The 56,127-nt window shown below is 34.9% G+C and overlaps 3 protein-coding genes across 3 annotated transcripts; 1 reads left to right on the top strand and 2 right to left on the bottom strand.

Moving 5' to 3' along the window:
- Positions 1–7,257: 7,257 nt before the first annotated feature.
- Positions 7,258–13,158, bottom strand: LOC126714952 (alpha-dioxygenase PIOX-like). Its single transcript, XM_050415368.1, has 10 exons — positions 12,894–13,158; positions 12,475–12,738; positions 10,167–10,316; positions 9,923–10,056; positions 9,468–9,681; positions 9,185–9,330; positions 8,620–8,847; positions 8,314–8,516; positions 7,977–8,220; positions 7,258–7,728 (listed from the first exon to the last, which is right to left on the bottom strand). The coding sequence occupies exons 1-10, from the start codon at positions 13,014–13,016 to the stop codon at positions 7,503–7,505; spliced, it is 1,932 nt and encodes a 643-aa protein (XP_050271325.1). The 5' UTR covers positions 13,017–13,158; the 3' UTR covers positions 7,258–7,502.
- Positions 13,159–33,243: 20,085 nt separating this feature from the next.
- Positions 33,244–40,194, top strand: LOC126714946 (protease Do-like 9). The gene is made up of 9 exons (XM_050415365.1): positions 33,244–33,925; positions 35,664–35,863; positions 35,976–36,156; positions 36,429–36,620; positions 37,725–37,957; positions 39,183–39,284; positions 39,400–39,450; positions 39,540–39,644; positions 39,726–40,194. The coding sequence occupies exons 1-9, from the start codon at positions 33,346–33,348 to the stop codon at positions 39,834–39,836; spliced, it is 1,755 nt and encodes a 584-aa protein (XP_050271322.1). The 5' UTR covers positions 33,244–33,345; the 3' UTR covers positions 39,837–40,194.
- A 445-nt stretch (positions 40,195–40,639) lies between these two features.
- LOC126714947 (WAT1-related protein At3g28050-like) lies at positions 40,640–45,466 on the bottom strand. The gene is made up of 7 exons (XM_050415366.1): positions 45,071–45,466; positions 44,896–44,961; positions 44,632–44,745; positions 42,725–42,959; positions 42,452–42,610; positions 42,199–42,350; positions 40,640–41,140 (listed from the first exon to the last, which is right to left on the bottom strand). Exons 1-7 carry the CDS (start codon positions 45,259–45,261, stop codon positions 40,981–40,983), a joined length of 1,077 nt encoding a protein of 358 aa, XP_050271323.1. The 5' UTR covers positions 45,262–45,466; the 3' UTR covers positions 40,640–40,980.
- Positions 45,467–56,127: the final 10,661 nt, after the last annotated feature.

The following is a 56,127-nucleotide window of genomic DNA, read 5'->3' as shown; positions in this document are numbered from 1 at the left end:
TGAGTTATGCCCTAACCCACGGAGATAAGTTCACCATTTCTGCAAAATCTGCAGCAAAGGGAGGTGGAACTTTTCGATTGCTCTCGACACATTTGGCTAGAATTGACAATTTCCCACACAAATTCTTCGAAAATTTTATGTAGTAAGACTCTTTTAACCATTATTGTCTTTAAAATTACACATGGTGGTGCATTATTCTCCAATTTTTGTTCTCTGCTTCAAACTTCATTGCCTATGTAGATTGTGATGAAATTGGGTGTTTGGCTCTGCAGTGCCTAATGGGTTAGGTAGTATGAATGTTGTTTGCCTGTTTACTACTTTGTTCTTGCAAAAAGTACATTAGATTTTGTTGAAAACTAAAAATCTAGGGCTGATAATGCATGCTTGGCAATTTGGGGATTTCATGATTGTGGGTGCAAATGTCAGAACTGGTTAATGTGCCCTTGTGTATGCATTTTGTCGACAGGTTTTATACATCTCATTGAAAAATGTCATGGTCTCTAATGAAATACAGAAGTTGGAGGATTAGAATGTGAGTTTGCATGCGAAATTGGGGATTTTCATGAACGTGGGAGTTTTGTTCTATATGAGTCACTGCAAACGTAGTTGTTGATAGGTTCTATACCTTTCATGACTTTAATAGTTTGGTTTGGTTCAGCATATTATGTACTGTTGATGGATTAGGAAAACCAAGACGAAAATAAAAAATATAATATATGAAGGTACAGTTGGGAAATGAGTACGTGTTTGTGTGTATATATTTATCCCCGATGCTGTTTGTGTGTTGGTGAGTGAGAAAGTATGAACAAATTTAATCGAAGTTGGGAAATGAGTAATTAGTGCTGAAACATTCATTGTTACTTTGATGAGTATTTTTGGAAGTAGTTTTCCCCCTTTAAGCTATTGTTAATAATTGTTTAAGACTTTGATTAGTATTGTTTCCTAATCAAGATGACTGCGAAATATATTTAGGGTCTATTGAAGTAGTACTTCATGCATAATGTGTGTCTATGCATCTTGTGCAGTAGGAGGATTAGAATGTGGGTGTTGTGTTTATCTCTTTGTAATGCGGTTTTTGGTTTTGTTTTTTTGTGAGCTAATCGTGTTTCCACTATTGACCATCAGTTAGTTTTGGCTCCGAGGAGGGCTAAGAGGGGAAAATCCAAAGTTGGATCCGAACCTAAAGTGGTGTTTGATCGATTAAGGTTCCACACGCACGCAAATGAGCAAACCTTTGAAACCTTGATTAAGCATAGGTCTAGTTGGGGAGAAAGGCAAATCAATCTAGATGAATTGCATCCTTCTATTCCTGGGAATCTATAGTCTAGGCATTGGCTATCTTTGTGTACAAATATACAACCCCCTCCAGCTGAATTGGAGAATTCTATTCAAATCTTTCGGTGCGTGAGGATATTTGCTATGGTCACAGATTGACATCGTGGATACGTGGTGTATGCTTTACAATAACTAGGGACGACATATCCAATGCTCTTGATATACCTATAATTTGTAGACCTACTTATCCATACTCTGAGTCTCCTCGTATTGATGATGTTATGGATGTTCTTTGTAGAAGATCAATCACTCGGGGTTTTAACCCAAGTATTAGCTCAAGTGAGTTAACTAAGCTTAATTATATCTTCTCTAGGATAGCTTGTCACAACATCTTCCCTATCTCTCATGTTCATACAATCCCTATAGACAGGTGTTTCTTTCTTTACGCCCTTATCATTGATAGTTCCATTTGTTTTCCTTCCCTTTTCATTGAAACCATTGTGGAGGTGCGTAGGAGCAAGTATAAGAGGCATATTTTGTTCTTCCCAGTTTTCATCTATAGGGTCCTCAAATACTTAGGATTAGAGAACTTTCCCTCCCAAGAGTTGTTCCACATCCTTGCCCCTATAGGAGCCAAATTTTTGAAACAAGGAAGTGCCCAAATGAAGTTTGTCAACCCCAGTGTTGGTTCATCCAAGAGACCATGAGTATGGTCCACTACTGGAGATGTTCCAAATCAGGACATGTATGGGGATCCCACAGCTGCTGTTGCCGAGGATGGTGATGATGAGGTAGATGTTGACACTGCTGCTGCAGCGTATAGAAGCCCTCATCCTCCCTCTCTTCGTGCTATGATGGAGACCATTATGATGACTCAGGCAGTCCATGGGCAATTTTTAGATGGTCTTCTTGCTGAGGTTGCAGCTCTGCGAGTGGACTTAGATAACTATAGATGTCTTGCTCTACCTTCTCCACCATCTGACCCTTAATGATTGCCCTTGGCCATTGTACCTAAGGGGGAGACAAAGTTTTTGTAGTTGCTGTAGCATAGTTGGAGAATTACATGATAGTTCTGTGTGGTGACTTTCAGCTAGTTGTATATTTTGTTATTTTAGTGGCAGTTTGAAAAACATAGTATCTGTGAAAAGTAATTTGATATATTAATATGATGGTTAGTTTTATGTCCATCGTTATTATTATTAGTAATATTGAAATGGTTCTAACTGTAAGAATTTTTTATGTTATTATGTGATTATATAAAATATCAAGTAGGTCCAAAAATGTAAATGAGATTTATTTCATAATTGTTTACAGTGTTCACATGTTATTAGATTATAGTAATTATTAATACATATTGAAGGTTTGTGAAAGTACAGTTAGTTTACAGGGTTTGATATTGTCGATAAACCACCTAGGAGATTTTCCTTAGAGCAATGGATCAAGCTATATCTTGACTTCAGACAACTATTTTTATTGTAGATTTTGCTTTTCAGTCATGTATTTTCCATTGATTGACTAGTCCTTTTTTATGTATGGGTTCAATATTGGATATTGTTGTCCCTCTTAAATCAGCATTTATATTATTTTGAATTTGGTCCCCGTGTGGACTGTACCTCATGAATCATATTTTCATTACGAAATTTATTGATAAATCCTTGCAGTGCAATTAGTTTACACAATTAATGAGATAACAGTAAAATATGTTTAGGTCATGCTTTACGTAACAGTAAAAAAAAAAATAAATAAATAATAATAATAATAATAAAAATAGAGCGACACTTGGCACAACCTCATGCATTTTCGCATTAGGTCTAACAGTTTTTTTATTTATGAAATATTGATTGTTTTACTTTCGCGCTATTGGAATGGAGTATATGGATGTTAATCTTATAGAAGTCTTATAATGCTATTCACTATCATTTCTTCATTGTGTTGTTCAATTGGTCTATGCATTGCACGGGTTAGAGACCAGCAATAGTAATAATAACTACAATAACAATAATAACTACAACGGGCGCCAAGTCATTCCCAAAACAAAATAGAGTAACTCGATACGCCAACTACTTTTGCGCCAAGTCTAGTCCTATCAAACTGCTTCACGTGAGTATGTACGCAAACTTTCTCACAGTACCCTCATCAGCTCATTACTATTGCCCCAATTCCAGTCATATCAAACCAAATCATGTGAATACAGTTTAAATGACTAATGCGGCCTACTTTTCCACAGCAACACAAAGCTTCTGACAGTTTCACCATGCTCACTGAGATAGAAACACATTCACGTGATTCATTACGCATGCTTCTGCACTACACTGCATAGACCTACCGCTGTTGCACCAAGACCAGTCATGTCAACCACATCAGGCACACCACACACGCCAACAAACGTTACGGTTGAGTCGAGTCATTTTCTCAATTATGTGTGCACATCCTGACATCCCATCATTGTTCCGCCCTGTCCAGTCAGATCAAACACAAGCCCTACTATTATTCTCATGTGTATACTTCTATTACCTGATGCACTTCATTGCATTAACTTGGAATTGCTGCACCAAGTCTAGTCATATCAAGTGAACAGCTTACATGTACCAATTACTATTATGCAGTTGAGCTTACTCCTATACCAATTATGAACTGTTGCACCCAGTGTAGTCATATTAATTAATCAAGCTGACTTATGTACCAATTACTATTAACTGAACAACTTGGACATGGCCGACACTACCATACCATACAGTTGCCCATGCAATCCTTCTATATATAGTTGTGTAAGCATCAGATCTAGATATACCTCAGTCAAATTCACATTTTGTAATGCCGATGCGCAACTGGCTCCTACCCCGTTTTCTTGATAACTACAAGAGGGAGAGAGATAACAATGAGAGGGAATATTATGTAGGACTTCAGTGAGAATGGGAGTACCGCATGAACGAGTCCAACTCTCTACATAATGATCTCCTTCTACTCGGGGTACCTTTGGAGGATCGAATCTCGTTAACAATGCCAAGGGGAAACATGGAGCAATGTAGGCAGGCCGTTGCCAAAATCCGAAAGAAAAACAACCTAATGTTCCTTTGTAGGTGCAGGTATCACCTACTACATCTTGCAGAAGAACAGGCTGCTGCAACCAACAGGTAGCTCACCCAAGCAGAATGTAATAGTGTCCTCGGCTACGAGGACTACTTGTCTAAATGAATATCTATGTACTACATCGCTTATCTAGATTCTATGTGGGGTGCGTACTATCTCTAGAATTATGTTATCAATGTTGGTAATGCCAATTGGTCGATATGCAAGTCATGCATATTGATGGTATCTTGTGTAAGAATATGTACGTTGTATGTGTTATGCATGTATGTGTTAGTTGGTCGATATGCAAGTCATGCATATCGACCAACATCATGTGTAGGAAAATTTAGGTATTATGTATGTGTTATGCATCTAATAATTTGCCTACCTCTTTGCTATAAGTAGTCATACGTCAAAGTGCGAGTGGACCACAACACGATTACTCTTCATCTGGCATCTCCACATCCAATTGATACATGTTTGCTACAAGAAGTGATTGCATGTATCGTGCATGCTTATACAACTTACACTCCACTGATTCTCGAATCTCCACCTAGGTCCGATATCGATTGAGACGTATCTTCATTCGATTATTTTCTTCTCTTATGCGACACAATACTTTATGAAGTTCGTCTATAGTGTCTATTGGCATTTGCAATGCGAATCGCTAGGGCACTGGTAGCTTATAATCAACTATCTCATCATAAAACATCTCCTGTTCACGGAGTAACTAGTCCTACTCAGCCTTCATGATATTGTGGACTTGTGCACTATTTTGCAAGTTGGGATTGATTGGATAATTAAATTCATCTTCTAATACCCAACAACGACCCATCCCGGTGAACACATCGTGTGGCCTGTAGCGATAAGGGTCACCCATTGACGCTGACTACAATAACATCAAAAGATCGAGTTAACAATGTGCATCAACTGTTAGTAAATAATGTATAGCTGCATAACATGGTACATGACTAAAACAATTCTAAATTGATGTAGTTTACATGCTAGATCTATCATGTGGCCCGTAACATAAACAAAAGAATAATCGTACAAGGATGCATAATGCATGGCACTGTGTGAATCAGAGATGAGGATTTGGTTAAGCACACTGCAACTATGCAAATATAATTGACGTATACTACTGTACACATGTGGAAATATACTGTAACAATAGGAGCATGGGTACTCCCATTCATGTATCGTTTTTCCAGCCTGTACTGACATGACAAGCTTTGTTACTCATATATAAATTTTTTTTTTAATTATATTTGGACCATTAGATAAGCTTACAAATGCACCACAATACTGAATGGATTATTTCTATCCCATTAGCTTCTTCGACTGACTAAACTATGAGTTGCAATGCCTCAAGCTCAAAACCTACGGTGCAAAACAAGTTTGGATTTACTTCAACAAATGCATCATCACAAGTTCTAGTAGAGTAACAACTATAGACATACACAGACCACTATGGAGGGAAATGGGTTGGAAAGAAAAGAGATTTCATTAATATTCCAATATACACCTATATATGAGAGCCTAGGAAACGTCGGACATATCATGGTCGGCAGAACTGCATAACTGAGTACAGATACCACCATAATAGAGTTCATCACAGCAGAACAACCATGGTCAAAGCTATACGAGAAGAGGTATGAGTTGGAGGTGTACTGTTGATGGCATGGGTTACGAGTTCCTAAGGCACAGTCAGTCGAGTTACCTAGAGACGAACCTACCAACATACTTGCTCCTCTTGAACGGGAGAACAATCAAATGTAAAAGCGACTAGACCATTTTCATGCAGTGCAAAAGGCTAGGAAACATCTATCAAGGAAGGCGCAAGAGCGAGCCATCAAGTCTATTAATGAAATTACTAATTTAGACGATGATAAAGATATTTCAGACTTCTCAGATTCAAGTAATGATGGTTTCTAGAAATTCTTACCTACAAAAATTAGACGTTGTTAATGTCTAGACATTCTGTGTAAGACGTAGTGTTGTTGTCAATGATGATTATCTATGTTTAACTAAAGTATGGAATGCATTAATGCATGATATGTGAGTCCCACCAACTATGAATGCATATTAACAAATAATAGATAGGGAGACTAGCATACAATTTCATCTATAGTAACCACTTTTATTGCTTTTGCATTGACCATAAATGCTACTTATTATATTCTTATAATTATGTGTTATCCTTCATTTCACTAACCATCTTATAACAATCTAAGAAAAATAAGTTATATAGTTGATTACTTCTTGCTATGGTAAAGATTCTCATTCTCTTGTGATAAAAATTTACTAGAACAAACAACCAAAATCACACCAATGTACTCACATAACACTCATTCAACCAAAAAAAAAAAAAAAAATTCAGTACAATATCAAATGAAAATACCATTGCCATAAATTTCTGGTATGGGTTTTTTACTTGAGGTGATACAAATTTTAGTTTAGTCCAGATGCAGTTGTGGATCTGTGGAGCAGCAGTGGAATTCAATTTAGACTAAAAACAAGACAATCTGAATGGGAGGAGAAGTTATAACACGGGCATAACTTGATTCTATAGATATCAATTTTGCTTTATAACTTGATAATTATATAGTCGAGTATATAACTTGATTTTATAGTAATCGAGTTATGTACGGATTAAAAAAAATAAGAACTTGATTATGAAGAACTCGAGTTATGATCGAGTTTTATGAAGAACTCGATTATGGTAATGTCGAGTAACAGGGGCACATCCCTAAATAGTTTGAGAAAGGGGATAAAATGCTGGAAAGTTTGTGAGAAAGGGGCAAATGCCCATTTTGGCCTCTTTCTTTGTGGAGAATGTTGCTCACTTTTCACATTCATGTAAGAGAGAGAGACAGCCCAACAAAAATGATAAGTATTAGAAGGAAGTGATGGTAAATAATGAAACAAATAACATTAAATTATAAGGATTAAAAAAAGTGATCGTAAATACTAAATGCTAAATAGTGTTACATAATAAATGGTATCTCCCTTATTTAGAGCTAATGGTTTATTGAAGTAGTCCTACATTTTTTTCTTAAGCTAGTGGTTTATTGAAGTAGTTCTACATTTTTTTTAAGGCAGAAGGTAAAATAGAGACAGTAACTTTAAGCCATATGCATGGTTGTGAAAAATGAGAATCACTGAGCAACACGAAGATAGAGTGGGATTGGATTGTCAGCATTTGGAGGTGAATCCCACACCGAGAAAGCACTTGTAGAGTTCATCCATTTCTCTACCATTTCTGGATAATGACGTTTTAGCACATCCTTCAAACTCTCTGTATTATTAACCCATTCAAGTCCTTTTTTCGTGTATGTCTCCTCATTGAAATTGCTTGTAAAGAACCTATCTGCTTCCAGCCTCCTGCATCCATGACAACTCAAAAGGTCAAAATATTATAACTCATTAGACCATGACATTCCACCTAGTTTCTTCACCTCTAAGTGGTAATTAAAATATTATGATGACTTTTTTTGTTCTTTCACCTCTCAAAATTTTCTTTTTAATAAAAATTGGATATTAGTGAATTTGGATCCTTTTTCCTTTTATTACAACGCATGCATGAATGATTGTGCTATTTTCCTTGTATATTTGTGAAGTTATTTTATTACCTGCTTGCCATTAGTAAGAATATTATAAAAGCTGTTTCACTAATTGCGAACCCTGTGATCTTCTTCTCTGCCATGAGACCCACAAGCAAATCGAGTTCTTCAACATCATCACCGTACACTTCCTCAAGCGTTTGAATTGTTTCTTTATCATCCGTTAGATCTTCCCATTTTGAAATTGGTATCAATAGTAATGCCCTACGGAACTCATTATACCTTGCAACATTCCTCTCCCTATCCCTATACACTGCATTATAAAGCATTGGAAATAAGCTTCACACATTGAATTTCTAAAAGCTGGTAAATAAATTAAATTAAATGATCAAGATTAGCTTACTACCTTCAAGGGCTGGTAAGTCCACATGATCAAGCCTATCTCGGCCATCCACATCTTGTGGTATAAGGTCTCTAAGCCATGTAGGATAGTTCCAAAGCTCCAGGGCCCCAGAAGCTTGGTGGCCCATTGAAACCATTTGCTTTTCAAACCCAATTTCTACCAAGGCCGTTTCTCCTCTAAGACCAATCAATTTTGGTAGAGGAACCCTGAAAACCAAGAGTGTAATTAGGACAAAAATTCTAGTGAACAAACAATATCCACGAAAAATTTCATGAACTAATTGTGATGCTGAACGAAATAGAGTTATACTTTTCGAACAATGGCGGAGATTTGTTTGGCCCGGGTGCAGCTGAGATGTCTCTTAAATGAAGATGATCGGGTAAAAGCGAGTGCATCCGATAAACACTAACAAACTCCTCAGTCAATGAATAAGGAACACCATGATTATTTGGTTTCTTTAGACCCACGAAACCTCCTAAGATGGCTCCTCCAACATGTCCAAATGTGTCCTTGAATTTCTTTCCCAACAAACCATACCTACAATGGATTTTCCAAAACCATCAGAACAAATTAACCTTGAATATTGAATAGTCATTTGGGGTTTACAATCATTCTATAGTTGAGACATATTATGCTACTTAAAAGTATCATACGTGAAATTGAAGTCCATGATTTAGAAATGCAAAAAATGACATGTTGAGGTTCCATGCAATTAAGTTTGTGTACAAATTTTCATTTTCTATTGTGTGATCTTGAAAATAAACCACAGAAACCACCATTTCTTTGCTTTTAATATTTATCACAGTGATATAGAGAAGATGATTAATTTAGTAAATTAGTTAAATAAATTTCTTTGTTGAAAGATAAAGATTACCAATTGGCTCGCATCCCTGCAAGCAATGTATCAGTTTTGAGGAGCTCCACCGTCCAATCTATGGTATGGACCTTAGCAATAACTGCAGATGTCACTAGCCTTGCATGACGATACAACTCTTCATCATCCAAGTGATGGTATTCTCTCTAAAAACATCATGAAAAATGAAAGAAGTTCTGAGTTTAACTAGTAAGTTGAAAATGATACTCATTCACATGATAAGCTAATCAAATCCCTAAAATCAAGTAATTGACATTTTCCTTTATGGGTCATAAAGTACTACCTTGAGAGCGTCACAGACTGCATTGTGTTCTTTAATGAAAAGGGCTTGCAATGTTGAGACACCAATCCAACTATTACGAACATCTCCTGACACAGCAACTCCATCTTTCTCATGGAGGAGAAGCCCATCTGATGATATTTTAAGCTTCCCATCTTTGAAAGTTCTTACTTTTTGCAACTTTTCTGCATTGCTCCCATAAACAGCACTTCCATCCCTAAACACCATGCAAAATGGTAGAAGAAAGAAAGTTCAAAAATTCAAAGTGTCTTTGGAAGTAACTAATAAGAGAAAACTGAAAGCCAATAGCAACATGCATGGGTGTTTTTTTTTTTGGCAACTACAATTTTAAGTCTTTATTACTCAACAAGCCTCCCTTTGATTTAGGCATTTTGTCTAGAACTTATAAGTACAATACTCTAATATTTAAATTATGGAAATTCAAACTAATTTCTTACCACCATGGTGTACGAATGTTTAGTGCACCAGATTTGATATCGTAAGAGCCGGTTGGAACCTCCTTTGTCTTGTAAAACTTGAATGACTTGAGAGGGCACTGGTTTGCAACTTCTCTAGGTGCAGTCAGCTCAATCTGTGATAGTTTATCCAAAAGATAAGATGTGCACGTTTATAAGCATTGTCAATTTTTCAATAAATTGTATTCTTAATCGTGTTGTGTTGTATATACACTAAGCAACAGACCTGCTTGGTGTCTTCCAAGTGATCGATCCAATCATGTATCATAAACTGAATCCAAGAAGCTGCTATCATGTTGAATTGCTTTCCTGTGTCTATGAATTTTCTCCGAGCAAGAAGCTTTGTGGCCACTACCATTGGATCTGGTTTTATTAGCTACATATTGTAGAAATTAATATTATAAGATGATCGAGGTAATTGTTCATAAAATAAATAACAAAAAATTTTGAGATTTCAAATAATAGTTTTCAATTGGTTTGGTCTTTTAATTTTTAAAATTTTGGAAATAAATTTTAAGGTATAGAAAATTATATTAGTAATTTAATTAATAAATTTTGAAGAAAAAAAGAAGAAAAAAGATATAACATATCCTCACAACTCACAAGCCATACCCCTTATAGTGAACTACGATATGACATAAGTATGACATGAAAGACTGAATTCTAATTATATTATATAAGTTTGTGAAAGAAAAATGCTATTCAATCATAAAATAGATATCTTCTGAAAAAAAGTCATTAAATAAATAATAAAATTTATTTAAATATTTCTATAGTAAGGTTTCAATTGGATGCCTTTTAAGCTTCTAAGAATTTTTAATAATAATAAATTAAAATTTCAACTACAGAAATTTATTATAATAATTTTAATTAATAAATTTTGAATAGAAAATCATCATATGAGTGTGCATAAATGAACTTATTTTCATTAGTTTATTTTATTTTAAAAAGTAAGATATGCAAGAATACAATTGCCACCTTTATTTTTAAAAGAAATTAAGAAATATATAGAAAATTTAAGGTACGTTTTCTGAATAGATTTATGAATAATAAAATTAAATTTTTTATTGCAAAATTAGATGGGATATCAAGGGATGAATAATTTTTTAGTCCAACATATATTAATTGAGATATACATATTTAAGAATATCAAGAATTAAAGAAATTATAGAAAAATGTCAAATTTTCAAAATTCAACGATGAAAACTAACTAAATTTAACTTCTTAAGAAATATATATTTTTTTAAATTTTATATTTACCTTAGAGTCCAAATTTATATTTTAATTAATTTTTTATTTTTAGTTTATATTGATTAATGTTTTTGGAATTAATTGCTTCCAATCTTGTGTTTTCATCTTGCACCCTTAGCTAAAATCATTATTTTGCTATTGATTAATTAAAAGTATTCCAATGAAATTCATCGCTTGCTTAGCAAAAATCAAGATAATACCAATAAAAATGCTTACAAAAATAGAATATAAAAAAATATTAAAAACTCATTGTTAGTCACATCACGGAGGAACAACGTTAACAAATATATGTTATGACCACAGTGAGCTTTTGTGACTAGTAAATCTAGTACATAATTAGTTTCACAACTTTGCCACAATTTTGCCACGTGACGAGTCGTGAGTGGTTGAATCATGAACCTACCATTTTATTTCCACTACTTACAACTCATTATGTAAGCAAGTTGTGGCAAAAATTGTGAAAATTGTTGTAGAAGTAGACTTACTCTTTTGTGACAAAGCATTTCTGTTAGTCACATGATGGAGGAACAAGTATTAAGGGTTTTTTTTTTTTTTTTTTTTACTTATAGCGTCTATTCCCGATGATAGTTTTTTATCATCATACCAAGATACCATTCGATTTTTGGTGTAGGCAGGAATTGAACTCCAGACTTCTTATTTAATCATTATAGACCTTACCAATAAGCTAACTATAATAAAAAAAATATCAAACCGAAGAATTATTATATATTATTAATTAATTTGTAGAATTAAATAATTTGTTTTTCTAGTTTTTGAAATAACTCACCAAAAATAGAATATATATATATATATATATATATAAAAGAAAAAACCATTGTCACACATTAGGAAGCAACAATATGAATACCCAAATATTAATTAAGCTAAGTGAAAGAGCACATCATTATTACTACTGGAATTTTATCAAAACAATAAATAATTGGAGATTGCTAAAGTAATTTTTTAATAATAAAACTTTAAAAAAAAAAAAATCCTTAGGACTTTTGGTAAACAAATTATCTTAATAATATTAATTGATGAATTTTGAAGATATGAGAAAAAAACAAATCTACTATATATTGATCATGTGGTGAAAAACTCTCAAAAGGGCAGAAGCACATACTCTAAGATTAAGAATTAAAAAAAAAATAAAATAAAATAAAACTTTTGGTGATAGAATTTTGATTAAGACATAGGGTTAGAGTAGATATTTATATGATATGGTAATCATAGGGTCCCCCAGCTGAGAATTACATTATTCTTTCTTTGTTTTTTTTTAATACCTTCTTCTTTTGATCAACAGGAAGAACATTTCTACCAAAGAAAGTTCCTTCACTGCCGGCATCTCCATTAAAGGGATCATTGTATTTTCCATCAGCAGTCCTATATGGATAATCCATGGGGTTAAACCGAACCCCGACCGCAGATCTACCGACGTTGAACAAGTTGTACTCTTGATGAAGGTGCCGGCGAATTCCCAGATAGAAGAGACCTAAGATCACTGGTAATCGAGGCCATATCCCCAACTTATCAATGGAGTGAACAATCTGCATGCATGGAAAATGTTAAGTTAACATGAAAGATATATAATGTCAAAAAATATATAAAAATAAAACACACACATACACACTAATAACTAATATAAGATTGTGACTTGAAGTAAAAACAATGAAGCATTATAAGGTAAAGTTTTAGTAATTACAAGGAAGAGGAAAGCGTCTATGAGAGTCATCTTAGCAACGGCTTCATGGAAATCTTTGTGGATGAATTGATCGAAAAGTGTTTTGAGGAGAGACCTAATCGACGCCATTATTATAGAAAACATAATCTAATGTTTGTTATATGTTCAGTACGTCTTTTACAATTCACAACTTGGCCGGCCTATATATATATTAACAAAAAGGAGATGGGGGTTCATGCATGGGAACCAGTCGTATATGAAAGGAGAGACTATCCTCAAAGAACCACCTTAATTTGACTGTTGGACACACACGTGTACAAAAAGGAGATGGGGGTTCATGCATGGGAACCAGTCGTATATGAAAGGAGAGACTATCCTCAAAGAACCACCTTAATTTGACTGTTGGACACACACGTGTTTGATCTTTTATATATATATATATATATATATATATTAAAAGCATTTGATCTTTGATGTTAGGTGTGCAGAACTTATGTTCAAAGCCTAGAAAGTAAATATATTGGTACACATAACACATGGTCCTTCAAGCTACAATTAATGCTGAATGAAAATTTTGATGCGTTTGGGATAAGTTGAAAATTTCAGCTTATTTGCAATTTCAGTTTATTTTACTATTATTTAGAGGTTTTATTGCATTTTTTGGTATTATTCATGGGTCTTACTGTACTATTCAGCTAATTTTTAACTTTATTTACAATACTTTTAATAAAAAGTTTTCAATTTCAACTAAACTAGTCGCTAACCCGTGCGATGCACGGGATTGTTTAGAGAAAATTATATATATTTACTTTCTCAAATTAATAATCACTTGGAAAGAATAAGATTTCATCTTCTACATACTATGGTTCAAAGCGTACTATGAAAGTATTATTATATTTGAAATGAAACTTAACAATTATATATCAATTATTGCAAAAAATTAGATTAATTGAATGATATATATATATATATATATATATATTTATATGAATGCTTACTTTATGATAGAACACAAACCTTGATAGGCAAATATATCATTTAACTATTTTTTTATTCATTATCTTACTAATTAAAAAAAATATATTCATTTTCCTCTATAATCTAGAACGTAGATGATACTCATAATTTACATGAGCACAAAAAAGTTAAAATATAAGAGCTTAAGGGAAAAAAAGTATTAAGAGAATACAATTTGTCACAAAAATATAAAGGAAGAAACTCATAATAAACCCTAGGGATAATAATTTAATGATTTAACTAATTTCATCCAAATAAGTTATAAACACCCCCACTTTCGCAAACTAAAGAAACTGTTATTCAGGTAATTGGTAGTAAATAGAGATACAACAGCTACCAAAATGGCTTTTACTACAATATCTAAAAATTCTCAAGGAAATAAAGGCATGGGCTGCACCATTGCTTCTTTGTTGGCCCCTTGAAAGATATTATGCTATTTTCTCTTACTATTTCAATAAACAATGGAATGGTTTGTTTTTATACATGATGGCGGAACATAATTCTTAATGTACAACTCCTAATCTACACTTAAAAATATGTCTTTATACTTATTCTTTATACATATCTTATTCGTTCTTGATATGACATGTTTTACTTCATACATTATAGGTCAGAAATAGGTTTAGATATTCTAACTCAAGTTTAAATACTATTGAAGATTTACTATAGCATAGTTATACGAACACAAATTTTATGGTCACATGACATAATGATTTTGGCTTGAGGTTAAGGAATTTTACTCTTTAAGTCTTTGTTTAATAATCACATAACTAATTAGAAAAGAAACATTGAAAATAAATACATCAATTTGGTGTACCGTAGTTGAAGTTAAAAATAAAATACATAAATTAAAAATAAATAAAATACTTATTAAAAGAAAGTTCACGTGACTGGGTGTTAGAGACGCAAATCAATAAAAGAAATATAAAATTATTTTATTCAAATAAATTAATAATAAAGGTGCTGAAGTTGGAACTTGGAATTTATTAGTAGTAAAAGTTGGGTAAAGCTGTCAAGCACATAAATAGGAAGGACAAAACAAAAGAAACTGAAAAGCCAAACTAAAACAAACAAAAGCCAAGAAAGAGGTTCTGGGTTATTTAACGAAGTAGATGAAGAAGTGGGAGGAGAAGGAGATCAGCGAAATGGGACTCCGGCAATGTGGCGGTGATTTTCTGGCGACGGCAGCAACACAGTGAGAGACCGTAAGTTAATATGTTACTGAAAGAGGGGAGAGAGATATTGGATCTGAAAATTTTTCTTTCTTTTTAAACTGAAAATCATGTTCTGGTCCGATATGATTTTTCCGGCCGAAATGTGATATTTCGTCCAGTATAGCCGGAACAACTCAGTATAACCGATATTTGAACCGGAACGAAACACAAGTGTTTTGGTACTGTTTTAAGCTTAGGTAAGGAAAATACCAACCGTACCGGCCGGTACGGTACAGTATCGACTCCATTGGGTGAGAGAGGTGATGGCTTTGGGACGTTTTTGGAACTTCATAGATGGTGAGAGTTGGGGATTTAGAGGTGGGGTTTACAATGAAACCACGGATTGCAAATGGATTTGTACCCATTAGATCTGTGTTTGGGTATGGGTTTGTAGCCATGAGGTCTGTATTTGGGTTTGCCATGGGAGAGAGAAAAACTCAACACAGAGAGAGACAGGTTGTGCTTGAGGGAGAGAGAGAGGATCGAGGTGAAGACTATGATATTAGACAACTATCGGGTGGAGGCTAATATTACAAAACTGTTTAACTGAAATTTTTGGATTAAAAATAGTTTTTTTATTTTTTATTTTTAATAATGCTGACGTTGAAAATTGTGGAAACTTTTTAATAATGCTGATGTGGAAAATTGTGGAAGCTTTAAAAACTTCGGTTTTATATATATATAGATAAGTTGTTCACAAACATACACGTCTTAAAATTCTCGAAAACTTATAAAAGTTACCATTACAAAAAAGTTGCAATTAAATCATTCCATCAGTTTGCTTGGCCAATATCATGGTGATTTTTAAGTGGGAGTTGGTGTTATTAGTGGACACATCACCATACGTACAGGCGAGGGGTTATAAGTTATAGTAAAATATAACAAAAACACTCATTTATATACTTTTTTTTTAATTCACCCAAGTATATTTATTTCAATTGTAAATGTTAAAAGTAGTACAATCTGGAGTATGCTTTAACATTTTCCAAATCTTCACATTTCATGATTTAAGAAAGTTATATACACTAGTGGCAATTTTTTTTTTTGCGTTGTTATATATAGTTTATCCGGGTGACATTTTTTTATGGTCAGCAAAAAATAAAAAATAAAAACCCAAAAAGTTGCATATCTCTTGCTGTTGGATCTTTTGTTTGTTTCTCTTTCCTTTCTTTATATCAAGAACCATTTCTGTTAGACCGTCACATTTGATTGATAAAAATAAAAATGACCCAATTGCAACTTTTTGAACTATTCAATGACTTGATTCTTACTTTTTAAACTTAAAGAATCAGATTTTCAAAGCTTAAGCATAGGTGCTTTATAGGTATGTTTGGAACAGGGGGAGTCTTTACTCTCTTCTTGTCTCCTATCATCCCTTCCTTACAAACATAGGGTAAGATTTTGTATTTAAATGGCAGTTCCTCCCTACTATTAAAGGAGAGTAATAAGGTTTTATGTTCAAGATTTACTCCATGCGTATAATTATTAAATAAAAAAGTTCTCATAAATTTGTGATTGTATACCATAAAGGCTTAAAAGTCAGAAATAATTGTCTTTAATATATATATATATATATATATATATGTGTGTGTGCGCGTGCGCGCGTGTCCCGTTGTCTCATAACATATTATTTAACCCATACAAGATGAAAGATCAGCCCGGCGGGGCGGTTCAATTACTACTTTTGTCCATCTCTGTTTCACCTTATCTGATAAAACCATGGATTCTGACCTCCACTGAGGAAAAAGAAAATGGATTCTGATCGACTTCATTTAGAATATAATACCATGGATTATTCCCAATTGATATACCATATTTTTAGAAGTTTAGGTGCATGAAGGAAAAACAATTGGCATGTTGGTCGATTAGGATCAGATAAGATATAACAAACACTTGTTAGTCGTCCTCAGCAGGTAGTAAAGTGAAAGCATAAGAAACGGACTATAACTTGTTGAGTTTTAATATTTCTTTATAATGTTATCAATGTCAATATTATACTAATATAATGACATCGTAGTAGTTCTTTTGAGATAAACTTTGGGCTAAAATCCATAGATTATTCACTGATTGACAATTCACTGTCTTTTTTTTTCTTTTGGTCAAAACATTGACAATTGAAATTGCTGTATTTGAAAAAACATGATGACCCAATTTGACAAAACTAGATGGCATAGAATTTGCGCGCGAGAAAAGGTCGCAAGAACTTTTTTTTCAAGATGAGGAGCCGACACGTTACTATTATGCAAAAGTCTTGATTGTGAAGCTAGTTATCACAAATTCTCAAAACAGTAACTTGTCTGTGAGACACGTTTCACAAATTCACAAATTCAGGTACACAAATTTAATTTTATCATAACTTGTTGAAATAATTGAATGAATGTGAGTAATAGAAGGAAACAAAATGTTCAGCCCCTGTAAAAGTGACTATTCACCACCTGGGGATGGGCAATTATCTTATGGGACAATCTTATAACATGTGTGGATCCCTACCGAATTGGATGAAGGCAATGGGCAAAAAATTAGTGTGACACACCTACAGTCATTATCTTCTTAGAGTATTCACATCAATCTATGCAGAAATTCATGTCTATTTTAGCATAAGAACCTACTTTTTTTATTTATTTTACATACTCTTTTTTCAAAATATCTCACATTAAATTATCTATTTTATACTAATATTTCATTAAAATATCAAATTTTCTTGATTTTTAAAATTGCTTCTCTTTGTTCATATATGTAAAGAAAGAATAAATAACTAAATGCAAAATAAACAGTGTCAGTATAAATTTACACAATTACTGAAGCAAATTTGTAAATTTACATAATTATACAATCTGATATGGGTCTTTTAAGACATAACTATGTAAGTTCTACACATTTTTCTATTATACACAGATTGATGCGAATGATCTTAGAATAAGACCGTTCAAAACATTTTTTCTTTTTGGAATTACAGTAAACCCACCAGTGGTTTGGCATGAAATCACTCTGCTTACCTATGGTTTGAAAAATGTTACTTTACCCACCTAAGGTAAGCTTTATTTGTCTCCAGTAACCCCACCTTTGTTAAAAATAGGGTAAATTTGTATTTTTGTTACCTTTTTATGTCTTTCTCCTCCCAAAACATAAAAAAATTAAAAAATCATGAGAAAAGAAGATCTAAAAGTTAGGTTCTGTAAAAAATTAAAAACATTCAACCAAAACAATCATCCAATTAAAATTAAGAACATTCAACTAATCTTGATAGATTCAAAAAAAAAAAAAAAAAAAAAACTAATCTTGATAACTCCTTTTCTTCTCATCATTAGCACAATAAAAATAATCCAACCAAATGATATTTGTTTGCTTAGTGTGTGAAAATGCAAGAAGCCCTAACTACACCAAACCCAGTTTCTTTATTAACAATGTCTGCACACCTATTCAGCAAAAAATGTCTGCACACCTCTGCAATGCCTTTATTTATTTTGACTCTATCAAAGATTCTGAGTAATTGTCACGTTGTTAATTGATGTGGCTGCTATACAACAGCGAAATTTGGAAAGCAATTCTTCAAGCCATATAGAAATTTCATGTGAATATATGGAACTAGAAAATTTCATGTGAATATATGGAACTAATGGGAATGCTGATATGTGGAGGTTTGATTTTAAGTACAACACATTTTCGTTTGGAACAGTTTATTTAGTTAAAACTGAATTTTTTTTGCTGAAAGTGTAGAAAAAAAGGTTTAAAAAAAAGCTGGATAGTATAGTGAGGCTCATAATTAAATTGTATCAAAAAGTGCAATGTGATCCATGAATAGTATCAAAAAGTGCAATATGACCCATAAATAGTAACAAAAATAAATTAAAAGTGGAGATAAGTTAAAAAATTCAACTCGTCCCAACAATTGCCTTTCCTTGATATTTTTTAACTATAGTTTTTCACGCACCAAGGACAACTGTGTCTGAAATTGAAAACTTGCACATTGTTCAGCTATATCGCTCCCAGAACCATGTATGGCACGACTCTCCTGCCTTTCATGAAAAGTTCAAAAAAATAATTATTAATGAACTCAGCCGTGGATCCCACACCAGCAAAGCCTATGAAAATAGAAAAGTATGAGCAACTGCTTCAGTTGATGCAAAGTTGTGTAAAATAGAAAAAATTGCTCATTTTACACATTTTGAGCAAAAAAACACCCATATCAATGGGTGTAAAATTGTGCATTTATGCACAATTGCTACAGTAACCGTGCATATATGCACAATTACTGTAGCATTTGCATTTATTATTTTATTAGTTTTTTTCTCTCTCTTGTCTCTAGTGCTCTCCTTTTTTTTTTTTTCTTTTTTTTCTCTGTTTCTTTTTTCTTCTCTTGTCTCTAGCTCCAACCCTCGCCATCCTCGTCACCGACCTCACCAATTCTGACCTCACCGTCCTCGTCACTGGCGTCGCTGGCTTCGTCGGAACCCATTGAAGCGACGAGGCGATGAACAAGGTGATGAACGAGTGCTTTGTCGGAGCTAAAATCTTAAGATTTGTGGTGGTGCAACTAAAATCTCACAGTCGTTCATGGTGGTTTGTGTGGTGGTGGTGGTGGTGGAGGTGGGAGGATTTGAGAAAATTTTGTTTAATTTGTCTTAACTCTGAGTTGTTTGGTTTGTGAGAAAATCTAGGATGTTGTTCGGATGTTTTGTGGTTATTTTATTATGAAATGGAGGATTGTAATTATTGTTTGGTTGATGAGAAAGTGAGAGAGAGGCGGATTGGGTCTGTGAGAGAGAGAGGCGGTGAGGGAGAGATGGGTTTCAGATTGGGTCTGTGAGAGAGAGGCAATGAAGGAGAGATGGGTTTCGGATTGGGTCTGTGAGAGAAAGGCGATGAGGGAGAGAATGATAAAAAATTGTAAAAGAATGAATATTTTATTGAATAAATGTGTAGAATAGATAAATTGATGTGGATGTTTTGTAAAAATGGGTGTGTAAAATAGAAAAAGTGGTTTTTTTTTTTTGTGCAAAATAGAAGGAAAGTTTGCATTCACTGATGTGGATGCTCTAAGGGAGGAATTGATGTGTCTGTGGGAGAGATATTAAAAGTAAGAGGAGGAACCAATACTAAGTATTTTTAACTTTTACAAGAACAATATCATGATTGTTCTTAAATTATATAAAGGGTTGTGTTAACGGGTGCTGTAAGGTGCCCGTTAACTGCAGCTTATTGTACTTTTTTTTTTCAGTTTTACTGCATCTTTATATCATATTTTTGCAACTTTTAGGTTGTGGAACCAGCTTTATAGAGAAAAAAAAAATTGTGAGGTCAATTTTATGTCATTTTCTTTTATTTATTCAATTTTTTTATTAAATAGGACCCACATTAGTGCAACCTTAACAAGCATCGCACGGTACTTGTTAACATTTACCTTTTATAAAACCTAACTTTTAGATTTTTTTTTTCATGATTTTTTTTAGTTTTTTTTTTATGTTTTGGGATGAGAGAAATATAAAAGGATATCAAAAATATAAATTTACCCATATTTTTAACAGAGATGAGTAATAGGAGACAAACAGTGCTTACCGTAGGACAAACAGTGCTTATCATAGGTGGGTAAAGTGACATTTTTCAAATTACAGGTACGCAAAGTGATTTCAAGTCAAACCATAGGTGTTTTTTCTGCAATTTCCCCTCCCCCCTCCCCCTTTTTTAGGCTTTCAAAAAAGCGTTTTACTAACGTGTACTTTTAGAGCATATATTAGTAAACCATTTTAAGGAAGTTTTTACTAGAAAATGAAAAAATGAAAAACTTTTTGTCAGCCTCTTCAATTTTCTATAAAAAGTTTCTTAAAATGCATGATAAGGGTTTACATTAACTTTAAATAAATAAATAAAAACAAAAAAAAAAAAAACAACAACAACAACAACAAAATTATGTAGTATTATTCAACAAAGTTGAGCACAAGCCCAGGGACAGAGCTACTCTTTGACCAAGGGGGCCATGGCCCCCCCTGGGTTTTGAGAAAAAAATTTTCTATAGGTGTATTTAATTTTCAATTAGCCAAAAAAAAAAAAAAAAAAAATTGGTCATCATTGGTCTCTTTTTGCTTATTATTAGCTTGTTGCTGGCATTTTGGATCCAAATAAATTTATGGCCAGTTGGCCACTCTGTGAACCACTACATATGCTGCAGTTCATCTCTATTTAAAACAGAGGAAAAAAAAAATGATGGATTTGAGTCTGACTAAAATAATCAAGAGGCACAATGAGAGAAAGGAAGACGAGAACAATATGAAAAACATGATTTAACAAAAACATAAAATTATTATTATTTTTTTTTTAAAAGACGAAGAAGAAGATAATTAGTTGGCACACGGATAAAAAAGAGCAAGTAGATATCCAAAAAGTAGGTAACTCCTGTTTAAAGACAAGATGTGAGGTAAACAGTAAAAACAAGAATGGGTGGGATTGTGAATAGAAAAAGTGATTTAGTCATAGTTTACAAAATACCATACATGTTTGTTTATATACAAAAATACCATATTTGCTTTATTTTTAATAACAATCTAATCATTTTATTTGATTTTTGTAAAATAATATATTAAATTCATTATAAATTATACTTTCATTTAGTTTAATAATGGTGTGTGTCGTGTGTGTGTCTCAATAATCAATATATATATCTAATGTTAATTAACTACGAAACAGTGTATCAGTACACATTAATACCAAAATATTTCATTTGTGGGTTCTAGTTAGCTCAACTGGTAAAGTCTCTGATGATTGTATAAGAGATCTGGGGTTTAATCCCCGCCTATACCAAAAACTGATTGGTGTCTTGGTCTGATGATAAAGAGCTATCATCAGGAGCGGACACCATAAGTTAAAACTCTCTAAAAAAAAAAAAAAAATTTCATTACAATAGTCAATTTGAAATAGAATTCAAAATCTTGATCTCAATTCTAAAAATTGTTTATATTTCAATTCCATAAAATGCTGATACCTTAGTTTCCAAAAATTCTTAAGCAAAATTATAAAAAGTTGATTAACAAGTGAGTTTTGTTCAATACTCCAGCCCCTCTCACTCAAACTCCTGACTCCGTTCCTGCATAATCCATAGACCAATAATTAAATTGAAATGTTGGCACTGAATATCATTATGTCTACTATTCAAAAATATCAAGATTGTTTGCTTTCTCAAAAAAAAAAAAAAAAAAAAAAAATCATTATGAATTATGAATTACTTTTTTTTTTAAAGAGAAAGGTCAGTTGTATTATTCAATTATGGAGTACCATTCAAAAAGTATAATATAAAGAAAGACTGCTCTTTTTGCTGGGTTAGAAAAGCTGCAAATAACATAGCTTTTTTTTAAGAATGTGTTAGCTGTGTGGTCCTCGCACAATTCTCATGTTGGTGAAATAGACCCATGTATGGGCATTCAGTCTTTGTCGATGAAATTGGGCTATATCATGCTTAATTTCATTAAAAAAAAAAAATCAAATATAATCTAACGTGAAGTATATTAAGAAATGAGTATATAAAATAGAAAAAATAAGTTATTATTTTAAAATAATTTTTTATGAGTGATTTTTGTTCCCGTTGTATTAGAATCTAAGTATTTGTTTTAATAAAATATATGCAGCCTTTATCTTTAAAAAAAAAAAAAAAAATCTATGCAGCCTGCAGGTAAGGGTTGGGAGTACTTAGACAATGTCCCCATGGTCCAAAGTATATACTGTAGGGACACGATTCCCAAACAGCCCAACGATTACGTTAGGCTCGCACGTGAAGGATCCCCCACAATAAGATTTGTAGAGAGTGGGCTTAAAAGGCTGGCGTCTGGTCATGGGGCCTTGGTCCAAACCGGACTTTAGGGAAATTCAGATAAGAAAAGGCTTCAGCCTGGATATCCAAGCTCTACAACTTTGTAACTCGAAGGATTGGAGTCCTCGGATCATGTCCGAGCAGCACTAATGCCTTTCTCCGTTTACCCGGCGGTGGGTTTTTCGTGGTGGTGTACTTATATTGTCCGGTCATTCTCATCCCTGGAGTTTTTTCCAGGAAGTGAGATGGGGCTCCCTCCCTAATTAGTTTACCTTTCCTTTTATACTAGCCTACGTTTGTTGTCCCTCGTCCACGTGTAGGGTCAATTTTTCCAGGACTGATATTTGTCCCGTCAATCTAATCCCAGAATTGTTGGGGATTGTTAATAAAGCCTAAAAATCAGGTTCTGTTAGGTGCAATGTCATATCAATGAAGGGTATTAAGGACTATTTTCCCGAGATATTTTCTGATCTTTTAAGTTTGCTTGTATGCCACTTTCATCAATGAGACTTTGGGTCTGCCGAGGACTAAGCTGTCCTCAGCTGTATCTTCGGGCCACTTTGGGCTTACTATTTTTGAGCCTGGGCCCTGGCCTCCTTCAGTTTGGGGCTTGTGGACTCCCCATAAGCGAGCGGGCCGAGCCCACAAACTATCGTGCCCCACATTGGCCCCTCAAAACCCCGCTGTCCAACGTCTTGGTTGGAAAGGTGGGTTTTGGTAATATCAAGCCTTTATTGCGGTTCATTCAATTCAGCCCTTGATCAACGTTGGCGACTCTTCACCTCCCCGAGGAATGCGCCGGTCTACAAGACGTTTCCCTCAATTTGCGCACGTTGCCATTATGCCGTTAGGTTATCTAAAGCGTGCCTTTAATATCTTCCCATTTACGAGACCTCCCAGATCTAACGGTTACTGATGGCGTAGGAGAACGAAACGACGCGTTCTTCTTTATAGATTTCCCTGGGGATCTGAACGTGGTATATACCCTTTTCTTCGTTCCTTATATAAAGAGAGAAGACAAAAGGCAATTTTCTCATATCTGAATCCCTCGGGCCCTTCTCAGAGTTCATTTCTTCCATCTGGTTATTCCCTATCCAATAATACATCCACCATAGTAGTCTGCCATGAATAAACCCTTCCTCTCCCAAAAACGCCATGTCCTAACAAAACTTGAGATGGCTCGGTCGGGGCAAGGATGGCGGAGGCTCAAGATTTGCCTCCCTATTCTTTTAGCCAAAATCCGAAGCAGGGACTCGTCACTTCCCACTTTCGGTGTGACTGAGTCGAAGACCTCCATTATCATCTCCACCCGTTCTCTCACGAGCATACCTAATATGGCTCCAGTGTGCTAAGAGTTAGGATTGAGGCAGGGACTAAATGCCCTTGCTTCTTCCTCTCTTTGTTCACTGGCGCCATTCTTTGATTCCCCTTCTCCCTCTTTTGCTCCTTTCTTTTTCTTTCCATCTCTTCTCTCTTCTTTTCCTCCTTCTTACTCATGTCCTCCATCTTCTTCATTCATCTCCTCCATCTTCTGCTCATGTCCTCCATCTTCTTTTCCCTTAGCGCCCCTTGCTGACAAGAGCGTGCTGAAGTGCTTCCATATGTTCTAATTCTTCTTCCTTCTCCTTCATCTTTTTCTAAAGAAGGTTCCTCTCCTGATATGAACAGTATTGAGGCAGAGATTGGAGAGACTTTGAAGGCGAGTTTTAAAAGACACCTGACCGTTTACTGATCTGTATTGCGGATGCTATTGCTGCTTTTAGCAATTCATTTTTTGTATAGGCTTGTTTAAGCCCTTCTTTGTACGTTGTAATAAATTTTCATATTAATAAAAGTTATTGTTATTCTACTTCGCATGTTCTATTTATATGTTTTAATAAATTTGCAAACACTGCTCGGCACAATAGTATAGCATATGAATCAAGGACAATTAAGGCCAAAATGTTTGCTAATAAAAAGATTCCATCGTAACTTTAACAGAATTACTTGACATAGCAATGCCGACCAGGGAGGGATGACACTTACCTCAAAATTAGCCAAGATGAGGACTGAGTATTCGATACGGTGTAAGGAATAACTATCCGAGGACATGTCATCCGCAAAATGAACAGTTTCCTTAGGCTATTGAATAGGGGGTCATTTTGCCATCTTAACATATTGGCCTTTAACATTTTTCGGTATTTGAGCCGAGAACTCTCCCGTCCGAGTACTTGGTTTCCCCAAAGGCTTGAGTCCGAGGACCATGCAATGCCTTGGTTCTGTCCAAAACTTATTTAGAGTACTTGGTTTCCCCATAGGCTTGAGCCCGAGGACCATGCAATGCCTTGGTTCTGTCCAAAACTTTTTGAATTCAACTTCTCCCTTTCTTCAGGTATATCACGAGGCGCCGAGCAGAGGTTGCCCTCGGCAGCGGTTATTCCTCGGCGTGGGCCATAGTCCCTGGGCCCTTATGCAGAGCGGGCCTGGGCCGCGAATTCACTAGGCCCACGAATTAAGAGGTATTTATGCAATCTCTGGCCACGTGGCACTTTCTGATGTCCCAGTGTTCAAGGTGCGCCTTTGCGAGGCTCCTTTAATCTTGTGGTTGCAGTTGACGTTGGAAGTTGGGCCAAAGCCATTTTGTTTGTAGCGTTCCTTGGGACGCTGCGTGAGTTGACTGCCACCACCTTGTCTTTTCAAATAAATATGAGGGAGAAAGAGTTGCTTTATATACACACAGCTCTTTCAGTTTCCTCCCAAATCACAATTCCCACATTCAGTGCTATCCTCTCTTAACATAACATGTTTGAGGCGAAGGTTGGGAAGGAAGAAATCTCTCCGTCACAGAAGCGTCGTGTCCTCATGAGACTCAAAATAGTAAGGTATGGGCACAGGAAGCATAAATTCAGGGGAATACTCCATTTCGACCGAGGGAAAAGGGTGTCTCTCCCTCTTTTAGTCAAAATCCGAAGCAGGTTCTGTTCATGCCAGAATTTTGGTGTGTCAGAAGAAGGATTCTCCGCCATCAGCGCCTTTGCCTTGTGGCAGGCAAATATTTAGAGAAAGCCCCTCAACTTCCAACTCCCTGCACCTTTCCTTCAGCGATGTCAGGCTCAAGTTGGGTCTCTTTTGCTGTTTGAGTTGTGGGCATGTGAAAGCATTGAGGAAGAACTAGGTCTTGGAGCTGTAGCCAACCTCTCCTCTGATCTACTTCCTCAGCTTTATTTTATTCTCTTGTATCTTCCTTTCTTTTTGGTTATGTAGTGAGCTTTGACACAAACTGATTCCAGCTTTTCATTGTACACTGTACTATTTCTTTGTTTTAGTAAAAATGGAAATTTCTTCGCTTGTTTTGGATACTGTTCCTTTGACAACACTACTTTGTGAATGGGTGTGCCCTATGTGTGTGTTTCTTCAAGAGTATTTAGAGCAAAATAGTTTGAAACATAATCTAACTAACTCCAATTTATCAATACTACCAGGCATTATATCGATAATTCATAGTAAATCAAACTTAGGAAACTAACCGGGATAACAGTTGAATATTCTGTGATAAGCGCGTGAATACCGTCCAAGGCTGACAATCTCTAAATAATCCATCCGAGCAATCGACTGGGAAGTAGGGAACTCCGATGGTGCTTTTGTGTACTTGGTTTCTCCATAGGCTTGAGTCCGAGGATCATACAAGGCCTAGGTTCCGTCCAAAACTTATGGTTTTTATTTTGTGTACTTGGTTTCCCCATAGGCTTGGGTCCGAGGACCATGCAAGGCCTTGGTTCTGTCCAAAACTTGTAAGATTTTTTTTTTTTTTTTTTTACTTGGTTTTCCCATAGGCTTGGGTCCGAGGACCATGCAAGGCCTTGGTTCTGTCCAAAACTTGTAAGATTTCTTTTTTGTACTTGGTTTCCCCATAGGCTTAGGTCCGAGGACCATGTAAGGCCTTGATTCTGTCCAAAACTTGTAAGATTTCTTTTTTGTACTTGGTTTCCCCATAGGCTTGGGTCCAAGGACCATGCAAGGCCTTGGTTCTGTCCAAAACTTGTAAGATTTCTTTTTTGTACTTGGTTTCCCCATAGGCTTGGGTCCGAGGACCATGCAAGGCCTTGGTTCTGTCCAAAACTTGTAAGATTTTTTTTTTGTACTTGGTTTCCCTATAGGCTTGGGTCCGAGGACCATGCAAGGCCTTGGTTCTGTCCAAAACTTGTAAGATTTTTTTTTTTTTTTTTTTACTTGGTTTTCCCATAGGCTTGGGTCCGAGGACTATGCAAGGCCTTGGTTCTGTCCAAAACTTGTAAGATTTCTTTTTTGTACTTGGTTTTCCCATAGGCTTAGGTCTGAGGACCATGTAAGGCCTTGGTTCTGTCCAAAACTTGTAAGATTTCTTTTTTGTACTTGGTTTCCCCATAGGCTTGGGTCCGAGGACCATGCAAGGCCTTGGTTCTGTCCAAAACTTGTAAGATTTCTTTTTTGTACTTGGTTTCCCCATAGGCTTGGGTCCGACGACCATGCAAGGCCTTGGTTCTGTCCAAAACTTGTAAGATTTCTTTTTTGTACTTGGTTTCCCCATAGGCTTGGGTCCGAGGACCATGCAAGGCCTGGGTTCTGTCCAAAACTTGTAAGATTTCTTTTTTGTACTTGGTTTCCCTATAGGCTTGGGTCCGAGGACCATGCAAGGCCTTGGTTCTGTCCAAAACTTGTAAGATTTCTTTTTTGTACTTGGTTTCCCTATAGGCTTGGGTCCGAGGACCATGCAAGGCCTTGGTTCTGTCCAAAACTTATAAGATTTCTTTTTTGTACTTGGTTTCCCCATAGGCTTGGGTCCGAGGACCATGCAAGGCCTTGGTTCTGTCCAAAACTTGTAAGATTTCTTTTTTGTACTTGGTTTCCCCATAGGCTTGGGTCCGAGGACCATGCAAGGCCTGGGTTCTGTCCAAAACGTGTAAGATTTCTTTTTTAAACTTGTAAGATTTCTTTTTTGTACTTGGTTTCCCTATAGGCTTGGGTCCGAGGACCATGCAAGGCCTTGGTTCTGTCCAAAACTTATAAGATTTCTTTTTTGTACTTGGTTTCCCCATAGGCTTGGGTCCGAGGACCATGCAAGGCCTTGGTTCTGTCCAAAACTTGTAAGATTTCTTTTTCGTACTTGGTTTCCCCATAGGCTTGGGTCCGAGGACCATGCAAGGCCTTGGTTCTGTCCAAAACTTGTAAGATATCTTTTTAAGTAGTTTTTTCTCCATACTTATTTATTTTTCAAAGGTTAGCCCCTAGGCCAGGGAGGGGAGAGTTGGCTTGAGGCCGGAAGCCCCTAGAGCTGCCCGCGCCGTTAGCAGTGCAAGGCGTAGCCCCTAGCAGAAGCTTATGGCGGAGCAACAACTGCACGTCGCCGGAGATGGGAAAGACTCGTGAATCTCTGCTTGCTAGAGAGCTGACTCATGCGCCACCCGTGCCAACGCGCAAGCCTCCCCACAGACGGCGCCAATTGTAGGGACACGATTCCCAAACAGCCCAACGATTACGTTGGGCTCGCACGTGAAGGATCCCCCACAATAAGATTTGTAGAGAGTGGGCTTAAAAGGCTGGCGTCTGGTCACCGGGCCTTGGTCCAAACCGGACTTTAGGGAAATTCAGATAAGAAAAGGCTTCAGCCTGGATATCCAAGCTCTACAACTTTGTAACTCGAAGGATTGGAGTCCTCGGATCATGTCCGAGCAGCACTAATGCCTTTCTCCGTTTACCCAGCGGTGGGTTTTTCGTGGTGGTGTACTTATATTGTCCGGTCATTCTCATCCCTGGAGTTTTTTCCAGGAAGTGAGATGGGGCTCCCTCCCTAATTAGTTTACCTTTCCTTTTATACTAGCCTACGTTTGTTGTCCCTCGTCCACGTGTAGGGTCAATTTTTCCAGGACTGATATTTGTCCCGTCAATCTAATCCCAGAATTGTTGGGGATTGTTAATAAAGCCTAAAAATCAGGTTCTGTTAGGTGCAATGTCATATCAATGAAGGGTATTAAGGACTATTTCCCCGAGATATTTTCTGATATTTTAAGTTTGCTTGTATGCCACTTTCATCAATGAGACTTTGGGTCTGCCGAGGACTAAGCTGTCCTCGGCTGTATCTTCGGGCCACTTTGGGCTTACTATTTTTGAGCCTGGGCCCTGGCCTCCTTCAGTTTGGGGCCTGTGGACTCCCCATAAGCGAGCGGGCCGAGCCCACAAACTATCGTGCCCCACATATACTATAATATAATAATTATAATCATAATAATAAATTTTTTTTGGAGATAAAATATAGAATTATATTAAAGAATCAAAAGTATGTATACATGCACTTGGCGCATAGAGTAAGAACAGGCAAAAAGAGCCTCTCAACTTTGACCACGTTTATTTTTTCTCTACGAAGTTGTAGTTGATTAAAAAAAAAAAATTAAAAAGTAACAATTATAAATTTTTTTTTTTAAAAGAAGAAATTTTGACCACGTTTATTTATTCTCTATATTAGATAAAGTTGTAGTTGATAAAAAAAAAAAAAAAAAGTTACAATTACAATTTTTTTTTTTTCAAAAGATAAAATATTCTTAAATTTATGGTATCAATAACCATTGTGGAGGGACGAACCTCTCCCTTAGAAGGTATTGTTCGTTTTGGGTGAAAACCCTCATGGATTTGCTCAATTCCATGTTGGGGAGAGACACCTCCCCCCCACAGTATATAAGCATGAGTTCACATGTGGGGTGTACCCCTCATGCTTATATGCTACGGGTGGGAGGCGTCTCTCCCTAATGTGAGATTGAGCAAATCCGTGAAGGTTTTCACCCAAAACAGACAATACCTTCTAATGGAGAGATTCGTCCCTCCACAACCATAATTAATATTAAATTCAATATATATTTTTTAATTTATAATAATTTTGCGATTTATGCATTTGTCAATCACCAAAATACTTGAAAATGGAATAACACTTTTTTTTAAAAAATTTTATAATAATTTTTTAGTTTATGCATTTGTCGATCACCAAAATACTTGGAAATGGAATAAGGCCTATCATTAAAAAAAGTTGAATAGACCCACACACTAGATAATGACTTTAACGCTATCTCGGTATTCATTAATCCAAAAGAGCATAAAGTATTAGTTGGGCTACAAAAAAGAACACATCAACGCACAATTTTATGATTTTAATGCTATTTTAGTGTTCATATTTTGGTGATAGGTCTCAACACACTCTTGGGTATATCAGTTACTGACAAATGCATAGATCTCAAATTAAGATGAATGAAAAGTGTTGACACTACTAAAAAAAATCCTTCCAAGTATACAGGTAACATTGCAAATTTGCAATTAGGATAGTTATTATTTTTACTTTTTAAACCCCATTATTTAGAACATGTAAAAAATTAAATCATGATATTTCAAAAAGTAACAAATTAAACTTTCAATCTATATTAAATCCCAAACAAAATAGAATTCCACTTAAATGACTAAGATTTTTTTTTTTTTTTTTTGAAGCTATTTATGGTTTAATTTGTTACTTTGAAATTAGGATTAAATTTGTTATACTCCTAAATTATAATGTTTAAAATGTGATTTTTCCCAAACTAATATTGGACCATGGCCAAATTAGGGTGAGATATATACGAGTGTATTTCCTCGATTGTATTCATTTTTAGGAGTCTCCACCAACCATTAAATTTTTAATGTGTGATTGGTCATCTAATTCTAATAAATTTTATTTACTAAATTAAATAAGAAAGCCCTAGGACTCTTGATATCTAATAGAAAATAAAACAAAACGTCTCTAACCAGAAGACATGGATCTGGAAGCTTAGTTACATGCGGGGAAGATGTTAGATACCATATAAACCTATCTAAAAGGATAGTGCATCGTTTCAAATTTAATCTTTCACTATTTAAATAGCAACTAAAATATTTGGCATTTGGCTTTAAAAGAATGAAAATTGTGCATGTGCATCTGTAATAATAATAATATAAAAAAAAGCCTATCCTAGGATGACATGTAAAATCTATCATAGGGCGACATGTGATTAAATGAATTACATGTATAATCTATACTAAAATGACATGTGATCTATTGTAAGAAGACATGCAAGCAATGACATGTAAGCAACGGTATATGTATAATCTATCTTATGATGACATGTGAATAAATGACATATGATCTATTGTAAGAAGATGTGCAAGCAATGGCATGTAAGCAACAACATATGTCTAATTTATCCTAGGAAGACATGAAAAAAGAATGTCATATGATTAATCGTTGGATGACTTGTAAAGGAACTGACATGTATAATCTATCATAAGATGACGTGTAAATACGACATGTGAACCATTTATTCTAGAATCAAGATAAAAAGAAAAAAAGAAAAGAAAAGAAAAAGGTCTAAATATGTGATGTCATGACATATTCTAGGAAGGTAAGTTGCGTTCTTGAATTAAATATAGCTAATCTCACTCCAAAGCATAGCCTAACAAATGCAATTTTGCAATTCCTTCTCTCAAATATTTTATCTCATGCAAAAAGACAAAAAAAAAAAAAAACAAAAATACAAGTTAAATTCCTCTAAAGTGTTAAAACAATGTCATTTGGCAAATATATTATTTTAAAGGAAAATGTTTTATTTTGGCACTAAATGAAATTGAGAATGCATATATGGCCTAAAGGGCCTTTGTTCAAAAAGTAATATAAAGAAATTTGAGGTTGAAAGCATAATTTTGGAAAAGTTTGGGGTCAAAGATATGCTTTTGTGAAAAATCCAAGGTCAAAATGCAATTTTGGAAAATTTTAGGATAAAAAATGCAATAATGAAAAAAAGGGCTGCATATTAGTAATTAAAGAAAAATGTCTTTGCTAGTAGGCTTTTAATTATTGTGAAGAGTTTTTTTAACTCAATGACGTTATCAAATTCTCCTTATACCCAAAAAAAAAAGGGTAAACTACATATTTGGTTCCTATATTTTACATCATATTTCAATTTAGTCTCTAACCTTTCAATTGTGTCAATTTGGTTCCTAACCTTTCAGTGTCGTGTCAATTTAGTCCCTACCATTATCTCTTAGATGGAAAAGCCTGATGTGTCAAAGTCAAACAACCTAAATAATATTAAAAAAAATTTGCCACATCATTTGCTACCTGTCAAATCTTAAAAAAAAAAAAAAAAAAAAAAAAAAAAAAAAAAAAAAAAAAAAAAAAAAGAGTAAGGGCTAAAAGAATCTGAGGTTACCTTAAGAGTTTTCATAGAAGGGTCAAATTGGAGAACTAGATATGGTGAATGAAATTGGGGCTCTCTATCTCCTTCTACCCAAAATCTGCACAATTAAAAGGGAACCTTAAGGATGAACGAAAAGGAAAACAAAAATACAAAATTTTTGTTAATAAATGGTTGACAAAAAAAAAAAAAAATGGCAATTTATGTCTTCCAACTGTGGAGATATATATATATATATATATATATATTTTTTTTTTTTTGAGAAACCCAACCGAAGAGATGATAAATGATTATTTTTGGGATTTTATGAATTTATGGCTAATTAGAAGGCACTTTAGAAGAGTATTGATCTTGGCCCAGGTAAATGTTAAAGCCGGTAAAGCTCCATAATTTCTGCCATAGACAAATCGCGACAAAGACCAAACTTAGATTACCAAAAAATTTTAATCATCTCCTTGTAGGGTCTCTCACCTTTCTCTATAGAGGACCAAAATGTGAAGAACTAAGAAACGTGAAGAACTCGTGACTTAGGAATTTTTTTTTTTAATTGAGGAAAGAGATTTTTTTTGTTGATAGACGTGAGTTAGGGATTTTGATCCCAAAAGTTACTCTTGTTGTTGTTATTTTATTTATTTATTTATTTTTTCCAATTTAAAATTATGTTGACAAGTTAGTCTAGGTGACAATTGATGTGACAAATTTTTATTTATTTATTTAAACTGTTTGACATGTCAGACTTTTCCATCTAAGAGATAATGGTAGAGACTAAATTGATACGGCATTGAAAGACTAGGGATCAAATTGATATAATTGAAAGGCTAATGACTAAATTAAAATATAATACAAATACATAGTTAAAAAAAAAAAAATTAAAAAGAGTTCAAATCCCTTTTCATCACTTATTGTAAGTAAAAACAAAAAGAAGGCCCATCATCGAGTATATATTGCAACTACATACCCCTCTTTGCAAGTTTCATAGCCTAGTCAAGTCAGCCTCTAAGATCCACAACTGTTTGATCCTTGATCTTGGGTTTTTTGACTACTTTCTCACAAGCCCATTATCTCTCCCTAATCTTTTTCTCTCTTCATTACAAAAGAAACAAATTCTATGAACTTAACCAAAAACAATCACTCTATTTGAATAAGACAGTACCAAAAATCCCTCTAAAGTCTACAACTTTACAAGCCCATTTGGAAAGTGGAAACTCTTTTATCCCTTTTCTCTCCAAAAAAAAAGCAGTATGAAACGAAAACGGGGTCATCATAAACCCCAAAACCCAAGCACAGCAACATCACCAAACGACATCGTTCCAATCCCAACCACCGAACCCGGTACCACCGACCCAAACAACCCCTCATCCTCCCCCACCAGAGGACGCGGCGGTGGGGCCCGTCCACGCAAGAACCCGCGCCCAAACATAGCGGCTTCACCCGAACGCCGCGGCTCAAGGCACGCTGACCAAAACGGCGACTTCACCCACTCTACGACGACCAATACAGCAGCAACAGCGATAGCTGCTACGACGTCGGACGCGGTTGGCGTTTCGGAGCCGGTGAAGTGGGAGACGGTGGTCAAGGTGGTGCCTTCGATGGACGCGGTGGTGAAGGTGTTTTGCGTTCACACGGAGCCGAATTTCTCGCTGATGTGGCAGAGGAAGAGGCAGTACAGCTCGAGTAGCAGTGGGTTTATCATCGGAGGAAGGAGGGTCTTGACCAATGCGCATTCTGTGGAGCACCATACCCAGGTGAAGTTGAAGAAGCGGGGTTCGGATACTAAGTACTTGGCTACTGTGTTGGCTATTGGGACTGAATGTGATATTGGTATGGGATACATTTTGTGCTCCTTTTTTTTTTTTTTTTGGGTTGTTTTGAGCTGATTTGTTATCTGGGTTTTGGTGAAAATTGTTTGGTTTTCGTTTTTCTTTGAGTTTTTGCAAATAAAGGTTGGTTTGGGAAAGATTGGTTTTATGGTTAATTTGAACTAATTTGGTATGTGGGTTTTTTTGGAAATGTTTGGCTTTGCATCCAGTTAGAGCAAATGAAAGGGTTAGTGTGTATGGGACCAAATATGATGTTGGTATGAGAAAGTTTGGTTTTGTAGTTAGTTTGAGCTAATTTGGTATTTGGGTTTTTTAAAAAATTGTTTGGCATTGCATCGAGTTTTTTTGCAATTAAAGGGTTAGTGAGTATGGGATTGAATGTGATGTTGTAATGGGAAAGTTTGGTTTTTTAGGTAGTTTGAGCTTATTTGGTATCTGAGATTAGTGAAGAATGTTTTTCTTTTCATCTACTTTTTTCAAATGAAGAGTTTAGTTTTTGGGACTGAATGTGATATTGTTATGGGAAAGTTTGGGGTTTTTATTTTTTGAGCCAATTTGGTATCTGGGTTTGGTGAAAAATGTTGGGCTTTCCATTCAGTCTTGCAAGTAGAGGGTTGGTGTGTTTGTTACCTATCAAAAAAAAAGTAGAGGGTTGGTGTGTTTGGGACTGAATGTGAGATTGGTACGCAAATGGTTTTTTTTTTTGTTAGTTTGAGCTAATTTGGTATCTGGGTTTTCTGAAGGGTTTGTGTGCTTGGGAATGAATGTGATGTTGGTATGAGAAGGTTTGGTTTTTTGATTAGTTTGAGCTAATTTGGTGTCTGGTGTTTTGGGAAAATGCTTGGCCTTTAAGTTTTCCATTAGGTAGTTGCAAGCCAAAGGTTAGTGTTTGGGATTGAATGTGTTAAGGGTATGAGAAAGTTTGGTTTTTAAGTTAGTCTGAGGCGATTCAGTATCTGAGTATAGTGAGAAACTGAGAATGTTTGGATTTTTAGCATTTGTTTTGTTGTTGCAAACAAAGGGTTAGTGTGTTTAAGACATAATGAGATATTGGTATGGAAAAGTTTGTTTTTAGTTAGTTTGAACTAATTCGGTATCTGGTTTTATGCAAATGGTTGTCTTTTTAAGCTTTCCATTCAATTTTTGCAAACAAAGGGATAGTGTGTGCGGGTATGAAGTTGCTTTTATTGAGAAACATGACTACATACGTGATGGATTTTGATGAATTGGATTGGGAAGAAAGTGCCAACAGCTTAAAACTAAATGTGTAGATTGTTGGGTGACATGAAGGGTTAGTTCTTGGGTTGCAATAGTACTAATAGAAATCTAAATGGTAATTAATCAAAGATAGAAAGGGAAAAAAAGAAGAAGAAGAAGAATTATTAACTATGGTTTTATCAACTCAAATATCTTTTACTTATCCAACTAGGTATCTTGTAGTTATTATACGTAATTGATAGAATTTCTTAAAAGTTGTATAAAAATATTGAAGAAATCGTAATTTGCATGTATGATGAAATGAATTTGTACAAGATGCTGGTGTGCTCCAAAATAGAAGAGAAAGAACATGTTGATGATTCATCAATTTATGGTTCTACAGTCATGTGCAATCCTAATGTCTTGTTTAATTCTAGTTAATCTTTAGAAATAATATTAACAACTCAGCAAAAGATATAGTTCCAATTCATGTATGTATAATCCAAAGGGTACTTTCCTACCCCTGTTTTGCAATGCCTCAGCGTTGTTGACAGTGAGTGATGATGAGTTTTGGGAAGGAGTTTCACCTGTGGAGTTTGGAGATCTGCCTGCACTCCAAGATGCTGTAACTGTAGTGGGCTACCCAATTGGGGGTGACACAATCTCTGTGACTAGTGGTGTAGTGTCACGCATTGAGATACTTTCTTATGTTCATGGATCAACAGAACTTCTCGGACTCCAGGTTATAGAATTTTGATCTTATCTTCTGTTAAGACTTACTATTTCTTATCATATATTACTTGTTTATTGACAAATTTTTTGTTGTCCCTTGTCTCTGACATGCTTTTTCCCAGATAGATGCTGCAATAAACTCTGGAAATTCTGGTGGGCCAGCTTTTAATGATAAGGGAAAGTGTGTGGGTATTGCATTTCAGTCTCTTAAGCATGAAGATGTGGAGAACATTGGTTATGTCATACCAACACCAGTTATTGAGCACTTCATTAAAGATTATGAGAAGAATGGGGCATATACAGGTATGTTAAGAGTGTAGTTCTACTTTTTCAACCCTCGTTCCCCCTGAAAGTAAAAGACCCAGAATAATATAATAAAGAAGAAAAGTCAGTGCAGATATATTATTTATAACCTTTTAGAGCTTATTTATCCATATATTTTCCTCTCTTGCACATCTGATCAGCAATTGTAGAACGGGGAGAATAGCTGAATGTTGAGGTTGTTTGTTTGTTAGAATAATTGACTTGATTTTCATATCCTTTGTATAATCTTATGTTCATTTGAAATTTGTCAGGGTTCCCAATTCTTGGAGTTGAGTGGCAGAAGATGGAAAATCCTGATCTACGCATAGCAATGGGGATGGAATCTGATCAGAAGGGTGTCCGTATCAGAAGAATTGAACCTACAGCTCCTGAATCTCAGGTTCTGAAGCCATCTGATGTTATCCTTAGCTTTGATGGGATTAATATTGCTAATGACGGAACAGGTAAACAACTCCTCCCCTTCCCCCTCCCCCCCCCCCCCTCTCCAAAACACACACACACACACCTGTTGGTAATTATTTAAGCTCAAAAGTTTGTTGCTACTACCATGTACTGTATGTTTTTCATGTGTAAGTGATCAGTCTTAAGAAACATTTACTCCGAGGAATGATTAACTTACTATGATATCCTTCTATAAAAATCTCGTATAAGTTGGCATTTTTAAAAGTATTTCTGTGGGTTTAACATTTATTTATGGTCATTTGGAGACAAGACTTATGTGGGTGTCAAAAGTGTGACACCTATAAAAAGTGAATGAGCTCTAATTCAAAAAGCACCTCTTCCACTTGTTGGAGCGAGGTGAAGGGTGAGACTGTGGGTTCAAGATCCGTTGCGTATTTGGGTGTGTTTAACTTACCAGTAGAAAAGTGACTCCTGTCATAATTTTTTTTCTCCTTTAAGTTGGAGATGCTAATGCTTAATAGGTAAAATAGGAAGCATGTGTAATTAAGAGGTTGATTGTTGGCAGCCATAGAAAGTAGACTTTTTTTGGATAAGTGAAAAACAGAAGAATTTGAACATTGGCAGAAGCTTAGCTTCAGCTCATGGCTAAACAAGGGCAGCTGATTGAGATGCTGCTCAACTGTGGAGTCTTCTGATTAAATTAAATGCTATTCATAGATCTGAGGATGACTGAGAAAGAAAGTGCATTATTGAGTTGTTAGTCAGAGAAAGTAACAGTTTCTATTCTCTACAAAAAAAACTCCTGTACTTGATTCCTGATGATTGTGTTAAAGTGCAGATGATAATAAGATTTGAATCTTGTCTGAAGTGCTTTTGTACCTCATGTTCTCTTGTATAAGGGTCATCTGGAGGTGGTGTGATCACTCCTTTGTAGATAATTGTCATTCTCTTTAGTGTGGCCCAAAATTTTTCAAAGAACCAAGACCTTCCATGAATTACTGAAGATTTTGTTTTGAATTTGATAAGTCTCTTGTAAAGACCTATGACCTTCCATGGGTAACTGAAGGGTGTTTTTTTTTTTTTTTTTTTGATTTTAATAGTCTCTTGGAAAGACCTATTAACTCTTGCTTTTTTCCTCTTTTTAGTTCCATTTAGGCAAGGAGAGCGCATTGGTTTTAGTTATCTTGTATCTCAGAAATACACTGGGGATTATGCCTTGGTAAAAGTTCTCCGTGATTCCAAGGTACTTGAATTCAACATAAAGCTCGCTACTCACAAGCGGCTCATCCCAGCACACATCAGGGGCAGACCTCCTTCTTATTACATTATTGCTGGATTTGTTTTCACCTCTGTATCTGTTCCATATCTGCGTTCTGAGGTGTGTATTTAAGCTCACTACATTATTGCTTTCTCTCTCTTTTCTTTTTTCTCTATTTCTTTTCTCTTTGTTAATTTCTGAGTTGCTTTATCAGAGAATTCGTTGAATCATTCTTTGGTTAGAAATGCATCTGGATGCACTTGTGTGTTCTTTTTCTTTTGTTTGTCCAATACTTTCTGCTTGATGGGGCTCTAAAACTTATGTTCATAGGTTAGATTCTTTGAGAAGCATGAGCTGCTCAGTTTTATAATGAGATTGGATTCTGTAATAGTGTACAGTATCAACTATATAAATGGTCATAATGAAATCATCAGCAGTGTTGCCCACATTGTGATCCTTTTATGTTTTGATCCCTCCATCCACTCTTTGCTCTTCTAATTTATCCTCTGTTAGCATTTTTTAAGATTTTGGAATCCGTTTGTTCTGCTGTTCAGTAGAGTTGCATCCTTATGTGTATGTGCAACCCTATTCCTGGGTAACAAGTGAATTGCTGAAAATTCAACCTGATGTTGTTAGGTTAAATTTGTCTGCCTAGTCATATCAGGTGCAATGTTCAGCTGATCAGAACTGGTGTCACTGTGGCACTCAGGGACTAATGTGCTTGCAATTGCTAGTGTGCCCCATGTAACTCAAAAAGTGTAATAGGGCATATATTAACCATCCATTTTAGAAAACCTTTTATGGAAAATTGAAAAAACTGTCATATCAGTTAGTTACTTTTTCATTTTTCCACAAAAAAATTCCTAAAATGATTTACTAACATATGCCCTTAGGGCATACATTAGTAAAACCCAATACAAAACTGTGTCCCCTGTCAAATTAACATACTGATTGCGGAAGGGATGCAGAGACACTATAGAAGCTGAGGTCCTATTCTCTCCTGTTCCGTGTTGCACATTGTGTGAATCATGTATGCTGTGAATATTGAATAATTTATTTATGTATTTACTTTTGAAAAATTGCCGTATCCTTTGTCTATAGAATAACATTATATTTTCTTATTTAAAAAAAGAAAAAAGAAAAAAGAAAAGAAGAAGAAGAAGAAAAGATAAAGTTCTCTTGGTTAATGAGATATGTATAAAGTTTTAAGGGTGTGAAACCTATTTATGATTCCCTAATGCAGATGTGAGATCCTAACATAGTAAATTCTATGCTTCTGCCTATAAGAGGGATTTTTATGTTAATTCTTAACTCTTGTTTTTTTTTTTTTTTTACTCATCTCCAGTATGGAAAGGATTATGAATTTGATGCTCCAGTCAAACTGCTGGACAAGCATCTGCATGCAATGGCTGAATCGGTAGATGAACAACTCGTTGTTATTTCTCAGGTTTCTCTCTTAGTCTCTCTCATTGTCATTCCTATGACTTTTCATTTCATTTTCACCATATTGGTGCAAGATTTTATCTGGAACTCATTGCTTTTTTCCTCAAAATTTGTGCTAGGTTCTTGTTGCTGACATTAATATTGGGTATGAGGATATCGTTAATACTCAGGTCAGGAAATATGTGTATAACATTTGTTTTATAACATATCTGAAATGACGTAAAGTGCACTTGCTAACATCTTTCTTTTGTATTTGTAGGTTCATGCTTTCAATGGTAAACCTGTGAAGAATCTTAAGAGCTTGGCAAGCATGGTCGAGAGCTGCGAGGAAGAATATCTCAAGTTTGAACTAGAGTACCAACAGGTTCTCTCTCTCTCTCACACACACACACACACACGTGTGCATGCATTCTCTTAACCATGGCAAGTCTTAAACTTTGTGCAGATAGTTGTCCTACAGACCAAGACTGCCAAGGCTGCAACTTTAGATATTCTGGCAACACATTGCATACCTTCTGCCATGTCTGATGACCTCAAGATTGACTCAAGATTGTAGGGGGAAGGCACTGAAGATTACCCTGCCTTAGCCTTAGCTATCCTCATAGTTCATTGTTTGATTGACCCCACGGATCTGATGCGATTCTTATTGTAACGTTTAAGTCTAATTAATGGGGTTGAGATTTTTCATTTATATTTATATTTATATTCACACCTTTTATTTTAATGAATAGAACAAAGTAGGGAGGATGTGAAGGTTGGTTTTCACTGTTCACAAACCTCTTATGATTTTCAGTTGTTAATTTTAACCCCCAAGATAGAAACTTTTCGAAAATCTTCCATGTAATTTCAAATTTGTATCCTGGCAAAGTTATAAGAACAGTGCATATCACCCCTTTTTGGTGGGTTTTTGATTATCTTCATATTACTTCCATATTTATAATATATTGATTAGTGCACTAAACCTTCATTATGGTGGAGTTGACTTATCTTTCTTGACCATTTTAATACTTGTAAATGCAGCGTGAATAATTTCTGAACCTTTCATTCTCTTGTAGATAGAATCTACTGCGTGCATGTACTTTGTGCTCTGGGTGAATGCACATTACACACGCATATATGCACAGTTCAAGTCCCATCAAATTCATAATAGTTTCGAGACAGGTGTTTGATTATCATGTACTGTTGACAATATCTTTAGTTAACATACTTGTTGACAAGTGAATGTGATAAAATCTGTAGTTCTTAGTTCACCTCGCTTTCCTGGTAAATACGACCTTGGTGTTTGTCTTAATTCTTGGACCTCAAATGCCAATCACTGAAGCTACATTTACATTTTACAGAGACTGCTGAGTGCTGACATTTACTGTGAGTTGGATGTTCTGTCATTTAACTATGATGATGGTACTAACATATGAGTCCAAATGGCTTTTCTTTAGAAAGATTCCCTACATTATTAAATAATAATAATAATAAAAAAAAGGATACAGAGTGAGGCACATTTGATGTTTGCAGGTATGTGCTGTAAGCTGCTCTTTGTATGAATTTCATTGAGCCTGATCTTCTTTGATCCCTCAAAGTTGTGTATGTAATATAAGGTGTGCTCTGACTAGTGACCACAAGCAAATTCATATAATTCTCTATGCTACAATTGGTTGCTGTACAATTTGTAGCATGCTTTGATACAATTGCTTACATTTAGCTTATACCTCTTGAGCTTTATAGCTCTGCAATAGAGGGGTCTTTTGAGTGGTAGATGGTGATTCCAGGCTACCAACTTCATGGTCCACACCAATCTCCTCTTTGGCTTTTCCCCACATTACAGTGTAGAAGCCGAAAGATATTATTGTTGCTCCAACAAGACTGCAGAGAAGAAAATGGAAAACTGATTAATGACAACAAACAGTGACCAAACTAGAGCATTGTATAGTTCTTTTCAGTATTGAATTTTTTTAATTTGAATAACCAAAGATGACAATAACTTCTCGTGTGACGTGGACCATTGTCTAGAGGGCATGCATTACGCCCAAGTATAATGCTGGCTTAGATCATTGATTTATTATATAGGCTTTTGATTAGTGGAATCATACATTATTGCCACTGGAGCTAATATAAGACAAGGAACAGAAAACATCTTTCCTAGCTTACTTTTGTTTAGTGGAAACATACATCATTGGTGCTGAAGTTTTAAATAAGACAAGGAACAAAAAAGACATCTTCTAAGGAGGTTCAGAAAGGAATAATCTAAGATAGGTCGTTGAGATTAGCAACTGTCCCAAGTCTCACATAAAGGATAGAATGGATTTGCATCTTCTTAAGAATTAGAGTTTTCTTTCTTTGGGATTAGCTATTTGTTGGGTTTTATAGAGCCTAGTTTTGTTTGAATCGGTTTGACGACCCAACCCGAATAATGTTGCATGGTTTTTAATGGGAGATTTTCTTATGCTTAGTCCTTGGAGTGGAGGCTTGGGTCGATAGGCCCAAGTTGGAGCGCTCATGGACAAGCCTCTTGGAGGTCTAGGGGCAACGCTCCTGGGAAAATTTTTTTTGGCCCGTTTTGTGTATAAAACTCAATTGTGTGATTAGGATTTGTGGTGTTGCCGTGTTTTTGAGAGAGAAAAAACTGTGCACTTTTGTATTTTTCTCTGATAATAGTGAAATCTCTGCAACTCCGTGGACGTAGGCAAATTGCCGAACCACGTAAATATTGTCTTGTGCGTATGATTGTTTTTTTTTTTGGCATGTGTTTTCTCTATTTTTTTGTTTCTCACAGGTTGGGATTTCGGTTAAATTCCCTACACTACCATCCAATAAGTCAAAGTTTCATCTAAAAAAGACCTTAATTACTGTAATTAACATTCATCTTTTGCCCCAGCAGAGGGGGGAGGGTTGTGTTGGGGGTGAAAATCTTTATTCTATACCTGCCAAGATGGAGGGTGTCACTAAGGAACATAACACCCATGGCAACAGCAATGGCAATCGACAAGGGCTTGAACATTGCTACAAAGAGAGGTCCTTTCACGCGCAATGCCCACGCATGAACTGTGTTGTTTATGAATGATCCAAAAATTCCCTACACAAGAGAAATTCTCATTAAGACATTAAATTTAAAGGAATGATGATAGACTGTTTTACTAATCAAACTGTACCAATAGTCTCGTGCTAGTTTCTTACCGAGCACACAACCGAGACCAATGCTATATTTGGCCTCAATCTCCAAGCATTTGGATTTTTTTCTGTCATTAAACCTACAACTGCAGCTATGATGCTAACAGTTAGATTGTAAAAGAATATTACAGTAAGTTCATTTGGGTACTCCTTCATAATTTGTGCCTGTAAAACAAGTAGTACAAGCTTAAGATTACTTTGTATCACTTCTCATCAAGTGCTAGACATTGAAAAAAAATTCTGAAATTGCCTTCTAGGTGATGGTAAAAATGAATTCACCTGAACAATGTACCATAGTGGAACCAAAATATATTCAGCTGTGAGTAGAAGTCCACCAATTACCCAATTTGATTTTAATGAGTTTAGAGGTTGATTAAGTGAAACTGATGATTTTTGAGCAATGACGATTGGCGGGCCTTTGTAGAGAGTCACTACAAATGCACCTGATATTGATATTATGGTGCCCAAGATTTTTGCTTGACTGCTTGTGCTTCTCAATGCCACCTTTTCCATCCTTTTGATGCCGCCCAAAATGAGAAGAAAAAAAAAAACAAAAAAGTATGAGAATAATAAAAGTAGTTGGTGGCCCACTTTGAGAAGGATTTTGACTCAACTTTTCAAGTGATAAGACCATGGGCCAATAGGATGACAATTTCATTGAAATTGGTTTGGTGGCCCACTTTGAGAAGGATTTTGACTCAACCTTTCAAGTGATAAGACCATAGGCCAATAGGATGACAATTTCATTGAAATTGGTTTGGTGGCCCACTTTGAGAAGGATTTTGACTCAACCTTTCAAGTGATAAGACCATAGGCCAATAGGATGACAATTTCATTGAAATTGGTTTAGTTAGTGGTCATTATCATTAAACTATTTGGATTATTAAGATATATATATATATATATATATAATATTTTGAGCTACAATTATTAAGATATTTATCCAGGTCAAGAAACATTTTAACCACAACCAAAACTTTAATATTTTGTATGCTTACAGCTAACAAAGAAATGAAAAATAAAAAAGTAAAAAACTGACCACTAATCATCTTTCCTACACCCCCAAATATAAGAGAAGTGAAAGTGAAAATTATGTGCACGAACATGAGTCATACAAATTTTTTCAAATTTTCTTAAGATGATATTGTGTTTGGTATATAATAATTAATAAATAAAAAAGTGCCAAAATAAATCTATGCAAAATTGAATTTTTTTTAATAAAAAAATATTAATTTATTTTAAGTGGAGAACGGGATCCCAATCTTGTTTTGAATCAAATCACAATTTAAAAAAGTTTTAGGTCCTAAGATTTGTGGCAAACAAATTAAAAAAAAATTGTTTGTGGCAAACAATTCCGTGTCACTACAGCAAACAATTTTGTCTTCTTCTGGGCTGATTGCATGACTTAGGCCACAAATTTTGAGTCTTTGTCTAGAAATTATAAAGTTCTTATGATGGATAAGTGATATATTTCACCATTCCATTAAAATACTTCCACCTGTTTAAAATTGTCGAGTTAGAAAATTTGTTTTAAACAGAAATTAATTACTGACTCAGCAATTTTAAGCAAGTAGAAGTCAATAATTAGTTATTTCCACAAATAATAGACAAATAATGTGATCCACCAAAGCATTCTATAATTTCTCCCATAGTCCATACTCAATAGGCTCGGGTAAAAAGTCCAATATGAGGTTAACTTACACGTTACTCTTACCCATCCCAGGGGTTCTAATTTGACATTTTCTAAAACCTACATTTTTATTTTTTACCAAAGATACTTATTTAGGCAACCCAAGAAAGGAATCTCTTAAAACAGAGTTATTTTTTTGAGAGGAATTAGTTAGTTAAGTTAGCATTGAAATTCTAGTGTACTAACAGGTTTAAGATCACAGACGGTAAACTAACAAAACGGCCTAAGTCTTGTTAGTCTAGCGAAAGCTACAACAGAGTTATATTACAGCGACCCTTGTTCCCTTTAACAGAGTTATATTACCAAAACAGGACAGTGATTGACACAAGGGAATTTTGGATAGCTAGGTTTTGTGCTCGTGTAACATCTACATACTGGACAACACAAACCAAACCAAACTTTAATATTTGCGCCATTTGGTTTTGATGTTTAAGACATGAGGAGGGTACTTTGGTAACCAAGAAGTGAAAGTTGGAAAAAGTTTACAAAAAAAAACCTGAAAATGATGGCAAGTATGAAGGTAAAGGCTGGCACCAAGTTGCTGATGGCTGAAGCAAGTGTTGGAGAACTGTAATTGATGCCTGTATATCCCATGATCTGAGATGAACTCCTGTCTCAGACCAAATTTAACACAAAAATTGAAACAACAACAATCAGAAATTTCTTGGGTTTCTTACTTCTTATACCGACATCAACAAAAATAAGCCAAACTCATCCAAAAGAAAAACATGGGTTTGTTTTGTAAACCCAAAAACTGTACCCTATGATTCCAAGAAGACCAATTTTGGACATTATGGAAAAGTTAAGGGGAGGAAGCACCCTTGATCTGCAAAAGCATATGAAAAGGAACATGGAAATTTAACAATTAGACCATGTCTAATTTTGTTGAACTTTGTAACACTTCTAATAGTAGAAGATGAGAAAAAGAGAGAGACCTTCTGGAGATAAAAGGTGCAGGAAAGAGAACAAGAGCAGCAATAGCATAAGCATAGACAACAAAGACATGGTAACTCATCCCTTGTAAAGTGGCGGCCTTGAACAGAGTGTTTAACCCAACGTTGATACACTCCATTGTCACCAGGGCTGTGAAGGGCCACACATCTTTGTAACAATACCTCCCTCCCATCTCTCTCTCAATTGCACACGCACAAAGACAGAATCACAGACTGAGAGTGAGGCAAGAAGAGATAAAGTTTTTTCCCAAGTTCTTAAGGCTTTCCAAGAAGGAATACCATGGGAGGGACCGTGCTTATAGACGAAGGAAACTATGAAAGGTGGGACTGGGACAGAGTCCCATTTTAGTTAAGGCTGACTTGACAATGAGTAAGGAAAACGTAGTATACTATTATTATTGGCTTGGTTAGTGCTTTAAGGCAATGTTTGGATTCACGTTTCTTCCACCTTTGCGTCTGCGTTTGTTCCTTTTTTTTTTTTTTTTTTTTTTTTTTTTGTTTTCACGCGTTTTGAGTGTTGCGGTTACTGTTTACTTCTGCAGTGAACAGTGCAAATATGCACTGTTCACGGACCTACAAATTTCATTTTTTATCAATTTTTTCATTAAAAATGGGTCCCACAGCACTATTCACACATTTAAAAATTATTTTGCTACAGTGTTTTCAGTTTTCAGTTTCAGTAAAATAAGTTCTATCCAAACACACCCTAAGAAAAAGAAAAAAAAGAAAAGAAAAAAACTGAATTTGGAAAAAATTAACAAGAGAAAAAGATGAAGGCTATTTTTTCATTTTAAAATAATATTTTAAAAATTAAAATAAAGGAAAAAAAAAAGAAGATAAAAGCTATTTTTTTCATTTTAAAAAAAAAAATCCCTTTTAAATCAATTTTTATGAATAAGTCTGAAAACATAATACTTTTCAATTTTCACTGTTATTTTTTTTTTAATGTAAAAAAATGGGTAGAAGGGATGATTTGAATTGACGATTTTCACCTTGATGTGATCATAGTGACACTTTATTCATTGAACTTGGGCTTACAGGAACAAAATATCCAAATGAGCCACAACTATACACCTAACTTTATCGAGAACACTAGTGTCCTTGATGGAGCTGGATTAACATAATATGTTGTGATTGATGATATCGACATGTCTTTTCCTTTTATTATTAATTTTTTAATGGATTTGTAAGTGATGATAGGATTCATTTAGCAAGATCAATATTAATTTATTTTGTTTAGGTTTAAGGTTTTATTATTAGGTATTACTCAATTTATTTTTTAAAACCTAATAAAAATAGACTATAATAATTACAATAAGTATTATTATTATTTTTTTTTTTATAAGTACAATAAGTATTATTTGGGTAACATTGAAGTGTGAAAGGAATCTTTCGCATAATAATTTAGCATGTCAATTTCTTTCATGTGACATCATCTAAATGATAAACTAATTAAAAGTGGTTATGCATTATTAGTGCATGTGCGTCACGAAACAAACAATTGCGTGTTGCTCCAGCTAAAGTTATAGCATCTATTTCAATGATTTTTTTTTTTTTTTTTCAACATATCTATTTTTTCCCCTTGGGTAATTAAGGTATACATAAACTAAAGAAACAAACAAGAGGGAGTTCTTTTCAAAAAAAAAAAAAAACAAGAGGGAGTTATCCATGCAACAAAACTCGGTTCTACAAATCTGACTGGATGTGCGTGTTTTGGAATATAGGCTAATTATTGTTTTACACTTTTAGATGTGAAATGTTTTACATAATGATCAGACATTTAGATCAATTTAAGGTTAGGGGTTCGTTTGGATAGAACTTATTTTGCTAAAGTTGACAACTGAAAACTAAAAATATTGTAGCAAAATAATTTTTAAATGTGTGAATAGTACTGTGGAACCTATTTTTTATGAAAAAATTGCTAAAAAGTGAGATTTGTGGGTCCCGTGAACAGTGCACGGGACTCACTAATTGCTGAAAAGTCAAATATTATGGTTACTGTTCATGAACAGTGCATGAAGAGTAGCCGTAACAGTGTTATTTGCTCTTGAAACGTGTGCCAAAAAAAGAGAGTAAAATGCGCAAACGTGGATATAGAAACGTGTATCCAAACGGATATTAGATATGAGATATTCATATTTTACACATATTACGAAAGAGTGTGGATACACGATATAAAAGAGTGTGAACATTATTATTATTTATTTATTTATTTATTTATTTTTGTGAGAAAGGAGTGTGAACACTATTGAATGTGAAACAATCAAAGCCTTAAAAAGACTGAAAAATAAATTTAACAAATGACATTCAAATAAAGTATTTAATTACCTTTTAGTATTTTTAACGGAGACATTTAGGTAGGGACGGAGCTAGAATTTAGAGTTAGGGGTGGTAGTGTTGCTGTTGGTTGTGTGCAGTGACCTTGGCCTCCGACTTTGTTGTTACTTAGTCGTTTAGCTTCTAGTTGTTAAATTTTTTTTAAAAGGTCAGGTTATTTATTTTAGGTAAAATTGGTTGACTAGGCTTAATTTTTTGTTTTGTTTTACTATTGGTAATTTTTGTTGTTGTACTAATTTTTTTGTACTTGTATATTTCTTTTTTAGATTTTAGACTTATAAATATTTTTTAACGGTCTTTAAAATGAGAAAAATGTTTGAACTACAAACTTTTTTACAAATTGCAGATAATGTAAATGATGGGCCCAAATGCGAATCAATAAGAATTTGCTACCTTAACAGTTTATAAAAATGTTATAAAAAAATTTGTGACTATAAAAATACTCTTAAAAGAATCAATAATATTTTTAAGGGGGTAAAAGTGTAATTTTCTAAAATAAAATTGCTAAAATTAGTACCAATATATATAATAATATTTTTTTAAAAAAATATGGGGGGGGGGGGGTCGGCATTGCCCCCCAAGTCCAATCATAGCTCCATCCATGCATTTAGGGTTTAAATCCTGCTTCACGAATATAAAATTAAAAAAAAAAAATTATTGAGTTATGTTAACCCAAAACCAACCTGACAGAGCTAGATTCTTAAAAAAAGAAAAAAGAAAAAAGAAAAAAGAAAAAAGAAAAAGCATGACTAGAGCCTACACCCGACTCAAGGTTCATTTAACAAAAATTGAGGGGTGTTCTTTTTATTTTTATTTATATAAATAAGAATACATTATTAGAAAGAAAGAGGAGTGGAATGCCTCTGTCCATCTCCATTATCAGGGACAAAGACCCAGAGATGGTTAGGACTTAAGAGCCCACCCCTAATACAAAAAATAGTTCACTTAACAAGATTATGGGTAAAAAAAAAATTAAATGTGTGCATACATAAAAAAAATCCCAATACAAAAAATGACTCATATTAGATATTAGATATAAGATATAAGCTTAGCTAAAAAGGTGTCAAGCTTAGAAGAAGAGGCAGAAGGCCTTTGCATTTTTTTTAATCAGTATTTTAGAATCTCCTTAAGAAACTGTAAGGTGAGTTGCTTGGGATTCTCCAAGCAGAGGGTCAAGAGAAGGGAGGATTTTTGAACTTGCAAACATTATTTCATCTATGTGTTAGTAATCGACTTTTCGTAATCATTTATATACTTTAATATTGATCGTGTAAACGCTAAATACACAGTTAAAAATTTTCATGATCCAAATTTACATATAAATTTAGACGATAGGAATTATAATATATATAGTATTATTTAGACAGATCATACTTATCATGAAATGAATATTATATATATATATATATATATATTTTAAAAAACACAATAAATTCAATAATTCTTGTTTTAGTTTAACTCAAAATTATTAAGTAGAATAAACCATTAAATGTTATCTATTTTATAAGAGTGAAATTTGACACACTACAAATTTTATTGCATAAATCTTACAAAATGATGTGTTAAATTTTAAATAAAAAATAATAAAGTAATTAATTTTTTTTATTATGTTGTTGATATGACACCAACCATATTTATTGTTATGTTAAATTATAAAATTTTTGTAATAAAATTAATAGTATCTTTTTTTTTTAATGGGAAAATTAATAGTATAGTATCTTTAAAAAAGAGGGAAGTGGGAGGGGGACCTTGGATTTTGGATGGGGAGAGAGGGGAGAGAAAATGACATGAGAACAGTTGGGTAACTTGTGCCATGGCCATGCTTGGAAGTTTTTCAAATGAGGAAAGTCAAAAGATTTGAAGTGATTCCATCTCCTTTTTAAAAATCCCTTCTTCTTAGTTCTTAATTTTTTATTTTTTTTTACAAGGATAAATTTAGAGGGAGAGGATACCAAGTTGAATATATATTTTTTTAATATTCTATTTTTTTACCAATATAAATTTATATAATTACTAATAATCCACCAAAATATTAAACACATATATTTGTCAATATATGATATTCTAACCAAATTTTAATAAAAAAAAAAAAAAAACTAAATAAATTGGTGCCAAATGGAATATAGTCCGCCTTTAGAGGGACAGATCACATTGAAAATAAAATGGAATTTGAGGGATGAAGATAAAAAGGGAATAAAATTTGTAATTGGGCCAAAAAAAAAAATGATAGCAAAATATGTTTTAGCTCCTCGTATTCTAAATTCCGAGAAGAACGTGGCACACACACTCTTATTAGTTATTCTGCAGGGAAAGAGGGGCCGATTAGACTATGGACCGCACTATCTCTTGTATTGTCCGCAATGTCGGACACCGTCCTTTTTTTTTCTTTGATAGGATGTGGGACACCCCTTTTTTTTTCTTTGATAGCATGTGGGACACCGTCCTTTCACCTTTCTCCATGACTTGGACTCTTTTGCAAGCACTATTTTAAAATGTTCTTAATTTTTTTTTTTTATTACACTTTTTTGCAGTGTTCGTGACTATCCTTAAAGTCTGGTTTGGATAGCGTGTTTGTGTGTATGCGTTTGCAATTTTCAGCGCTTTTTTTTTTTTTTTTTTTTAAGCGGCAAGTTTTGACTCTTCTTTTTTAAACCTCGCATCCATATCCATATACTGTTTATGGGTACCATAAACTTAACCTTTTAGTCACTTTTTCATTAAAAATAGATTCTATGGTACTATTTATATATTTAAAAATTATTTTGTTACAATGTATTTAATTTTCAACAAAAATAAGTTATATCCAAATAGACCTTAAATATGGGTAAGTAGACATTATACTAGCAAACTAGCAGATTTTTAAATATATATATATATATATACACACATATATATATATCTATATATATTTAACTAAGTATGCGTTTAAGTTACAATGATAAATTAAAATTATTTCACAATTCAGCTTATTTTTACTATTATTTATGGGCTCTACTGTACTTTTTTGCATTATTTATGGGTCCCATTGTACTATTTTAACTAATTTTTATCTTTATCTACTATATTTTCAGTAATAATTTTTCAATTTCAGCAAAATAAGTGGTATTTAAACACACTCTAATAATTTTCCATATTTTAGTGGTTTGGCGAAAACAATATCTTCTTGCTATTGAATACGTTGGCTGACATTTACGTAGCAACCATTTTTTTTTTTAATTTTTATTATTTTAGCATCCTTATATATATATATATATATATATATTTATTTATTTATATATATTTGATATAGCGAATAAATCCAATAATCAACCGATATAGTAATAGTATTATTATTATTATTATTGTTTTGTTTTTGTTTTTTAATACAGTTTTGCAATCATTATATATATACACACATATATAATTGATGTTTAATTTTGATAATACTTTAATAATATATATACAGATACATATTAAGATATTGGTTGATTGTTCAAACAATATTATAACTCATGTCATGCAGCATCAAGAATAGTTTGAAGCAGACCAAAATGAATCAAAGTGATTCGAATGGACTAAATTGGAGCAAATGGAACAATGTGGACCGAATAAGAATAAGGTGAATTGAATAGGACTGAATAAGAATGAATGGACAGGTTATGACCAAAGTGAACATAATGGACTAAAAGAGACCAAAGTGGATAGAATAGGACCGAAATGGATAGACTTGACCGAAGTGGTCCGAATAGAACTAATGTGGACTGATAGGACCGAAATGGACCTAATAGAACCAAAGTGGACAAAGTGGATCGAATAGGACTGAAGTGGACCAAAGTGGATAGAATAGACTGAATAAGACTAACTAGAACAAAAGTGGATAGAATAGACCGAATAAGACCAAAGTGGACCGAATAGGACTAAAGTAGACAAAATGGACCGAATAAGACCAATATGGACCAAATAAGACCGAAGTGATTAGAATAGGATGAATGTGGACCAAATGGACTGAAGTGGACTGAATAAGACCAAATGGACTGAATAGAACTTTTTCTGAGAAAGGGATTGAATAGAACTTTAGTGAATAGAATGGATTAAATAGAACGGAATGGACCGATTAGGACCATAAGGACTGAATAGGACTAAAGTGGACATAATGGACCGAATAGAACCTGTGTGGACCAAATAAGAATTTTGAATATTTATCATTTTTATTGCATTTTTAGGGCTCATATTTCTAATTTCTAATGTCTATTTTCTTGGTATTTTTTAACTCAAAACTAAAGATTTTATCCAAAATATAATAAAATTTCATACTTTTCAACCCAAAAATTAAGAAAAAAAAAAGAAGAAATTTTAAGCTAAACTTGAAAAGACAATCTACAAAAAGAATCAATTTTAGGCTCAATTAGTCTATAATGGATTAAAGGTGACCGAAATGGATCGAATAGGACTGAAATAAACCTAATTGGACCGAATAGAAATTGTTTTATTTATAGGGAGAACAAATTATCTTCAACAAATTTTAGAGATTTTTTTTTTAATTTTTTTTTTTTTACATTATAAAATAATCATCTATTCTGCGACTAGTTGTTAGAACTATTGAATATATTAAAAAAAAAAAAAATCGTTTACATGACAGTGAGTTCAATTTAATTAGGAAAACAAATGGGGTTCATTTTAGGATAATTTCATCTAACATTATTATATAATGTACAGCATAAAAAAGAATGGCTTCGTGCTGAACCAGTGCGTAACACAAAAAAAAAAAAAAAAAAAAAAAACAAACAAACAAACAGTGGTGGTTGTTTCTGGAAGTTCCCGTGGAAAACCGCTGTGGAAGAAGGGACCCGCGATGGAGAAGAAACAGTCAATGACCAAAGATTTATCCAGCCAAGGTGCTCATGGCTTAGATTTTGGCAAGGGGGTTGTGGAAAACAATTCTCGGACTGAGGTAGTGTCTATGGAGGGCGAACCAACAAGTGGGTTTGTTACTAATTTTGATATTTTGCATGGAAATGAGTTTAGTGATATTGGTGGGAACTCTGTTGATTTAAATAATAGTATGGGCAACTTGGTGGGCCAGCCAACTTATATTATTCCCATGCAAAAGGCCTTAAGTATGGAGGGTGGGGTTGGACTTAGTGAGGGGCTGGATGGTGTTTTTTCTTTCAGTGCAAAACAGTCCCCATTAGTAGACATCACTAATAGGGCAACCACAGAGTCTTAAAAAAGCTCTAAGCAAAAATGGTCATGACTATTGCATGCGGTTGGAGAACCTGATTCAAGTTCAGATATGGAGATTTTAGAGAGTAGGCGTTCGGAGTTGGAAACCTTGGACTTGATTGTTAGAAAGAAGAAAAGGGTTAGTGTAGCAAGTAAGGGGGGTAAAGAAAATGATCAGGTGGTGGCTGGTTCCTAACACCACCAGCCACAATGAGTTGCCTTAGCTGGAACTGTTGTGGGCTTGGGAATCCACAGACAGAAGCCGAATTTGCTGACTTGGTTGGCAAAAAAATCCCAAAATGGTTTTCCTCATGGAGACCAAAGTTGATAAGGAGGTTATTGAGAGGATAAGTCATAAATTGCAGTACAAAATTTTTTTTTGTTGTCCCACGCCATAATAGGGGAGGGGGGCTAGCTTTGTTGTGGAAAGAGGATTTTGCAATGAAAGTCCTCACTTCGTCTGATAATCACATTGATGGGTTGGTGGATCAAGGAATGGATGACGCCTGGCATTTCACAGGTTTCTATGGAGAGCCTGAAACTGCCACCCGGGAAAATTCTTGGACTCTACTTAGAGATTTGAGCCACAGATACAATTTACCTTGGATATGTCTGGGTGACTTTAATGAAATCCTTAAACTTGAAGAGAAGTAGGGATGGTTGGATAGGCCTGAAAGACAGATGCAAGGGTTTCAGGATGCATTGGATTATTGTGCTTTTAAAGATCTTGGTTTTAATGGCTTCCCTTTTACCTGGTGCAATAGAAGACTGGGTGTCCATAATGTTTGGATCAGATTAGACCGTGGGGTGGCAACAGTGGATTGGATTTTAAGGTTTCCTACTTCACGCATTCATCACTTAGAGTGTTTTCATTTGGATCATAGACTGCTTCTGCTTATTTCAGATGCTGAGCAAAAGAGGTTCTATAAAAAGGGGCAGCCTTTCCGGTTTGAATCCATGTGGCATAAAGATAAATCTTGTGAGGATGTGGTGAAACACTCATGGGCTAACTTAAATGACTCTAACCCGGTCATAATTCTATTGAAAAAGATCACAAGCTATCAAGAAAACCTTAGCACATGGAACCAGGTTACCTTTGGGCATGTGAGAAACACTTTGGCCAAGAAATTGAAGGATTTGACTCATGCCGAGGAGGCTAGTTTGTACAGCACCAATTCGGACCAGATTGAAATGCTTCGATCTAAAATTAATTTGCATAAGATTAAGGAGGAAACAATGTGGAAGTAGCGCTCTCATAGTGAGTGGTTGAAGAAGGGTGACCGCAACACTAGATACTTTCATTGTAGGGCCAATCAACGAAATAAGCATAATTATATTTTGGGGTTGGAAGATGAATTTGGTATTTGGACTGAAGATGAAGATCAAATGGGCAGAGTGGCAAGCTTTTATTTTGATACTATGTTCACCACTTCGAATCCAATTGGCTTTGATGAAATTTTGGGTGGATTACTCCCTACAGTCACTGATGAGATGAATGTTAGTTTGAACAAACCATACAATGCTGAAGAGGTTCTTAAAACTCTCCACCAAATGGACCCTCTCACTGCACCAGGACCAGATGGTATATCCCCTATTTTTTACAAATCTTTTTGGCATATAGTTGGTAAAGATGTGTTGGAGGTAGTTCTGACAGCTTTAAATTCAGGAACCATTTCAAAATCTATTAATTCTACCTTTCTTGCACTTTTCCCCAAAATAAAAGACCCAAAGAAAGTTTCAAATTTTAGGCCAATAAGTCTTTGTAATGTGGTTTACAAACTCATTGCTAAAGTGTTGGTTAACTGTTTGAAACTAATTTTGCCCTATGTAGTTTCTGATTCACAGAGTGCTTTCTTTCGGGAAGGCTGATTACTGATAATGTGCTAGTTGCATTTGAGACCCTCCATTTCTTGAAGCGAAAAACCCAAGGTAAAGATGGGTATATGGCTCTAAAGCTTGACATGAGCAAAGCTTATGACAGAGTGGAGTGGGATTTCTTGGAAAGGGCAATAGTGCATTTGGGGTTTTCTGGTAGTTTTGTTGCCACTATTATGTCTTGCATCAAGACTGTATCATATTCTGTTTTGCTTAATGAGGTGCCAGGTAGAACTATCAAGCCTAGTAGGGGGCTGAGGCAAGGTGATTCGTTGTCTCCATATTTATTTCTGTTATGTGCCATGGGTCTACAAGGCCTGCTCCACAAAGCTGAATTTGATGGAACCATTAGGGGAGTGTCAATTTGCAGGAATGGGCCACGTGTTTCTCATCTATTCTTTGCTGATGACAGTGTTCTTTTCTGTCGTGCTAAAGAATCTGAATACCAAGAAATCCTTCATATCTTATCTATCTATGAGAGAGGTTCGGGTCAAAAGATAAATAGAGATAAGACAAACATCTTTTTTAGCTATAATACTCACCAGGATATCCAAGTCAAAATTCAACACCTGTTGGGTGTTCCAGCTATCAGGCAATATGAGAGATATCTGGGGTTACCTGCGTTCGTGGGGAGAGTGAAGAAACAAGGGTTTGCCTACATCAAGGAGAGAATTTGGAAGAAGATCTAAGGTTGGAAGGAGAAACTTCTATCTCAAGCGGGTAGGGAGGTGCTCATCAAATTTGTAATCCAAGCCATTCCAACCTACTCCATGAGTTGCTTCAAACTTCCCAAGGGACTAATTTAGGAAATTGAGGTTATGATTCGCAAATTTTGGTGGGGTTGCAATGGTGACAGCAAGAAAGTGCATTGGGTAAAGTGGGAAAGACTTTGCCAAGCTAAAGAGTGTGGAGGCATGGGGTTTAAGGAGATTGAGAAGTTTAATGATGCATTGTTAGCCAAGCAAGTTTGGCATATGTTGAAAAATTTGGATTCACTTTGTCATAGAGTTTTTAAAGCTTGATTTTTCCCGGATTGCTCCATTCTTAAAGCTAACCCCTCGGCTAATGGGTCGTATGCATGGAAGAGCATTTTAAGTGCAAGGGATTTGGTGCAGAAAGGTATGGTTTGGCGGATAGGTGATGGTAAAACAGTGAGTTTAAAGGAGGATAAGTGGCTCCTGGACCAAGTGTACCGTTCGGTTAGTTCCCCTCTCCCTTCTATTCCCCTCGATGCAAAGGTTAGTTTGTTTATTGATGAGGAGAATGGAACATGGAAGGAAGCTGAAATTAAACAAAATTTTCTGCCACATGAAGTAAAGAAAATCATGAGCATCCCTCTTAGTACCAGACTGCCTCAAGATAGCCCTATATGGTCAAAAACGCCTTCAGGTATTTTCTCAACTTGAAGTGCCTACAAGTTGTTGGTTCATGATGCTTCGGTCAGCAGCCCAAGTAGCTCAAATCCTCACCCCCAGAGACATCTTTAGAGAGGTGTTTGGATGCTACGAACCCCAAATAAGGTGAAGCACTTTACTTGGAGAGCTTGCAATAACTCACTTCCAACAATGGACAACTTGCATCGTCGCCACATAACTCCTTCTGCCTGCTGCAACGCTTGCCAGACC

Source organism: Quercus robur, chromosome 2 (assembly GCF_932294415.1).
Source record: "Quercus robur chromosome 2, dhQueRobu3.1, whole genome shotgun sequence".
Lineage (NCBI taxonomy): Eukaryota > Viridiplantae > Streptophyta > Magnoliopsida > Fagales > Fagaceae > Quercus > Quercus robur.
Note: the sequence above shows the minus strand (reverse complement) of the source record. Positions and strands in the feature narration are given on the sequence as shown.

Bases quoted from the DNA above. Each gene is read 5' to 3' on its own strand.
- LOC126714946 (XM_050415365.1), top strand. From the start codon at position 33,346: ATGAAACGAAAACGGGGTCATCATAAACCCCAAAACCCAAGCACAGCA. The intron at 35,864-35,975 runs GTTATAGAATTT...GCTTTTTCCCAG, and splicing joins CAGAACTTCTCGGACTCCAG to ATAGATGCTGCAATAAACTC. The intron at 39,285-39,399 runs GTTTCTCTCTTA...AATTTGTGCTAG, and splicing joins AACTCGTTGTTATTTCTCAG to GTTCTTGTTGCTGACATTAA.
- LOC126714952 (XM_050415368.1), bottom strand. From the start codon at position 13,016: ATGTTTTCTATAATAATGGCGTCGATTAGGTCTCTCCTCAAAACACTT. The intron at 8,221-8,313 runs GTAGTAAGCTAA...TTTATAATGCAG, and splicing joins GGACTTACCAGCCCTTGAAG to TGTATAGGGATAGGGAGAGG. The intron at 7,729-7,976 runs GTAATAAAATAA...TCATGGATGCAG, and splicing joins TTCTTACTAATGGCAAGCAG to GAGGCTGGAAGCAGATAGGT.
- LOC126714947 (XM_050415366.1), bottom strand. From the start codon at position 45,261: ATGGGAGGGAGGTATTGTTACAAAGATGTGTGGCCCTTCACAGCCCTG. The intron at 44,962-45,070 runs GTCTCTCTCTTT...ATGCTTTTGCAG, and splicing joins GCACCTTTTATCTCCAGAAG to ATCAAGGGTGCTTCCTCCCC. The intron at 42,960-44,631 runs GTTTTTTTTTGT...CGGCATCAAAAG, and splicing joins ATACTTGCCATCATTTTCAG to GATGGAAAAGGTGGCATTGA.